We start from the raw sequence: 72,089 nt of genomic DNA, 5'->3' as shown, positions 1-72,089 counted from the left end.
TGGCGACAAATTATTCTATCCGTCTTCCTGATTATAGAGTCCCCTACCACAACTAACTGTCTTGGCCTACCTGCGTTACCATCCCCCACACTACTAGTTGAGCTGTTCCCCCGGCTGTTAGGGAGACCAGTATCCACTAGGGTTGCCATCTCTGATACTGAGGCCCTCGCATCATCACCCAACTTGGCAATTTTACTTGGGAGATCAGAAGCAGAAGTGACCTTCCTTTTCCTTGCCCCCTTTCCAGTCCCTCTAACTACTGTTATTAACTATTAATGGAAACCTCAAGGCCACTGGATATGCAATATTGCTACATGATGATGTGTTTCCCTCTTCATGCACTGAAGCTGGCATGTTCCCTGAGTTTTACCAGCAAGATGGTGCACCACCACATTATGGGTGTCAGGTCTGAGCATTCCTAGATGAACAGTTTGCTGGAAAGTGGATTGGTTGTCGTGGGCCAGTTGATCTGACCCCCTTAGACTTTTATCTTTGGGATCATCTGAAGGCAATTGTCTATGCTGTGAAGATACGAGATGTGCAGCACCTGAAACTACAGATACTGGAAGCCTGTGCTAGCATTTCTCCTGCGGTATTGCTATCAGTGTGTGAAAAGTGGGAGGATAGGGTTGCATTGACAATCCAACACAATGGGCAGCACATTGAACACATTTTATAAGTGGTCAGAAACTTGTAAATAACTCATGAAAGAATAAAGTTATGTTAAAACCAAGCACATCACTGTTTTTCTTGTGAATTTCCCAATAAGTTTGATGTGTCACATGACCCTCTTCCTATTGAAAAAACAAAAGTTGCATTCAAAATGGCCGACTTCAAAATGGCCGCCATGGTTGCCACTCATCTTGAAAAATTTCCCCCCTCACATATACTAATGTGCCCCAAGCAGGAAGTTAATATCACCAAAAATTCCCATTTTATTGAGGTGTATCCATATAAATGGCCCAGCCTGTAGATTTAAACAGGCCTAATTATATACAGTAACCCCCCGACCTGCGATGGCCCCGACATATGATAAAATCGACATACGATGGCCTCTCAGAGGCCATCGCATGTCGATGTCAGCATCGACATACGATGCTTTTATATGTCGGGGCCATCGCATTAACCCCTTAACGACGCAGGACGTATATTTACGTCCTGCGCCGGCTCCCGCGATATGAAGCGGGATCGCACCGCGATCCCGCATCATATCGCGTCGGTCCCGGCGCTCATCAATGGCCGGGACCCGCGGCTAATACCGCACATCGCCGATCGCGGCGATGTGCGGTATTAACCCTTTAGAAGGGGCGGTCAAAGTTGACCGCCGCTTCTAAAGTGAAAGTGACCCGGCTGCTCAGTCGGGCTGTTCGGGACCGCCACAGTGAAATCGCGGCGTCCCGAACAGCTGACAGGACATCGGGAGGGCCCTTACCTGCCTCCTCGGTGTCCGATCGGCGAATGACTGCTCCGTGCCTGAGATCCAGGCAGGAGCAGTCAAGCGCCGATAACACTGATCACAGGCGTGTTAATACACGCCTGTGATCTGTGTAAAAGATCAGTGTGTGCAGTGTTATAGGTCCCTATGAGACCTATAACACTGCAAAAAAAATGTAAAAAAAAGTGTTAATAAAGGTCATTTAACCCCTTCCCTAATAAAAGTTTGAATCACCCCCCTTTTCCCATAAAAAAAATAAAACAGTGTAAAAAAATAAAATAAAAATAAACATATGTGGTATCGCCGCGTGCGTAAATGTCCGAACTATAAAAATATATCATTAATTAAACTGTACGGTCAATGGCGTACGCACAAAAAAATTCCAAAGTCAAAAAAAGCGCATTTTTGGTCACTTTTTATACCTTTAAAAAATGAATAAAAAGTGATCAAAAAGTCAGATCAAAACAAAAATCATACCGATAAAATCAGATCACGGCGCAAAAAATGAGTCCTCATACCGCCCTGTACGTGGAAAAATAAAAAAGTTATAGGGGTCAGAAGATGACATTTTTAAACGTATAAATTTTCCTGCATGTAGTTAGGATTTTTCCAGAAGTGCGACAAAATCAAACCTATATAAGTAGGGTATCATTTTAACCGTATGGACCTACAGAATAATGATAAGGTGTAATTTTTACCGAAATATGCACTGCATAGAAACGGAAGCCCCAAAAGTTACAAAATGGCGTTTTTTCTTCGATTTTGTCGCACAATGATTTTTTTTTCCGTTTTGCCGTGCATTTTTGGGTAAAATTACTAATATCACTGCAAAGTAGAATTGGCGACGCAGAAATAAGCCATAATATGGATTTTTAGGTGGAAAATTGAAAGGGTTATGATTTTTAAAAGGTAAGGAGGAAAAAACGAAAGTGCAAAAACGGAAAAACCCTGAGTCCTTAAGGGGTTAACTGCTATGTGACAGCGCAAAATGCTTAAGCTGCTGTCGGATAGCAGTTTAAGCATCCCGGGCAGGTTCACCTACCTATTCCCGCTGCTCCGGGTCCACTTCGCGATCCTCCGGCATCTTCTGCATCTTCTCCAGGGTCCGGGCCTCGCTTTCCGGCGTTGTTATTACGTCACTATGCACACCGTGCAGGCGCAGCAGCCTAATAACGTCACCAGAAAGCGAGGCCCGGACCCTTCAGAACATGCGGAAGAAGCCGGAGGATCGCGAAGGAGACACCGGAGCAGCGGGACAGCATCGGGAGCGGGGACAGGTGAGTACAGCTTCCTATACTTTACATTGCACGGATCCCTCAACATATGATGGATTCGACAAACGATGGATCGTTTGGAACGAATTATCATCTTATGTTGAGGGACCACTGTATTGTATTATGATTGAATTAAAAAGCAAAGACATTGGGTTATGGTATGGAACCCTATTAGAGGGATAAGTAAGAAAAATATTGATGTTTTCACTTCCTGCAAAGTGAATGCTGAACAGGTCACAGAGCATGCTTAACTCAATCTCCAATAGGTCCGATACATTTTCTTTTATAACTGAGGCTTCTTAAAGGATAACCGAGTTTTCATATTTATGTAGTTTGGTGTAGAAGAATACATTTTTCTACACCTTTAACCACTTTGTGACACATGATGGATCTAGCCCATGATTGTGCCTCTAGAGGTATATGGAGCTAGCTCCTGACTCAAGCCTTTAGGCTAAGTTTCCACTTGTTTTTTTTTTTTTTTTTTTTTTTGCAGTGTTTTTTTCACTGAAAAAAATGGCAGAAAAAACGTCAGTGCAATTTCCTATGTCTGACATATTTTCTGGCGTTTTTGCATTTGATTGGAAATTGCATTTTGTTCCCTTTGGTATTTTTTTCAAAATGTGTCGGGTACCAAAAATAAAAATGGAAAAATTAAAATTAAAAAGGATGCAGTTGGAATAGGAAAAATGTATTTAACAAAATTTGTATTTTTATAACAACATTTTAATTAATTGTTAATAAAGTGTGTGTGTTTTACTTTTTTTTTCTCTATTTTGTACATTTTTTAGGTAGTACTACTACTCCCAGCAGACTGTTCGATGATGGGAGTAGTAGTACCTGTACTATAGACATACTGCCCCGGATGTCACTTCTGACACCTCTATCTATTGCAAAGGTGTGGAGCTGCTCTATACAGAGCTCCCATCTCTGCTCTGTACTCCTGGCCGGCCAGTGATGTGAATAAAAATTCCCATCACTCATTCATATTTTCCGCCCCGAGTGGGGATTGGCCGAATGGTTGCAGCCCTGCTTGCACATATAAATTGATCCTTGTTTAAAAATTCATAAAAAATTTCATAATAAAAAATAAAAATTGTGTTAAATACAATTTTTTCATCACTGCTGTTTCTTTTTTAGTTTATTTTTTTTATTGGTACCCTACGAAATTATATTAAAAAAGGTATCTCCATCACTTTTTTGGATCGGTAAAGTCCAAAAAGAATAAAAACTGCCTGCAAAAACACCAAAAATAAAACCCACATTGCCTTTTTTTTTACTCCTATAGACTTCTATGGGAGAAAAATGCCACGATTTCAGAGAAAAAAATGCCAGAGGCTCAACATGCTGCGACTTTGAAAAACTGTCAAGGAGCTGAAATAAGAGTGAAAAATGCCAAAAGGATTAGAAAAAACATCTAACTGTAACACGCAAAGTGGAAAAATAATTTTGTGTTTTTTCATTGATTTACAGTTAACATCTGCCCTCAGCGTTTTTTCAATGAAAAAATGCCATAGAGGGCAGTTTTGGCGTTTTTTTGGGCAGAACGCTAGGGGGCTACTGGAGGGTACCCTCCTTGCCGTTTGTGGCTCTGCAATTGAAACAGCTTGTCTGCAGTAGGCTCTACCAATGGAGTGCATATTACACAGATTCATGAAGTTCAATAGAACTGCATTGATCTGCTTGAGGAATATACTTTAATGATTCCTCCTAATAGTCCAATAGAGGGGACCAATAAAATGTAAAAAAAAAAATGTGTAATTGTCCAAATTATAAAAATATAACATTATTCATTCTGTGCGACAAATTTGCTAAATTACACTTTTTTTTCAATTTCACCTCACAATTGTTTGGTTTGTTTGTTTCGGAGCACATGTCATGGAAAAATGAATGAAGTCATTACAATGGGTCCCACAAAAAAAAGCCCTTTTATGGATGTGTAGAGGAAAAAAATAAGAGTTATGGCTTTTAAAGTGCAAAACAAGAGTTATGGTTCAGCAAATGTTTAGAGTGAACAGACACTTACCCTGGGTGGTTGTGCAGATCAAAGCACAACTTTGGAATTAACATTTGGTTGTATAATTAGATGCTCTTCAGCCTTCCCACCAACAACAATGCAATAAATTTCCTCCAACAAAGGGATTACTTGGGTGCTGAGAGAACTTCATGACAACAGTGGACAGGTTAAAAGTTTGTTTAACCCCTTAAGGACGCAGGACGTAAATGTACGTCCTGGTGCGGTGGTACTTAACGCACCAGGACGTACATTTACGTCCTAAGCATAACCGCGGGCATCGGAGCGATGCCCGTGTCATGTGCGGCTGATCCCGGCTGCTGATCGCAGCCAGGGACCCGCCGGCAATGGCCGACGCCCGCGATCTCGCGGGCGTCCGCCATTAACCCCTCAGGTGGCGGGATCAATACAGATCCCGGCATCTGCGGCAGTTCGCGATTTAAATGAACGATCGGATCGCCCGCAGCGCTGCTGCGGGGATCCGATCATTCATAACGCCACACAGAGGTCCCCTCTCCTTCCTCCGTGCGGCTCCCGGCATCTCCTGCTCTGGTCTGTGATCGAGCAGACCAGAGCAGGAGATGACCGATAATACTGATCTGTTCTATGTCCTATACATAGAACAGATCAGTATTAGCAATCATGGTATTGCTATGAATAGTCCCCTATGGGGAATATTCAAGTGTAAAAAAAAATGTAAAAAAATGTAAAAGTAAAAGTAAAAAAAAAGTGAAAAATCCCCTCCCCCAATAAAAAAGTAAAACGTCCGTTTTTTCCTATTTTACCCCCAGAAAGCGTAATTTTTTTTTTATAGATATATTTGGTATCGCCGCGTGCGTAAAGTTCCGAACTATTAAAATAAAATGTTAATGATCCCGTACGGTTAACGGCGTGAACGAAAAAAAATTAAAAAGTCCAAAATTCCTACTTTTTTAATACATTTTATTAAAAAAAAATTATATGTTTGTATAATGCAAATGTGGTATCAAAAAAAGTACAGATCAGGGCGCAAAAAATGAGCCCCCATACCGCCGCTTATACGGAAAAATAAAAAAGTTATAGGTCATCAAAATAAAGGGATTATAAACGTACTAATTTGGTTAAAAAGTTTGTGATTTTTTTAAGCGCAACAATAATATAAAAGTATATAATAATGGGTATCATTTTAATCATATTGACCCTCAAGATAAAGAACACATGTCATTTTTACCATAAATTGTACGTCGTGAAAACGAAACCTTCCAAAATTAGCAAAATTGCGTTTTTCGTTTTAATTTCCCCACAAAAATAGTGTTTTTTGGTTGCGCCATACATTTTATGATATAATGAGTGATGTCATTACAAAGGACAACTGGTCGTGCAAAAAACAAGCCCTCATACTAGTCTGTGGATGAAAATATAAAAGAGTTATGATTTTTAGAAGGCGAGGAGGAAAAAATGAAAACGTAAAAATTAAATTGTCTGAGTCCTTAAGGCCAAAATGGGCTGAGTCCTTAAGGGGTTAATACACAGCATGCAATGCATTTCACAGGACAATCCCACTTTTTTAGGCAGGAAAAAATGGGATTGGTCCATAAACCAAACTTTTACCTGTCCACAGTTGTCTTGAAGTTCTCTCAGCACCCAAGTAATCCCATTGCTGTTTCTGCTGCATAGATTCTGCTGTGTGCACAGTGCAGCAGAATCCCATTGAAATCACTCTTAGGCTGTGTTCACACTGAATTTCCAAGCAGAATATTTACAGGGAATTCCCCCTCAAACATTTTGTGTGAACATAGCCTAAGAGTGAGCTATATTTGTACGAAAACTTTTTTTGTCTTAAAGGGGTACTCCGGTGAAAAACTTTTTTTTTTTTAAATCAACTGGTGCCAGAAATTTAAACAGATTTGTAAATTACTTCTATTAAAAAAAATCTTAATCCTTCCAGTACTTATTAGCTGCTGAATACTACAGAGGAAATTATTTTCTTTTTGGAACACAGTGCTCTCAGCTGACCTCATGACCACAGTGCTCTCTCCTGACATCTCTGTCCATTTTAGGAACTGTCCAGAGCAGCATATGTTTGCTATGGGATTTTCTTCTACTCTGGACAGTTCTAAAAATGGACAGAGGTGTCAGCAGAGAACACCGTGGTCATGATGTCAGCAGAGAGCTCTGTGTTCCAAAAAGAAAATAATTTCCTCTGTAGTATTCAGCAGCTAATAAATACAGGAAGAATTAAGATTTTTTTTATAGAAGTAATTTGCAAATCTGTTTAACTTTCTGGCACCAGTTGATTTTAAAAATAAGTTTTCCACCGGAGTACCCCTTTAAGAAGGTTATTTTCCACTGCGATCTTCACATCGAAAAAGTCTAATTCACTATCCCCAAAATTCTTGGTGAAAATCCCATTCATATTATTAGACACATTCACACACTTTACAAACGCCTCGGACCTTGACTCCCCAATATGATGAATACATTCAAGAGATTTGCATACAAACAAGAGACCAGCGCCCCCATTGCTGTCCCATTTAACTACCTACAATTTTATTGATTACAATTCCCAACTTCACAAAAACTACAACCTATTTATGATGAATTGTTTTTGGCAGTCATTTTCTTATTGTTAGATTCTGACATGTTTATTTTTAGCATTGTGGTACAATGATATTGGTAAGCTATACCTTTCAGATAATGAGTCTTCATGCAATGATCTGGGAGTAATTCATTCAGCAAACATAACTGTCAAGGTCACATATAAATGAGATTTGGGGGGTTTTCAGGCCTTCAGATAAAATTCTAATCAGCCATTGTCAATATTAATGAAACCAATTCTATTGAGCTGTCTCAGGAAAGATGATAGAAACGGAAGCGATTTACAGTGCATATCCTACAATACAACAATTTCACTTAAAGTATTTTTCTTTCTGCTCGGTATGTGAATAATGCTAAAATGGCCTTAACAAATATTTTGCCTTATACAGTCTATCATTTCTAAAAGAAATGATGTTGTCTATTATGTGTTAATAGTGATGGATGAACAAGATAATGGTTAAACTACAGTGAAATATAATATATAGGAGATAAGGTTTTATAACTCAAAATGTTACCCAGATCTTATCTGTTATACAACAAATCTAGGTTGCCCCTAGCAATTACATTATAAGGTCATGCCAGTCAACTGTGTATCAGTGAATAGTTAATTATAAGCTAAATGGAGTGATATGTAAGGCCAGATTTACATATGTGCAGAGAAAAAAAATGGAGCAGTTGCCCTTAGCAACCAATCAAATTGCTACTTCAATTTCCAAAAAGACCTATGAAAAATAAAAGAAGCGATCTGATTGGTTTCATGGGCAACTGCTCAACTTTTATACAGTTTTTGGTGCAGTTTTTGGAATTCACTCCTGTGTTTAGCTGAAAATAACATTAAAACTGGTTTAAAAATGGAATATGTGAATACATCTGACTGTGGAGGTAGGAAAGAAGGAAGGTAGGAAGGAAAGAAGGAAGGAAGGAAGGAAGGAAAGAAGGAAGGAAGGAAGGAAGGAAAGAAGGAAGGAAGTCATATTCTTATAATAGAACAAGGATGATATTCGAGAGAATAGAGAATGTGTGTAGTCAACATTGTGAAAATGATATTCAAGAAGAAACAAGTAACCAATATAATGATTGACAGAGAGCAAAGTTGTTAGTGTAACTATTAGACAGAAAGATCAACTTGGCTGCTGCATTCATGATGGATTGTAACAGAAATGATGGCAGAGCAGACAGCTATCACTCCTGACTCACATTAACATGCATGTTCTCCATTACCAGGAGACTTACAGGTAATGTTAATAAGGGTAGCTTTGTTCCTTACTGTGAAATATAAAATACTGAAAAAGGATAAAAAGGAAAACCAGAAATAGAGAAAGTAATAGACTAAAGTCAGAAAATGGAAATGGACAGTAGATGATGCATAGACAGAGAGTGATGGCAGTCTTGACAACCCATAGTGGTTAAAGTATTACTGCCATGTAAAAAAACTTTTGGCATGTCACGCAGACATATCAAAAGTAGTGATTGCTTGGGTGGATAGTGTTGAGACCCTCACCGATCTCTACACTTACAAAGGGGGAGATTTATCAAAACCTGTGCAGAGGAAAACTTTCCCAGTTGCCCATAGCAACCAATCAGCTTGCTTCTTTCATTTTTAGGAAGGCCTGTGAAAAATGAAAGAAGCAATCTGATTGGTTGCTATAGGCAACTGGGCAACTTTCCCTCTGCGCAGGTTTTGATAAATCTCCCCCATAGTCGGGAGAGGCAGATGTCAGTATGCTTCGTTCCCAAACTCAGCGGTCAGTATGTCTCATTGCGGGAAACTGAGCACCAAGCCGCTGAGACCTTTTCTGATCAAAACATCTGACGTTTGTGTATGAAATGTCATATTTTGTTTTGGTTTAATGGTAATATTTTAAATGTGTTTCCTTGTCTTTGCCTTGCCTAACTACAAAGTTGAACTATGTCAACAACACTTTGACAATATAACTCTCAGACTATCATCATGAGATCTGCAGCATTTAATGTGGAGAACATGTCTGTTGACATTCTATGCTTGGCTTCTAAACTACGGTACATTCTTGGAAAGATAACTTAACATTTCCTTTACTATAAACAAACTGAAAGAAAGTCATGTTATCCTATACTAAAAAGAGTCCTTTTCTTTTTGAGTGCAGCACAAAAGAACACATTAGAATTTTAAAATCCAATAAGGAGATGAGAAAGAATGACCAGGCAAGCCTAGCGGGAAATTCAGACAGCTGTAGTGCAGTGCGGGTATTATCTGTCTTGGACTGTTTGTACACATTAGAATTTTGTTGCAAGTCATATTAGTAAGCCTTTTTGGTTCAAGTTTTGGCACAAGCAGTTTGGCAACTGGTCCCAGAAAGTTAAACAGATTTGTAAATGACTTCTATCAAAAAAACGTAATCCTTTCAGTACTTATGATCTGCTGAAGTTGAGTTGTTATTTTCTGTCTAAGTGATCTCTGATGACACCTGCCTTGGGTAACGCCCAGTTTAAAAGCAAATCCCCATCGCAAACTGTTGCCAGACAGAAAACAACAACTCAACTTCAGCAGCTGATAATTATTGAAAAGATTAAGATTTTTTAATAGAAGTAATTTACAAATCTGTTTAACTTTCTGGAGCCAGTTGATATACCGTATTTATCGGTATATATATAAAAAAAAGTTTTTTCCTGGAATACCCCTTTAACGACGCAGGACGTATATTTACGTCCTGTGCCGGCTCCCCCCATATGAACTGGGGTCGCTCTGCGACCCCGCATCACATCGCGTCGGTCCCGGCGCTCATCAACGGCAATGTGCGGTATTAACCCTTTAGAAGCGGCGGTCAAAGCTTACCGCCGCTTCTAAAACGAAAGTGAAAGTATCCAGGCTAGTCAGTCGGGCTATTCGGGACGCCGCAATTTCACCCTTCACCCTTACCTGCCTCCTCGGTGTCTGATCGACGAATGACTGCTCCGTGCCTGAGATCCAGGCAGGAGCAGTCAAGCGCCGATAACGCTGATCACAGGCATGTTAATACAGGCCAGTGATCAGCATAGGAGATCAGTGTGTGCAGTGTTATAGGTCCCTATGGGACCTATAACACTGCAAAAAAAAAGTGTTAATAAAGGTCATTTAACCCCTTCCCTAATAAAAGTTTGAATCACCCCCCTTTTCCCATAAAAAAACTGTGTAAATAAAAATAAAAATAAACATATGTGGTATTGCCGCGTGCGTAAATGTCTGAACTATAAAAATATATTGTTAATTAAACCGAACAGTCAATGGCGTACGCGCAAAAAAATTCAAAAATCCAAAAAAGCGTATTTTGGTCACTTTTTATATCATTAAAAAATGAATAAAAAGTGATCAAAAATTCCGATCAAAACAAAAATCATACCGATAAAAACTTCAGATCACGGCGCAAAAAATGAGCCCTCATACCGCCCTGTATGTGGAAAAATAAAAAGGTTATAGGGGTCAGAAGAGGACATTTTTAAACGTATACATTTTCCTGCATGTAGTTATGATTTTTTCCAGAAGTACGACAAAATCAAACCTATATAAGTAGTGTATCATTTTAACCGTATGGACCTACAGAATAATGATAAGGTGTCATTTTTACCGAAATATGCACTGTGTAGAAACGGAAGCCCCAAAAAGTTACAAAATTGCGTTTTTTCTTCGATTTTGTTGCACAATGATTTTTTTTTCCATTTCATTGTGAATTTTTGGGTAAAATTACTGATGTCACTGCAAAGTAGAATTGGTGATGCAAAAAATAAGCCATAATATGGATTTTTAGGTGGAAAATTGAAAGGGTTTTGATTTTTAAAAGGTAAGGAGGAAAAAACGAAAGTGCAAAAACGGAAAAACCCTGAGTCCTTAAGGGGTTAAATTATTAAATCATTTAAATAATTATTAAATAAATTATTAAATTATTTAATAAATTAATTATTATTGTGATTATTATTATTATTTGCTCCATTTTCAAGTTTCTGTATTGCATTGAAGGAAAACAAAACTGAAAACATGACAACAATAAAAAGGACAAAGTGAAGAATTGATTAAACTCCAATAATTATACAAAAAAGTATATGTATGTATGTTGTTAGAGATATTAACATATTAAGATCTAGTATAAAAATCCTGTTTCTGTTTTACTGCTTTTTCACAGTGAAGGGGAGAAATAATATTTTATGTATCCTGCAATGACCACTAGAAACACATTAAAGTATTCAATCTTGTTGAGTGTACTCGTCGCTCTTGAATATTCTAATTACCCTTCTATGTTCCGATAGCTATAACTATTGATGTCCTACCAGCTCAAGAGCATTTCAGCCTATTTATAAGCCTGAGTATTGATAAAGCCTCACTGGCAGACCATTTCAGCAACTCATAGTGAAAACAATTTTCTTGATTTATATTTAAACTTATCTTTAATCAATTTCAATCCATGACCTTTGAATCAACTTTTAAAGTCCAGCGCAAATAAGATGACCTGAATCTAATTACACAATCCTTCACCCGTAATGCATTTCTGATGTATGTACTGTTAAAGTCAAGTCCAAGTACATCTACATGTTTTTTTTTCCAACCAATGCATATGACTATGTATGTTTACATATATGTGTGTACAGTAAACAAAAAATACATGTGTCCATAAACTATATAAATATTAAATATATTAAACACGCCTCCATTTTTCTCACTAAGCATATCTACAAAGGTGCTATTGACATGACATTTTCGCAAGATGTTGGTGATCCCTACATATAAAGAAACCAAAACAAATACTCTCAGAAATTAATTTATTAGTAATAATGTGGAATGATACAGGAAAAAAGTATTGAATGACAAAAAGTAGGTGCAAAAAAGACATAGAAAGCCAAGGCAAGATAGATAGAAGATAGATAGATAGATATAAAAATATTTTTTTTCACGGTTTTTCACACCAGCATTAAGCTTCGTTCAGAGGAGCTCTGTTGTATATAATTATTTTTTTTTGTAATTTGCAATCAGTAATTTCTCTGCTTAACTTGATATACAGTGGACTCCTGGCAGAAACCCAACAGACCCCATTCAAAATTCAAAATCTGTGTGACCTTGCATTGTCCGCTGTACAGTTCAGAGTCTGCTTGATGCAAAAAAAAATAGTAAAAATAAGTTGAATGGACCTTTAAACCCTTTTGTTTTTTCTTCTCTCCTTCTAAAAATCATAACACTTTAGATTTTCCACCTACAGGCCCATATGAGGGCTTGTTTTTTTGTGCCACAAATTTTACCTTGTAATGCCATTTTTTTTACTTTTGGGGGCTTCCGATGCTACGCAGTGCACTTTTTGGTAAAAAGGAAACCTTATATTTATTCTGTAGGTTCCTAAGATTAAAATGATACCCAACTTATATAGGTTTGATTTTGTTTTACTTGTTTTAAAAAATTATAACTTTTTGTACAAAAATTTGAAAGTTTACAATTGTCCTCTTCTGACCCCTATAACTTTTTTTTTATTTTTCCGTAAACTGGGCTATATAAGTGCTCATTTTTTGTGCCATGATCTGAAAATGTTATCAGTAAAAAAAATTTAATGGGACTTTTTGACCGTTTTTTATAAAAAAAAAATTTTGAATGTACATAGTGACCAAAAATACGCAATTTTGATCTTTGGAATTTTTTTACGTGTACGCCATTGACTGTGGGGTTTAATTAACATTATATTTTTATAGTTCGGACATTTGTACACGCAACAATACCACATATCTTTATTTTTGTTTACATGTTTTTTATAGGAAAAGGGGGGTGATTAAAACTTGGTTAATTAACATTTATTAACTTTTGAAAAACTTGTTTTATGTTATTTTAGTGTCCATAGGGGACTATAACATGCAATCCTTGGATTGCATACACTGATCAATGCTATGCCATAGCATAGCATTGATCAGTGTTATCTGTGCTAAATTGCTCCAACCTGTATGGCTGGCTGGGAGCCAACTTTGATTGTGGCATCTGATAAGTTAATGCTGGGCATCACTGCCAGACATCAACCGACATCAACTCCTGAGCACATCATAGAAGGGGAGCAGGGTGAGGGCATAAAGGTACGCCCTCCATCCCCACCAGGTTAACGGTCAGTACACAGCATTGATGAGAACCTAGCCTTATCATGTCTAAGACCTTGCTGTGAATATGGGAAAATAAACACAGACTTTTTTTCACTAAGTCTTAAATTCTGGAATGCTGCTGGCACCTGTCAATTTTCATCACTGAGTCCTACAACTACAAAGATAGATGGATACAGTGGGGCAGAAAAGTATTTAGTCAGCCACCAATTGTGCAAGTTCTCCCAATTAAAAAGAAGAGAGAGGCCTGTAATTTTCATTATAGGTATACCTCAACTATGAGGGATATAATGAGAAAAAAAATCCTTAAAATCACATTGCTGATTTTTTAAGAATTTATTTGTAAATTATGGTGGAAAATTTGTATTTGGTCACCTACAAACAAGATTTCTGGCTCTCACAGACCTGTAACTTCTTTTTAAGAGTATCCTCTGTCCTCACCTGTATTAATGGCACCTGTTTGAACTTATCGGTATCGGTATAAAAACACCTTTTCACAACCTCAAACAGTCAAACTCCCCTATGGCCAAGACAAAGAGCTGTCGAAGGACACCAGAAACAAAATTGTAGACCTGCACCATCAATTGTGGAAGCAATTATTAGAAAATGGAAGACATACAAGACCAATCATAATCTCCCTAGATCTGGGGCTCCACGCAAGATCTCACCCCGTGGTGTCAAAATGATCACAAGAACGGTGAGCAAAAATCTTAGAACCACACGGGGGGACCTAGTGAATGACCTGCAGAGAGCTGGGACCAAAGTAACAAAGGCTACCATCAGTAACACACTATGCTGTCAGGGACTCAAATTATGCAGTGCCAGACATGTTACCCTGCTTAAGCCAGTACATGTCCGGGCCCATCTGAAGTTTGCTTGAGAGCATTTAAATGATCCAGAAGAGTAGTGGGAGAATATCATATGGTCAGATGAAACCAAAGTAGAACTTTTTGGTAAAAACTCAACTGGTCGTGTTTGGAGGAGAAAGAATGCTGAGTTGCATCCAAAGAACACCATACCTACTGTGAAGCATGGGTGTGGAAATATCATGCTTTGTGGCTGTTTTTCAGCAAAGGGACCAGGATGACTGATCTTTGTAAAGGAAAGAATGTATCATGAGATTTTGAGTGAAAACCTCCTTCAATCAGCAAGGGCATTGAAGATGAAAAGTGGCTGGGTCTTTCAGTATGACAATGATCCCAAACACACCACCCGGGCAACAAAGGAATGGCTACGTAAGAAGCATTTTAAGGTCCTGGAGTGGCCTAGCCAGTCTCCAGATATCAACCCCATAGAAAACCTTTGGAGGGAGTTGAAAGTCTGTGTTGTCCAGCGACAGCCCCAAAACATCACTGCTCTAGAGGAGATCTGCATGGATGAATGGGCAAAAATGCCAGCAACAGTGTGTGAAAACCTTGTAAAGACTTACAGAAAATGTTTGACCTCTGTCATTGCCAACAAAGGGTTTATAACAAAGTATTGAGATGAACTTTTATTATTGACCAAATACTTATTTTCCACCATAATTTGCAAATAAATACTTAAAAAAATCAGACAATGGGAATTTATGGATTTTTTTTCTTATTATGTCTCTCATAGTTGAGGTATACCTATGATGAAAATTAAGTGGGAGAACTTGCACAATTGGTGGCTAACTAAATACTTTTTTGACCCACTGTAGATAGATAGACAGACAGACAGAGCGGGTGAAATAAGTATTGAACACGTCACCATTTTTATATTTTTTTACTTAATACCTTTTCTTCGAGAAAAGAGTACCTGCTAACTCTAGGTCTTTTTTAAGCTTTCTATAAGTGTCCTTGGCTCTTGGATAACTCTTCTGATTATTCTATCCCCTCCTCTGTCAGAAATCTTTCGAGGAGCACCTGGCTGAGGCAAATTTATGGTGAAATGATTGTCTTTCCACTTCCGTATTATGGTCCCAACAGTGCTCACTGGAACATTCAGAAGCTTAGAAACCAACGCCTATAACCAACGCCACAATAGTCTACAGAGCTGTGTAAGGGCTTACTTTTTTGTAGCATGCCAATAGGTGTTTTAGGTAATTCTGCAGGTGCTTCCTGGATAAAATGGCAGCAGAATTTAAAGTTGTTGAACCCTTTCTAACAAGTTTGTAAGAAACCATTGTAATGACTAACATTCTTCTACACTTAGGCTCCACTGTGAACCTGTTCTTTATAATCATGCAGCTCTGCCCTGACCCCATCCTGCTCCCCAATCCTTGTGCAGCAGTCAGGTGGCTCATCTCGCTCTGCTTCCATTGCACCAGTGTACTGCTATAGAGGAGGCAGAATGACTGTAATGAAACCACAGCATTTTTGTTTTACTTTTGAAATGTATGATGTGGCTTTATAAAACAAAATATTCTGAAATTACCAAACATGCAGTAAATATTGCTCTCTCTCTCTCTCTCTCTCTCTCTCTCTCTCTCTCTCTCTCTCTCATTTATAACATAAATAAATATATTTACCTTTGATAAGTCAGGCTTATAATAACATTTTCTTTGTGGCCCATAGCAACCAATCACATCTCAGCTTTAATTTTACCAGAGCATTATGAGAAATGAGAGTTGAACTCTTTTTTATAGTAAGCTAGCTTGTGAAAGCTCCCCAAAAGTACTTATAGTGACAGGCATGATACAGTGAGATGAGATAACAAAAGTTATAGAGTATCAGCAAATAAAATACACTGAGATTATTATGACTTTTAGATTATGCCATATTATTTGTTATTGCGCAGGGAACAGATGATTATTACATGTGGTTGGCTATATACTGTTTAACATTGGAGTCTAGATTAAAGAATAAATCTTTTTTAATTGGTGCCTGCAAAATCCACTATCTGCTGCCACATAATTATTTGGAGAAATTACTTTCCATCTTTTTGGCACAGCTTTTTTACTGTAGGGAAATTATTTTAATAGGATCTTTAAATCATTGTTACAGCCATGTAAGATAGATATTAATTTTCTTAGCACTAAATATCTCAGGTATAGATACATCAATTAGCCAAAACATTAAAACCACCTACCTAGAACTATGTAGGTCCCCCTCGTGCTGTCAAAACAGCTCTGACCTGTCGAGGCATGGATTCCATAAGACTTCCGATGATTTCCTGTGGTATCTGTCTCACCTGGATATTTGCAGCAGATACTTTGTTGCAAGGTGGGACCCTCGTAGATCGGTGCAATTTGGTGACCAAATAAAACCTTCTTCTCAAAAAAATTTGGAACTATTTCTGCATTGTGACAGGCCAGTTATCTTGCTTAAAGACTGTGCCAGGCTTTTACCTGCAAAGATTCAGGTTGTCATCTACCCCCCCCCCCCCCCAACTCACTTTCATTGTTTGATTTAATAAAATTATCCAACCACATATGAAGCAAGCTGCAACATTCTGAGTTCTGAAACTTTTTTTTAGCCTAGGCAGAGTTATTGCTTTCAGCAATGTGTAAGTAGTAGCTTAGAGCCATGTGCTTCAGTGAGTCTCATGTGTCCATGATCCTTTTGCTTGTTGACCAGTTAGTCCCCTTTTTGCAGTGGCCCAGTTGTGTAGCCATCACAATGTAGCCTCAGTCAAAGTTTCAAACACATTGACTGACAGTTTGCTTGCCCTCGAATATATCCAACCTCTGAACAGCGGACATTGCAACAAAATATTCTGTACTTCTCCCTTTATCAATTTACTCCATTTTACTGTTACGGTCAATTTGTGAAATACACAGATGTATATAAGATTTGGCTTAGAATCTTTAAGATAAATGCATGTGAGTAAGATTTCTGTGTATTCAATATTTCTGGTAAAATTCCATTAGTTTAGTTTTCTTTAGTCTTAAAAAATGGTTTTAAAAACAGTACATAAACAATGGTTGCATTGTAAATTAAAATGTAGAAGGTTTTACAGCCACATTATTCTCCAACATCGGCTTGTGTCTTTATTCCATGCTTGGTAAGACATAGTATATCAGGGTTGGCTAAAGACTAAGGCCATTGCCATAAATACTGTGCCTCAGAAATAATGATTTTCAAAATGTATGAAAAAATGGTCATGAAGACAACAACCCTGAAGACAATTGTGCCACACAATCAAGGCCCCGTTTGTGCCCCACAAATTAATAGTGTCACCTATTGTACCCCAAACAGTAATATTGCCTACGCACTCTCAGACAGTCATAGCATCCCTTTCAGGCTCCACACAGAAATTGTGCTTTACCAGACACCATTGCCATTTGTATTTTCCCTACATAGTAATAATACCAATTGTGTTGCCCCCACATACAAATATAGCAGTAGAGTTAACAGACAGACGTGATGCCTGAGGACATCTAGTTAACATGCTATGACTCTGCTACATCTGTATTATTAAAGTACACCATGGTGCACCGTCCAAAGTAAAATGGTCTTAATTGTTCCCCACAGATAGTAGCAATGTGTTTTTCAAAGTAATTATTTCCTTTTCTGACAACACAGTTATAATAACCCTCTTTGTGCTTCCTTTCAGTTTAATAATGACCCTTTTTACCCCCAGAAAATAATGAATGTGGACATTTTCTAACCCAAGAAAATAATAACAACACACACTTTATCCCAACACGGATATGTCTACCTATAAAAAGACAGTGTCCCCCTTATTGAAAAATACTGTTGATATCAGTGCTCGTTTGGAGATGGGGGCATTCTGCTGCTCTGGATTCTAGGGAAATTCCTTTTTGGGGATGAGATTCCTGTGAAAAAGTATTGAAACTGTTCCCATCACTGAACAGTACTTATACAAAAGTAAAATCTACCACACTAAAATATTAAGGTAACTGTATAGGCACTATTTGCATGGATTTATGTTCTTCACTATTGCAAATAATTGTACTGCTTAAAGGGGTACTCCGCCCCTAGACATCTTATCCCCTATCCAAAGGATAGGAGATAAGATGTCAGATCGCCGCGGTCCCGCTGCTGGGGAGCCAGGGGATCCCCGCTGCGGCACTGCGCTATCATTAATGCACAGAGTGAGTTCGGGCGATACAGGGGACGGAGCAGCGTGACATCATGGCTCCGCCCCTCGTGACATCACGGCCTGTCCCTTTAATGCAAGTCTATGGCAGGGGGCGTGACGACCGCCATGCCCCCTCCCATAGACTTGTATTGAAAGGGGCGGGCCGTGACGTCACAAGGGGTGGAGCCATGACGTAACGCTGCTCCGCCCCGGTATTGCCCGTCATTACGTGCAGAGCAAACTCGCTCTGTGCTGTAATGATAGCGCAGAGCCGCAGCGGGGATCCCCGGGCTCCCCAGCAGCGGGACCTCAGCGATCTGACATCTTATCTCCTATCCTTTTGATAGGGGATAAGATGTCTAGGTGTGGAGTACCCTTTTAACCCCTTAAGGATGCAGGGTTTTTCCGTTTTTGCATTTTAATTTTTTCCTCATCACCTTCTAAAAATCATAACGCTTTCAATTTTGCACATAAAATTCCATATGATGGCTTATTTTTTGTGCCACCAATTCTACTTTGCAGTGACATTAGTCATTTTACCCAAAAGTCCACGGCAAAGTGGAAAAAAAGATTCATTGTGCGACAAAATTGAAGAAAATTTTTCATTTTGTAAATTTTGGGGGCTTCCATTTCTACACAGTGCATTTTTCGGTAAAAATAACATTTTATCTTTATTCTATAGGTCCATACAGTTAAAATGATGCCCTACTTATATAGGTTGGATATTTTCGTACTTTGGGAAAAAAAATCATAACTACATGCAGGAAAATTTATATGTTAAAAATTCTCATCTTCGAACCCCTATAACTTTTTTATTTTTCCGTGTACGGGCCGGTATTAGGACAAATTTTTTGCGCCATGTTCTGAAGTTTTTATCGGTACCATTTTTGTATTGATTGGACTTTTTGATCGCTTTTTTTCATTTTTTCATGATATAAAAAGTGACCAAAAATATGCTATTTTGGACTTCAGAATTTTTTTGCGCGTACACCATTGACCGTGTGATTTAATTAACAATATATTTTTATATTTTGGACATTTACGCAAGCAACTATACCACATATGTTTATTTTTATTTTTATTTGCACAGTTTTTTAATGGGAAAAGTGGGGTGACTCAAACTTTTATTAGGGAAGGGGTTAAATGTCCGTTGTTACCTTTTTTTTCCACTTTATTTTTGCAGTGCTATAGCTTCCATAGGGAGCTATAGCACTGCACACACTGATCTCTTATGCTGATCGCTGCAAAGCCATATCTTTGCATGGATCAGCAAGATAGGTGCTCATTTGCTCAAGCCTGTAGCTCAGGCTTGGAGCAATCAAACCCAGATAGGATGCCGCGGAGAAAGGTAAGGAGACCTCCGCTCACGTCCTAGCTGATCGGGAGATCATGATTTTATCGCGATGTCCCAATCAGCCCGACTGAGCTGCCAGGAAGCGTTTACTTTCACTTTCAGACGCAGCGATCAACTTTGATCGCCGCGTCTGAAGGGTTAATAGCGTGTGGCACAATGATCGGTGCCATTCGCTGTTAGCCCAGGGTCCCGGCTATGATTAGCAGCCGGGACCGACCTGATGTGATGCGGGGTCACAGCGTTTTAAACACCGGGACCTGGCGTAGGGCATACAGGTATGCCCTACGTCCTTAAGAGGTTAAAGGGGTACTCCAGTGGAAAACTTTTTATTTATTTATTTTTTAATCAACTGGTGCCAGAAAGTTAAACAGATTTGTAAATTACTTCTATAAAAAAAATCTTAATTCTTTCAGTACTTATCAGCTGCTGAAGTTGAGTTGTTCTTTTATGTCTAAGTGCTCTCTGATGACACCTGTCTCGGGAACTGTCCAGAGTAGAAGCAAATCCCCATAGCAAACCTCTTCTGCTCTGTGCAGTTCCCGAGACAAGCAGAGATGTCAGCAGAGAGCACTGTTGTCAGAGTAGGAGAAAATCCCAATAGCAAACATATGCTGTTCTGGACAGTTCCTAAAATGGACAGGTCAACTTTGCGGGTAGACGCAGGTTGCAAGGTTGCTCCTCTGCGCCTACCCGCCTGTGTGCTGTACCGATGAATCAATAAAGTCTTCTGCAATCAAGACTGCCGGGTGAGTGCATCCTTTCGTTTTTCTCCTGGTTTGGATTATAATGTATTGATTTACCTGCATCTTCTTGGCATACTGTAAAAAAAGAGAAAAAAAATTCAGCTTGCATGTTCCATTACCTTCTTTTACATACAATCCTCATTTTCATTTTTAGATATCAGAAATGCAGCTTTTATTTTAACAGTGCTAAATGAAATTTCCTGTTCAGCAAATATTCCCATGCTAAATTAATATATTGAAATGTTCAAACAATTGTTCCAGTAATTAAGCAGTAAGATAATAGAGAGAATGAAGGCATTTTAGTTCTGCTATCTCAAATCTGTTCACCTTTAACCTATTCTTGCTGTTACCAAGGCAGTGTAAAAATGATCGGATAATTGGATGTTTCATGTTCTTGTGAAATCATCAAAGCACGAGAAGAACAAGTCGGACAAAAGCTAGCAGTGAACCGTAATATATGGCTTTGCTAATTATGTCTTATATTTTCATTTTCTCTGTCTATAGTTAAACTTCAGAAATTATTGTCTACCAAAATCCCTAAGGTCATTTTACAACCTTACAGGTATTAACAGTGAGTGAATATACCAACTTAATTATAACATACTGTACATACTCTAAGCGAACCTTAGGTATTAGACCACTCATGTATAGCTTTACATAATATTACTGAGATCTGCATTGAACCTTATAGTCCTGGGTTATATTTCCTAACTAGGAATCCAACTTTGATAATTTTGTGTACTCACATTAAATATTTTGATGTGAAGGAGAATTTAAAAGATTCTAACGAGAAAGCCTTGTTTTTTGCAGGATGGACTGTAAATTTTGTTGGTTCTATCTTGGGGAACATATAAATTGTCATGGCATCTTGAGGGTGGGACACAGATGTGCTGGCAAAGGGAACCCCTGTGAAACAGCTGTTGAACCCCGTGGAATCCATTTAAAAAATATATTATTATATCTTATTAGATATATGTTAATGTTTATGGTACATAAAGGTATGTCTGCTCTGAAAACCTCCTTGAAATCAGCATAGTGCTTTGGTGTTGATTTCTATGGGATTTTACATTTTCTATGCATTTTTCTTTAAACTCCCATTTACTTAAGTAGAATTTTACATGCAGAACAACACAGAAAAGTAACATCTCAGTACTTTATTCCACTAGAAAAAAAAAAAATAATAAAGAAATTAGATTTTTTTTTTTCCAGCATTGAAGTCAAGGAAAAACAGTAGTGTTTTTAATGGGGATGGAGCTGAAAGAGGGGATCGACTATAAAAAAAATAAAACAAAAATACAGCATTTTGCCCATGACTGGTCTCTGGTCAGTGCTACTATGTCTAAGGCCATTATGAACCGCCTGGGTTTTGGAATTGGCCACTATAAAACACTATATTCTGGCTATTGAAGGGTTAAGCCACTTCCTATACAACAAAATTATAGCGCCCACATAAAACGATCTATGACATATGATACGATTATAGGGACATTTGCTAAAACTCCCACTGATCACTAGTGCAAAGTTTGTTATGTTCCAGCCTATGGAATTCTCAAAACCTGGACTTAACAAATGATATTTTTTCTAGGACATGTCAGAGGTTTTTAAGTATATGGTATATAGCAAAAAGATGATTGCCAACTGTTTGTTACAGGATGGCCTATACACGGAGGGAATATTTTTTCCAAAGTTTAAAACCCTTGCTTATGTGATAATTTTGAGGCTGGTGGTCCATGATCATGTCATTCTGATCGTAACTATCTTTATCATTTTATAGCTCACAGTAAGGCTGGGCTCACACCTATCAAACAAAAATCCCTAGAATATCCTATGCAAAAAACGTGTACTACCAGAGAAAAGATAAAAAGAGTGTATCAGAATAACCAAATTAATGCCTATTTCACACATATAAATAATACATAAACTGTAAAAAAAAAAAACACAAAAAATCGGTCAGGAAAACCTTTGCAGTAGGACAGCATGGAAGAAAAATGGTGGAATGCTTATGTAGCTAATGCTATTTTTACCAGGTATAAAACAGGGGGCACACCCACAGATGTAGTACAAAGAAAAGCTAAAAAAAGAAGAAAAAAAAGTAACAGAAGTACTTAAAGCGTACCTGTCTGAAACCACAATATTTTTTATGTTACTCAGTACCTAATTCAGACCATATACATTGTTATGCCTCTATTCCCGAACAGCCCACTGAGCTAACCAGCATACTTTCACTTTCACTTTAGACGCGATCGGGAGCGGACACATGACGTTCCAGTACGTCATGTGTCCTTAAGGAGTTAAGGTTTTTGCTGCTACCAATAAATGGGCAACAAGTGACTGTTTACTCGTAGAGAAGACCAAGCAACACTGCTTCCAGGGTAAGTGCAATCACTACTTTTCATGAAAGATTAAATTTTAATATTAACTTGGATAGCTAAAGTCCAAAAAAGAATATAAACTGCCTGCAAAAATGCCAAAGTTAAAACCCACATGGCGTTTTTCTTGGCAGAGGAAAACACCAAGATTTTCAAGAAAAAATGCCGAAGTCTCAACAAGAGGTCGTTTTTGAAAAACTGCCAAGGAGCCCAAAATAGCAGAAAAACGCCAAAAGGATATTAAAAAAAATAAAGAAAAAAACACCAATCTGAAAAACGGCAAGTGGATCTGGAATTTTTGCAGTTCCCTACTGACTTGCAGCTAACATTTGGTGACACCGTTTTTTCACAAAAAAATGCCATGCGGCAGAATGGGCATTTTTATTGGCGGTTTTTGCCTAGCCTAATATAAACTGTAAATAGTTTTCTTATGTAGGACAATGATTCTGTTTTCTGGACTAGCACAGTACCTAAGAATCCTGTCTTTCCCAGGTACCAAGCACCTGAAACATATCTTGCCCCTGTTAAAACCCTTAGGCTAGATTCATACTGTGGAATCTCCGGGCAGAAAATTTCCACCCGGAGATTCCGAGTGTGGCCAGCGCCAACTGAATCAGTGGGCGCTAGGACCACGTAGACACTGCAGTCTCCAATAGACTGCAATGTGTTCGCGAGTATTTCCGCCTGAAGAATGAGCAACGCCATTCTGAAGGCAGACATTTTTAAGCAGATTTTCTGTTCACAAATTCCACTTCACAGGGGGGCATGGCTTGGCGCACTGGCGGGAAGATGCTTCTGCTAGCAGCTCCTGCCTGGGCCAGCGTTTAATGGGCTAATTCGTTAGGTTATGGGAGGCAAGCATAAGAAAAAGAAGAAGCAGCAGTTTACTAAAGACGCCCGGAACCCCTCACGCCAGATACCTGAATTCTTCTTACCCCAGAAACAAAGATCCAGCGTTCCGACAGCACAGAGACCCACAGCAGCCATAATGGCCAAAAATGGAAGTGAAGCACGCACGGAAGCCAGCTTGGTTCTCCTGCCGGAGAGCGCAGCGCACTCCGTGCATGCACCAGAGCAAGTCAGCGACACGCACCGGGACAGTTAAAGACCGGGCCACATCCAGGGGCTCCGTGGAGGAACTAGTAAGTGCCGGAACCGAGCTCCACAACACGCAGCGGACAAGGCGCTCTGATGCAGCAGAGCCGCGAACACCAGGCCCGTCCTCCTCCCCCCTGTCAGTGAGCCCTACCCAGAGAACTCCACAGAACAGACAAGTAACAGGAGGGGATCTGACGGCCCAGAAGTGCTCATAGAAGTGCATAGAAGTGCTCATAGCCCCGCCACATATGCCCTAGAAGTAGGGCATGCCACTGTCCCTGCACAAGAGTGGTTAAATGGAACTGTACCTAATTCTCCTGCAGACGATCTACAGCTACACCTGAGCTCTAAAAGAGCTATTCTCTCACCCTCTCTAGGCCCATACACTGGGACCCCACCTGTGCCTGGTCCACCAGCTGAAAATGTTCTTGACTGGGCTACAGATATGGAGTACACAGATTGCAGATCAGACAAGGGTTCGGATGAATCTACAGATGAAACTGATACCCCTGACTACTGGGGCGCCAGCCTGCCGGCCAAAAAAAACTGTTTAAAACTCCTAGAAAGCTCTCAGCACATAGAACCTCAAGAATGAGCCACTCCTCTTCTGATAATTCACAATGTAATACTCAACAGTCACGCATGCACACAGACGCTGGAAAATCCCGAAAGGCGATTAACACCCCCAATCCTTCTATACAGGTTCAAGCTACTACTTCCCTACCTTCACCAGAAAAGGCAGTGGCGACACTACAGGGCCACCCTGAGCTTCAGGCGCTGCTGGCTTTACTGCCGACAAAAACTGATATGCTCTCAATGGCTGCGGACCTGAAAGCAGCGTGGAAACGTGACCTACAAGCCGAACTGTCCAACATACGAGACCGTGTCAGTACACTTGAAGAATTTAAAGAAACTGTCTCCTCACAAATCCAGTCTATTCAAAAGGCTACGAAAAACTTGACCCTTCAACATGCTGCAACAATTGAACATATCGACGATTTGGACAATAGAAATCGCAGGAACAATATTAGAGTGAAGAGCCTGCCAGAATCTGTCCTGCCACAAGACTTACCTGATACGCTACAGAAATTATTCAATGTGATACTCCAGAAACCGCAGGAAAATCCTATAGAACTGGACAGAGCACACCGAGCATTGAGGGCCAAGGACCCGGATCATATCAAACCACGCGATGTTATCTGCCGCGTACTCCATTTCCTACAAAAGGAGGTCATTATGCGAAAAGCCTGTACGCTTAAAAATCTGACGTATCAGGGGACCCCGGTCCAACTCTATCCTGACTTATCCCTGCGCACACTGCGCTTAAGATGATCTCTGAAACCATTGTTGCAGGTACTTCAAAATGCAAAAATAGTGTACAAGTGGGGATATCCATTTGCGCTGATTGCCAAGCACGGTTCAACCACGGCCACCCTTCGGAGACCAGAGGACCTTGGCAAATTCCTTCACACTTTCAGACTCCCTCAGATGACTCTCCCTGAATGGGACTCTTTTCAATTTCACTGGACCTGTGACATCTACTAACCTCACCAACTCATCTGCCAGGAGAGTGCATCCCTCAACACCTGCGGTGCTACCACAGCTCCAGAAGCGTAAAACTTGAGCATTATCCAGAAAAGCATCCTTAACCTGTTTAGTATACTGTTGGAGACCCAGTCAGTGAGCCTGAGGCAACTGGGCCTCCTCGAAGCTGGTTTTACCTTGCCGGAGAGTTGAGTTGTGGTTCACCTTTACTTTGGCTGTCTCTTTTCTTTTTTCCTTTCCTTTAAAAAAGGGAGAGGGGTGGAAGAGAGGAGATTGCTGACAACCATAGTTATTGTTGCGTTTTGAATGTTGTGCGGGCCAGGTCCTTTATTGAGCGGACCTTTCCCTTTACTGTTTCTTAGTAAATTGTAAAATAACTTGTTAGGCTTCCCACCTAACTGTCCATATGTTCTCTCAGGGTTATATACCCATCCATGTATTAGTCACCACCTTTGTCTTTAGTATGTGTGACTATGTTAATTGCCAATAGGCCCAAGCTATGGACCTCTTCATAATTGAGATGTGTACTGATAGACTACTGGCGTTTGGCCATTGCGCCTTCTATGTTACCCCAATTAGGATACCGGTCAGACTGGTTCTGACCTTGATATGGGCCCTTATGGCCACCTTCTTTAGTACCTATGCTTTTGTGTCTGTTCCTAAGCTACTTTCTCCTCGTTTCATTCTCTATGCTCTTTCTCCCCTTCTTCCCCCCCATTAGGTCCACAGTCTTCAAATCACACCTACCTTGTGAGGCGGAAGTCTGGAGGATCCCATGGTGTCTGGGTGAGTGTCAATTTCATTGGTATGGTTATGGCGTCTGATCTTAAAGTGGCATCGCTCAATGTCAAGGGTTTCAATATTCCCGAGAAGAGGGCTCAGACCCTCTACTCTTTCCATACACAGAGTGTCCAGATCATAGCCCTGCAGTAAACTCACTTTAAAGAGGGTCACCTGCCAAATCTTAATACCAGATATTATTCGCAATGGCTCCACAGTACCAATCCGGAAGCCAGGACGAAGGGGGTATCTATTGCCTTTCACAGGTCCCTAAACATTAAATCCTCGGAAACAGATCCAGAGGGAATGTATTTCTTCGTCAATTGCACAATAGCCAATCAAAACATCTCTATTGCTTCAATTTATGCCCCTAACCACTCCCAAGTGTCATTCTTAATTCACTCTCTAGAGACCCTACACACTTTTGCCACAGGTCACATCATCCTATGTGGAGATTTGAATGTCCCCATCTTTCCTAGTCACGACACTTCTACAGGGCATTCTTCAATATGTCACAGCAAACTGAGAGCTCTACGTCAGAAACTCCACACTTTACTACTCAGCGATATATGGAGAGCGCAGAATCCAGAGGGTAGGGATTACACATTTTATTCCCATCCAAATCAAACTTACAGTAGAATCGACTACATATTCCTCCCACATCACCTCCTACACGTGGTATCCTCGGCCTCTATAGGTATAGTAACGCTCTCAGACCATGCTCCCATGTATTGCTCCTTCTCCCTTCCGTCCCTCATTAAGCCCCATGATTCTTGGAAGCTCAATGAATCTCTGTTTTTAGACGTACTCTGCCTTCAGGAGCTCAGAGAATCCATAATGCATTTTGAGAGCAATCACGCTTTAGATCCTACCTCAACTCCCATGAAGTGGGACACCCTGAAGTGCACCCTTAGGGGAGTTTTGATGAAGCATGGGGCTCGCCTGACAAAAGAGTCAGTGGCTAAATTCCAGTCACTTACACAGTCACTGCATAGATTAGAGACCCAACATAAACACTCACAGCAAGAACAAGTTTATAGGGAGCTCATTAGAGTCCGACATGAACTTTTAGTTCTGATGAATACCAAACATTGTTATTATAGACAAATAACTGGGAAGATCTTTTATGAATGGAGCAATAAGGCTGAACGTTTGCTCGCTTCGGCATTACGGGCTAAACGTTCTTCTACGTTCATACCCGCTATAATATCGGACAAAGGCTCCACTTCATATTTGAGTTTCGACATTCTCTCAGCTTTCCATAAATATTATACTAAACCTTATAACCTGACCAAACCGACGGAGCTACCCCCACACTGAATCAATATATATTATCAACTGCCTTGCGCCTCTCTGACGATTCAATAAATTCACTCGAGGCCCCGTTCTCCCCTGACGAACTAGAGGCGGCGATCACTGCATTGCCTGTGGCGAAGAGCCCAGGCCCCGATGGATATACCGCAAAATTTTATAAAGCACTCAAAAAAGAGCTGTTAAACCCCCTGCTCTCTGCATTTAACGCCATAACACATGATACCCCCCTACCACCTTCCTTCCTGAGAGCTTGTGTCACAGTGATACCAAAAGAGGGCAAGGACCCCCTACTTTGCCCTAGTTATAGACCAATCTCCTTGATAAATATTGACGCCACGCTTTTGGCGAAACTAATAGCGAACAGATTGGCCACACACGAGCACGCTGGTACACCCTAATCAAGTGGGCTTCATCCGCGAGAGAGAAGCATGTGACAATACTCTTAGAGCCTTCTCATCTATTCACTATGTACGTAGCCATAATTTCCCGATATTGCTGCTTTCTCTGGACGCGGAGAAGGCCTTTGATAGGATGGACTGGGAATTCTTAAAAGCCACACTTGGCCAGATTGGAGTGGGTGGAATAATGTTGGAACGAATATTAGCCCTATATGCCACCCCAAAGCACAAATAAAGGTGAATGGCCAGCTCTCATCCCCTGTTAACATTCATAATGGCACAAGACAGGGATGTCCTCTATCCCCGCTCCTATATGTGTTATGTATGGAACACCTCTTGGTGGATATTAGATTGAACAAGGCTTGAGGACACCCTGGTGCCACTCTAAATGCTCGGCTTTTGCCGACGACCTTCTTTTGTTTGTTTCCTCCCCACATACAACTCTCCCTTTACTAATGCAAACAATACATAGGTTTTCTAGTTATAGTAGTTATAAATGAAACCCTTCCAAGTGTGAAGAGCTAAATATAACTATCCCCCCGCTTACCGTGCAGGCTTTACAGGCCTCATAGCCCTTCAAATGGCAACCTCAAGCCTTAACATACGTAGGTATTCAGGTTCCGTCAGACCTGACAAATACATACCGCCTGAACTTTCCCCCACTCTTACAAACAGATCTGGGCAGATGGGAGCGCAGGGATTTCACGTGGCTGGGCAGGATCAACATGTTCAAAATGAACGTGCTCCCTCGCTTGTTATACCTCTTCGCCGGCATACCGGTGTACCTGCCCCAGTCATTTCTCAGAGAGATCTCTGCGCTTCAGAATGGGTTTGTCTGGGCGCAAAAACATCCCTGTGTGGCGAAACAGATATTAATCAGAAGAAACCGTGATGGTGGCCTGGCCCTCCCAGACTTCTCCCTATATTACCAGGCAACAATACTCTCAAGGGTACTAGATAGCTACCACAATAGAGTGGAGAAACAATGGATGCTACTGGAACATAACTCCTCTGAACTAGACTTGAGATCTCTCTTGTAGTTACCAAAAGGCACAATACCTAGGGTTATACCAGCGGCCATACCCCCGATCACAGAATCGATTATCAGAACACATAGAATATATCTGACACGCACGCCCCTTTTCTTCCCAGCGGGTCCAATGACGCCACTGTTTGGAAACCTATCATTCCTCCCGGCGCCTTCTCGAGTTGTAGACAACTCGAGACTAATGCCTATACAGGACATATTACAAGAAAGCGTTCCCTCATTGACACATGTCTTTCAGTATTCCCAACTCCGGCACTTCTATAACACACAACAGAGTGCGCTGGACTTCCATAGAGATCTTTGCACCTTTGAACGCCTATGTACATCTAAGCATCCTCTGGGAAGGATCGTTAGTACACTCTATTCCCACCTGCTGGAATCCTCGACGTCACACCCAATGTCTTTCTGCTCAGCATGGGAGAGGGAATTGCAATGTTACTTCTCTGATGGGGAGTGCAATAAGGCATTTGCATGGTGCCACAGATCCTCAGTCTCTAGCAAGGCGCACGAGACAAATTACAAAATTATGACTAGGTGGTACCGGGTACCCTCGTTGCTGGCACGTGCGTACTCAAATGTACCTGATGTCTGCTGGCGATGTGGGGAAGCTGGTGGTACCATGTCTAATATTTGGCTTGACTGCCCGTCTCTTGCCCCTTTCTGGACTCAAACACTGGACATTATGTCCAAACTCACAATGACGGGACTGTCACGGTCCCCTAAGATGATTCTTTTGTCAATCCTCCCTGACAGTATTCCCAAGACATCTTCTAGACTTCTTCATTTCTTGTTGTTGGCGCCTAGGACCATCATCCCTAGACTCTGGAAGTCATCAACCGCCCCAACGTTCTCGTCCTGGCTCCGGGAGGTTTCTCATTTATATAGAATGGAGGAACTACTAGCCGACTCCAGACAACAACTTGACAAATTCCATGCTATTTGGGGACTCTGGACTAATTTTTTATCCTCTAATGATTTTGAGACCCTACACTTGAGTGATCAACATGCTGTACAATGATTGGTGACCATACCTATATATGTACCATAGACACCATGGGACTCCGGCGTTCGTCTTGCAGACCATGACAAGATAACATGAAACTCGCAGTCAGACCTTCCGGTATTGTTTCTCTTCCTCTGATAACTATACACTGCTTACCTTTCGCTTCTGTTTCCCACTGTTTTTCCTTCTTTTACTCTTCCCGATGTGAAATAATAAATGGGTACTTATATCTTTAACAGCTTATGGCTTTCCCTGCCGACTTACCCTCGATCGACAATTTATCATCACTTCCTATCCCCATGATACACCAGTATGCGTGACATTTGTTAGACATTGTATAGTACGATGCAGACTCTACGGATAGGATACACTTATGTCTGAACATACTTACTGTTGCAAACTTTGGTGTGTGACCGGTTGCAGAAACTAAGCCTTCAGTACCCTCCTGACGTGGGTAGTTTGCACTATGTTACTTTGATACATTTTGGTTGTCTTATGTATTTACCCATGTTAAGTATTATGATGTTCTTTCTTCATTTCTATAAATGTTAATAAACATATATTATGGAAATTCCACTTCACAAATTCCAAAGTGTGAATTTGTGAACGGAAACCCATTCATTATACAGTACACTTTAGTAAGCAGAATTTCTTCCTGCAATTTCAAAGTGGAATTGCAGGTGGAAATTCTGTAGTGTGAACCTAGCCTTAGGCGGTGGAATTTCCAGGCAGAAATCTGTTCTGAAATTCCGTAATATTTACTGCATATTGAATTGAATGGGGATTTCACTGTACCTATTCACAAGGCAGAATTTCTGCTATGGAAAATCTTACTGCAGATTCTGCAAAAACACTGAACATGTCTTTAAATTCTGAAGAATTTCTTCCAGAATCCCATTGAACACAATGGGGCTTTGAACTTTGACAGAATTAGTTTTTTGGAGAACACAGAAATTCGACCGAAATTCAGCGAAATTGAAAAAATTCTGCAGCAAGTTTTGCAAAAAGAAATTTATGCAGTACAGCAGAGTTTTTGCCATGTGAACAAAGGAATTGGCAATTAGGAAATCGTAAAAGAGAGAGCATCACAATATTGAAATGTAAGTTCCTGGTAGCTAAACTTATCAAGTAAAAAATGTATTTATCAAACAAAGAGTAGTGTTTTATTAATATTATGAAAAAACTGTAGTCATTTTCTGGCCCCAATCTGAAGGATTCTTATCCACACTTTTTAAACCTGGTTGCTGATGCATTTTCTGTGCTCTTCTTCTTTGTGAGCTTATAATATGGCTCAAGTCTTAATACCTTTTATGACATAATGGAAAATAAAGCTTTTAAAATGATCTATGGCAGAATGACCATATAGTTGTGCATTCAAGCATGACAGCTTTGGTAAAGGTCAGAAAAAATTTACAGCATTTTCCAAATTAGCCCTCAGTATGACAGGCATCTGAAAACTGCTATAAATGCAGAGCAACTGGTGTGAGTAATAAGGTTTAGTGCAAAAGCTACTTTACTGTAATACACCTGAATGTGATATTTGTAATGTAGACAAGGACAAATTAAGTTTGGCCAAGAACAATTTCATTATGATTTACAAACACGCAAAACATGTTGGTTTTGGAAGCAATTTTCAATCATTTGTTATGTATATGTAAGTATATGGTGCACATGATGTCAAATGGGTTTCCATTAGAGAACGAGTCTTGAAGCATTACGATTGCGAGTCATAGCCAATAGTCATAGCTGAAGCGTGTGTCTACATGCTTCATTCCCTGGCTGTCCGTCCAATCGAGCTGCCGGCTACACAAGCTGCTTCTCAACACATACAGAAAAACTTTTCCCCTTTCACATTTTTTAATCGTTTGCAAAAATTTGGTGCAACATATATGTCTACAGACGAACATTATAACGTTCAACGGTAACCAAAATACGTATACTTCCTGCAAGTACAAAATATAGTATCATTGGAAGTGCCATAAAACTTTACACACCACAATTGTGCTTCAAATCGAACACAATGTGATATCCGGAAGTGACATGTAAAACAAAACTTTATTATATATATATATATATATATATATATATATATATATATATATATACACACACAGGGTCAGCATTTTCCTCAGGGAGAGGACACAACTTCTGGTGTAGGACTGAGATTTAAGTACTGTATTTATCGGGGTATACCACGCACCGGCCTATAACATGCACCCTCATTTTACCAAGGATATTTGGGTTAAAAAAGTTTTTTACCCAAATATCCATGGTAAAATGAGGGTGCGTGTGTGCGCGTGTATACCCCGATACACCCCCAGGAAAGGCAGAGGGAGAGAGGCCGTCGCTGCCCGCTTCTCTCCCCCTGCCTTTCCTGGGGTCTAGAGCGCTGCTGGCGGCCCTTTTCACCCCCTGGTTATCGGCGCCGCTGCCCGTTCTGTCCCCCTGACTATCGGTGCCGGCGCCGATAGCCAGGGGGAGAGAAGGGGCAGCGGCACCCATTGTCGGCGCCGCTGCCCCGTTGCCTCCCCCCTTCCCCGGTGGCATAATTACCTGAGTCGGGTCCGCGCTGCTGCAGGCCTCCGTCGTGCGTCCCCAGCGTCGTTGCTATGCACGGCGCGGCGCTCTGACGTCATGCGCCACGCCGTTCAGTGCATAGCAACGACGCTGGAGGCCTGGAGCAGCGCGGACCCGACTCAGGTAATTATGCCACCGGGGATGGGGGGAGGCAACGGGGCAGTGGCGCCGGCAATGGGTGCCGCTGCCCCTTCTCTCCCCCTGGCTGTCGGCGCCCCTTCTCTCCCCCTGGCTATCGGCACCGGATAACCAGGGGGTGAAAAGGGCCGACAGCAGCGCTCTAGACCCCAGGAAAGGCAGGGGGAGAGAAGCGGGCAGCGACGGCCTCTCTCCCCCTGCCTTTCCTGGGGGTGTATTGGCGTATAACACGCACACAGACTTTAGGCTAAAAATTTTAGCCTAAAAAGTGCGTGTTATACGCCGATAAATACGGTAGGCCATATAGCACTCCACGGGCTCCTGCGTAAAAAAAAATATATATGCAAATTAGCTCCCCACACCACCTTCACAGGTAGTGTGTCCTGCAAAACAGCTCAGGTTCCAGTTAAGAAGTCTCAGAACTGATTGGGATCTATGCCAAGCCAGAACTCTCTCCAGAAGGAGAGAGGACCCATTTGCAGGCAGCTGTTTCGGGGTGCTTGCCCCTTATCAGTACAGAGCAGGGTTATCTGGCTTGGCTGAGGTGAGAGGCCTGTGACTAGTTAAACGGGGTCAGTATTTTCCTCAGGGAGAGGACACCATTTCTGGTGGTATATATTACAAAATTCAGGCAAATAGCAAAACATGGATATTGCTCACAAATGGAATCAGAAAAAAAAAATTTGTGCCAATCAAATCTGTTGTGGCACAGAAGAAAATATGGGATCATCATCAGAATATACCAACAAATTCTTTAAATCCAATCATTGACACATACCCGCATAGGTCCAAGAATCTGGGCAATCAGATAAACAACAGATGAGGTATCATTCAAATAATGTCTTCATACACAGATGACTGTTGGTGTAATCAAATAACATATGACACCAGTATTCTTGCAAAAATACAAGCAATAGCATTGTTCTTGCATAAAGTATCCTTATAAGTGTGCATTAAAAGCAATGATAACCAGTGCCTGACATATCAAATCAATCTTTAGTGTTATATAAGGTCATATGAAAAGATACCAAATTAGCAGGCACATAGATAATGGAGGCTAGTGGAAGCCAGAATAGCATGCTCCATTTTGGTACCTGGAAATAAAGACAGAACCAGATTATTTTGTAGATCATAAACTCAATAGGTCAACCGTATACAGTAGTGACTGCTGCACTGTAGTTATTCACTGCTCCAAGTCTGGAGAAGAAGTGTTTCTGTAGTAGCAGGCAAGAAACTGTACATGCCAGAGTTCAAGCTGGCTGCGTTTATTGACAGACCATGTAAGCCACCGTCTGAAATTATCTACTGCTGGAGTCCAAAAACACATATTGTACAAGGCACAACTCACATAAAAAAAAAATATGGTACTGCAACCAATACTGCATCTGTTACCTGAAAACCCAGATTGTTGGACCTATTTGTATTTGTGTCAATGGTTGGTCCACTGACTAATTTGTTGGCACATTCTGACATTTTCTACCCTAATTACCTAACCGCTACAGGTGAGGGAAACGTGTTGGGAGTTTGGTTTTCTTCTGTACCACAACAAGTTTAGTTGGCACTGAATATTTATATTTTGTCAGATTGCATCTGTAAAAATATGTCACTCTGGCCAGACACCCTGGCCGTGAGCGCTCCCTTCCCACACCTGCCGGCGGGGCTGGGATTTGCATTGCGCGACGTACCCGCATGCGAATCCCAGCCCGTCACTCACCTCTGCCCTCCTCCGTCCCTTCTGTCGTCTCCCAGCAGTAGGGCCAGTGCGCCGTTAATTAGTGCATGCACCTGCACTGTTTTTTTTTATAAATATCTGCACCTCCATTAACTTTCTGCCAGATATTTGTTGCCCTTAAGCCTTAGAGAAAGTGTTTGTTGTTTAGCCTTGCCGTGTTCCTGACCCTTGCATTCTGTGACCTGACCTTGCTCCTTGCCACCTGCCTATTGACCTCCTGTCTACACACCTGTGCCACCAGCCATGACCTCCTGCTATCCTTACCACATCTTGCCTATCCCTTCTGTGCCTCGCATCACCTCAGCCACCTGTGTGGTTGAGTTGTGCCAGGGGTAGCGACCTGAGTGCCGCCTGCCGCAGCAAGACCATCCCGCTTTGCGGCGGGCTCTGGTAAAAACCAGTGGCACCTTAGACTCCCCTCCCTGGCATGGCCCACGTTATCTGCCACACAGGTCCAGTGGATCCACCACCGCCAGAGTGTCCTGCCAACTGCCGTGAGTCCTTACACTCTACTTACTAGTTATCTGGATTTTGTATATATATTTTTGATGTTTGGTGGTCTAAGGAATTAGAATTTTTGTTACAAGTCACTTTTGAATAGATCAATTGTGGTGTGTTTAACATGCCTAATAAAACTTATGTTTTATAGATTTTAAATTAAATGTTATTATATGCTGCATACAGTAAAGGAAGAAAGTTGCTGATCCCCTACTGATTTTGTATGTTTGCTCACTTAAAAAGAAATGATCAGTCTATATTTTTTGTGGTAGGTAACCCCTGAAGGGTTCAATTTTGCACCTACAGACTCATATAAGGGCTTGTTTTTTGCATCACCAATTTTACTTTGTTATGGTGTTACTTATTTTATAACATAATCTGCAACGAAACACAAAAATTTTTTTTTGGTGGGATGAAATAAAAAAAATGGCATTTTGCAACTTTTGGGGCTTCCGTTTCTACGCAGTGCACTTTTTGTTAAAAATGACATCTTATCTTTATTCTGTAGGTCAATACAGTTACAAGGATACCCAATTCATGTAGGTTTTATTTTATTTAACTTTTCCACATACAGGGCTATATGGGGCTCATTTGTGTCGTGATCTGTAGGTTTTATAAATACCATTTTTCATTGCCTTTTATTAATATTTTTATGGTATATGAAGTGACCAAAAATTCACAATATTTGGTATTTTTTCACATGTACGCCTTCGACCGTGCAGTTTAGCTAACCTTATATTTTAATAGGTGGACATTTATGCACGCGGCAATACCACATATAATTATTTTTTTTTTATACATTATTTAATTTAAAAAATGGGAAAAGGGGGTGATTTAAACTTTTAATAGGGAAGGAGTTAATTAACTTTTATAAACTTTTTTTTTACACTTTTTTTTAGCCCTCATAGGGGGTTACAACATGAAATCTTCTGATTGCATATACTGATCAATGCTATAGCATAGCATTGATCAGTGTTTTTGGCGCTCTGCTGCTCTAGCCTGCTGAGCAGGCTTGGAGCAGCCGATTGACGATCGGACAAAGAGGAGGCAGGTGAAGACCCTCCTGTCGTCCAGTAAGCTGATCGGGATATTGTGATTATGTTGCAATAGTCCCGATCAGCTCCGGTGAGCTTCCGGGATACTTTTGGTATGGTTTTAGATGCCCCAATCAACTTTCGCGATCGGCCATGACTGGCATTAGCCGTGGGTCCTGGCTGCCCGTAGCAACCCACTGGGTTTAACCCGTTCTCTGCTGGTGAGAATGTTTTAACCCTGTTAGCAGGACCAGGGCGTACAGGTAGGCCCTGAGTCCTCAAGGATTTGGGAACAGGGGCGTACACGTACGCCCTGCATCCCCAAGGTGTTAAACAGTGAGAGCCAAAATGACAGCAAAAAATCCAGAAAACACATTCAAATTAGTTATAAATTGATTTTCATTTTACTTAGTGAAATAAGTATTTGACCTTCAATCAATTAGCAAGATTTCTGGCTTCCAGGTGTCTGTTTTACAGGTAAGTGGGTAACAAGCTGACATTTGGAGCACTTCTTACCTGTATAAAATCTGTCCACATAAGCAATCAATTAGATTCCAATCTCTTCATCATGGTCAAAGAGCTGGCCAAGAATGTCAGGTGGAAAATTGTAGACCTACACAAGGCTGGAATGGGCTACAAGATCATCATGAAGCAACTTGGTGAGAAGTTTACAACAGATGATGCAATAATTTTCAATTTGAAGAAACACAAAATAACTGTTAATATGCCTTAGTCGGGGGCTCCGTGGAAAATCTCATCTCGTGGAGTTTCAATGATCAGCTCAGAACTACACAAGAGGATCTTTTCAATGATCTCAAGGTAGCTAGGAATGGAGTCACCAAGGAAACAATTAGCAACATTATGCCGAGAAGGACTGAAATACGGAATTGCCGCAAAGGTTCCCCTGCTCAAGAATACATATGCACTGGCCCGTCTGCCAATAAACCTGTGAATCATTCAATGTTGCTATCATTTCAAAAGCTCTGACATACAGACATGCCAAAAGTTTTGATCAGTTGGGGTCTTGGTGCTAAAACTCACCCTATGTTAAAACAAGTGGGGAAAAGTACTTAGCTAACCGCATGTCTCTTCACTCATTATGAGAACTGATTTTATACAAAAGTGCAACAAAATCAAACCTACATAAGTAGGGTATCTTTTATATCGTATGGACCTACAGAATAAAGATAAAGTGTAATTTTTACCGAAAAATGTACAGCGTAGAAATGGAAGCCCCTAAAATGTACAAAATTATGTTTTTTCTTCAATTTTGTCGTTCAATAATTATTTTTTTTTCATTTTGCCGTAGATTTTTGGGTAAAATGACTGATGTCATTGCAAAGTAGAATTGATGGCGAAAAAATAAGCCCTCATATGGATTTTTAGATGCAAAATTGAAAGGTTTGTGGTTTTTAAAAGGTAAGAAGGAAAAAACGGAAGGTCCTTAAGGGGTTAAAAACACTTTTATAGTTTTTGTAAATTGTGAATTAACTTTGAAAAAAAAAAAACATTGTGTCAAATACACTTGCATATTTCAAATGGCAAAAAAAAGTAGGCAACAGAAACAAGCATATTTGAAAAAGTAAAGACATCCCCTAAAGGTCCAGCACAGAGGCAATTCTTTATTTGTGATGAATGGTAAAGTATTACATGGTTTACAACTGGTGTTTATTAGATATGATGTTTGCTGAAGCATGCTGTTTATTATTGTTAACAGCTAGTTTTCCTCAATGTAAAATTCAATAAAAGCAGGTATAAATGCTCTCTGTAAAGATTTTGTAGAAAATACATTTTATAAAGTGTTAGTAACAAAAATGGCAGAATGTTATGTTCTGTTATGGAATCACAGATTATAAAAATCATTACAATATTTGTTTTGAGACTGTTAAGTCAACAAGGGGTGAATGATCTACTGAAAGCTTTACATAGTTACATTGTTAATATGGTTGAAAAAAGACACATTTATATTAACCTGGTGCCTGGCACTTGGCGCATCAGGACATATATCTACAACCTGAGTCTCATTGGGACTATGAAGCCAAAATCATGGTAAAAAGTCCATATTTTTAGTGTGATTTGCACAATTGCGGTAAAATATCACAATTTTTGGCCATGATGTTGGGAAAATCAAGCAAAAGCAGAGATAACACAGGAAAAAATAATCTGGCAGTATATATATATATATATATATATATATATATATATATATATATTTGTATTCCTTCCAATTTGGGTTTGGATTTCGAAATCCGCAGACAGAGGAGGTAAATCATATCCTAAGCAAAAGGTCAGGTTAACAGCAAGGCAGCAAGATTAGGCGCTATAGTGTGCCAAAATGTAACAATAACAGGCACCCACGACCAGGAAGTTTCTTGCTCAAATAGCCTGTGCTGAGGGAGTGTGGCATGATGGGGCTGAATGTGATTGGTTCAGTGTCCCTGCTCTCAGTAAGGCTGTTATCTATAGCAACAGAGCATTGCACATAGTGTAGCCACCAATGGGGAGCCATGAGCACTCTGGAACATGGCCAGCTAAGTATACATTTGGCATATATTAAATTTATAAATACTTTATAACAATACTCTAGGTTTCCAATAGCCCTATTTTTTTTGTCCATAAAATACTTCATGATCTTTTTAAGTTAGTTTGATAAATAACTGTTAGTATTTATCTTATGTTTTGAAATATTGAAGATAGTCATAAGATTTAATACAAAGTGCTTGGAGCACACATGGCTCTGCACTGATGATGCTCCTTAAATGTGATATAACTGCATCCCTGTCTTGTTCATAACATTCCATTTTAAATTATATTTTGTTGTCTAGGGGGCGTGGCTTGGCAGCAGAGTGAGATGGATGGCTGATCACAGAGCTCCGGCTACAAGTGCTATCATCAGCGACCTAAGCCTCCTTACTGACCCGCAATTGTCTGCAGCAGGCCTCCGAAACCTTCCTCCCCACCATGTTCTATGCTCCCCTGGGCAGACTCTGTTTCCAAGATGGTGCGCACTCATCTTCCATAGCAACAGCCGGAGCCAATAAATGTCACCAACAGCCAGAACCTCGGTGCAGCTTCTCTCTGCCCCGGTAACCGTGACTGTCGGGAAACATAACAGACACACTGAGCATACCACAACGAGACAGCCCTAGACTCTCAAATTCCTCTTGTCTCCAACATTGCGCCCGCGCCTTGGCCCTGAGTTCTCCACATGATCTCTTGCTCGATATCCTAACAATGGAGGATCTGGGGCAGTCCCTGGAGGAGTCCCTTTCTTTACTAGCTGCCTATAGCAAGGTCTCATATTACAAACTCAATTCTTCCAAGTCCCAGGTTTTGCCTATTTTGCTAACTAGCGACACTGTCAGATCCCTCAAGGCCAAATTTAACCTGGACTGGAGATCTTATCACATAACTTACCTAGGGGTCAATATTCCCACCTCATTTATTAAACTATACAACTGCAACTATGCCCCGTTTCTACAACTGATGTCACATGGACTCTCAACTTTGGGCACAAACAAGATATCCTGGCTAGGTAGAATAGCCTCATTTAAGATACTCGTCCTCCCGAAGCTATTATACCTCTATAGAGCATTGCCAATGTCCTTACTGTTCTCTTTTTTTTTCTTTTAGCTACCAGACTCATGTCTGCCTATGTCTGGAGAGATGGACGGCGCAGAGTTTCCTTAGCACTAATGCATGGACACAGAGATAGAGCCACATTAATTTTCCAATTACTCAGTCCTCAGTCCTTCCAGTCCTCAGATGCACTTCTGCCTTGGGCACAACTGGAGACACGCCTTTGTTCACCCTTAAATAGCAAATCACTACTGTTCCTGTCCTCTTGGAGTCTAACCCCGCCACTGACTGCATCCCCCCTCACATTGGTTGGTCTGAGTTGTTGGTCCTCTCTACACAAGGTAACGGGCAGTCGACACATCAAATTCCCTCCAGGTTCCCTCATTCACTTAGTGACAAGGACGATCCCTAATTTGGATCTATCATTATGGCTGGTACAGGGCCTCACTACCATAACTCAATTATTCCACAACACCTTGCTTCACACTTTTGAACACTTGCGTTCTACATATTCACTACCACAACAAGACTTCTACAAATTTTTACAAATCAGACACTTCCTCCACTCTCATGCTGGCACCCAATGGACATATAATAAATCTACATATTCCATTGCTTCCGGGGCTACAAAAGGTCTTCGCCCCATTTATGACATTATGGAAGATTCAGTCCCTCTGTCCTCCTACGCCCCCTTCAAGAAGAGGGAATGAGAACTTTCCCGCCCTATTTCAGACGCTGAGTGGTTCAGGTCCCTAACATGGTCCCAAAAGTCGCTCCCCTGTGTTACACAGTCAGAGGTGGTTGTAAAAACTAGATATAGGTGGTATCTCACCCCCGACATCCTACACAACATTTTCCCCAATGCCTCGTCATATTGCTGGAGGAATTGCGGACATAGAGGCACTCTTTCCCAAGTCCTGTGGCACTGCCCAGCCTTGTCTACATTCTGGCATTCTTTTGGAGCCCTACTAGGGCATGTATGTGGGTACTATACTGAACTGACCTCCGCCCTGGCTCTCCTATTGACAGGTATATCGGATACCCCTCCTCCCATGCGTGCCATAACCTGCAAAATCCTAATCCTAGCCAAGCTAATTATAACCAGACATTGGAAGTCACCAACTCCACCTTCTCTGACGGAGCTGATTGCTCTATTACAACAATCTCACAAGAGCGAGACAGCTAAGGTCTACAACACAGACAGTGATAAACAGATTGTTACTGATTGGCAGCCATGGGCTGACTCCCCTTTCGCTGTTCAGACCTCACCCCAAGCCGGCTAATGTAATGCAGATGTCGTTCCCTTCCCCCACCCTTGTTATCTATACTCTAGCCTGGTTATGATACACATATATATATATATATATATATATATATATATATATATATATATATACATACCTTTTGGATAGGTTTTATTTTCGCTTACTTCCCACATCACCTTTAACCCCTTCATGACCCAGCCCATTTTCACCTTCATGACCTGGGCATTTTTTGAAAATCTGACCACTGTCACTTTAAACATTAATAACTTTGGAATGCTTTTACTTATCATTCTGATTCCGAGATTGTTTTTTCGTGACATATTCTACTTTATGTTATTGGTAAAATTTCACTGATATTTGTATCCTTTCTTGGTAAAAAATCTAAAAATTTCATGAAAATTTTGAAAATTTAGCATTTTTCTAACTTTGAAAGTCTCTGCTTGAAAGGAAAATGGATATTCCAAATAAATTACATATTGATTCACATATACAATATGTCTACTTTGTGTTTGCATAAAAAATTGACAAGTTTTTACTTTTGGAAGACATCAGAGGGCTGCAAAATTCCGCAGCAATTTTCCAATTTTTCTCAAGATTTTCAAAATCGTAATTTTTCAGGGCCCAGTTCAGGTTGGAAGTGGATTTTAAGGGTCTTCATATTAGAAATACCCCATAAATGACCCCATTATAAAAACTGCACCCCCCAAAGTATTCAAAATGACATTCAGTAAGTGTTTTAACCCTTTAGGTGTTTCACAGGAATAGCAGCAAAGTGAAGGAGAAAATTGTAAATCTTCATTTTTTACACTCGCATTTTCTTGTAGACCCAATTTTTGAATTTTTACAAGGGGTAAAAGGAGAGAAATCACCCTAAAATTTGTAACCCAATTTCTCTTGGTGTTCGGCGGGCGCAGTAGAGGGCTCAGAAGGGAAGGAGCGACAATGGGATTTTGGAGAGTGAGTTTTTCTGAAAGGGTTTTTGGGGGGCATGTCACATTTAGGAAGCCCCTATGGTGCCAGAACAGTGGACCCCCCCCCACATGTGACCCCATTTTGGAAACTATACCCCTCATGGAATTTAATAATGGGTGCAGTGAGCATTTACACCCCACTGGCGTTTGACAGATATTTGAAACAGTGGACTGTGCAAATCAAAAATTTTATTTTTCATTTTCACAGACCACTGTTCCAAAAATCTGTCATACACCAGTGGGGTGTAAATGCTCACTGCACCCCTTATAAAATTCCATGAGGGGTGTAGTTTCCAAAATGGGGTCACATATGGATATTTATTGTTTTGCGTTTGTCAGAACTGCTGTAACAATCAGCCACCCCTGTGCAAATCGCCTCAAATGTACATGGCGCACTCTCCCTTCTGAGCCTTGTTGTGTGCCCCCAGAGCACTTTGCGCCCACATATGGGGTATCTCCGTAGTCGGGAGAAATTGCGTTACAAATTTTGGGGGTCTTTTTTCCCTTTTACCTCTTGTCAAAATGAAAAGTATAGGGCAACACCAGCATGTCAGTGTAAAAAATTTATTTTTTTACACTAACATGCTGGTGTAGACCCCAACTTCACCTTTTCATAAGGGGTTAAAGAAGAAAAAGCCCCCGAAAATTTGTAAGGCAATTTCTCCCGAGTACGGCGATACCCCATATGTGTCCCAAAACTGTTGCCCTGAAATACGACAGGGCTCCAAAGTGAGAGAGCGCCATGCGCATTTGAGGCCTGAATTATGGATTTGCATAGGGGTGGACATAGGGGTATTCTATGCCAATGATTCCCAAACAGGGTGCCTCCAGGTGTTGCAAAACTCCCAGCATGCCTGGACAGTCAATGGCTGTCCGGCAATACTGGGAGTTATTATTTTGCAACAGCTGGAGGCTCCGTTTTGGAAACAGTAGCGTACCAGACATTTTTCATTTTTTTGGGGGAGGGGGGGGCTGTGTAGGGATATGTGTATATGTAGTGTTTTTTACTTTTTATTTTTAGGTTAGTGTTAGTGTAGTGTAGTGTTTTTAGGGTACAGTCACATGGGCAGAGGTTCACAGCAAGTTTGCCGCTGGAAGTTTGAGCTGCAGCGCAAAATTTGCGCCATCTCAAACTTGCAGCACTCACTGTAAACCTCCGCCCATGTGAGTGTACCCTGTACATTCACATTGCGGGGAGGGGGCAAACATCCAGCTGTTGCAAACTCCGAGCATGCCCTTTGGCTGTCCGTGCATGCTGGGAGTTGTAGTTTTGCAACAGCTGGAGGAACACTGGTTTGGAAACACTAAGTTAAGTAATAAACTTTCAAGTGTTTTGCAACCAAACTTAGTGTTTCCAAACCAGTGTGCCTCCAGCTGTTGCAAAACTACAACTCCCAGCATGCATGGTCTGTCAGTGCATGCTGGGAGTTATAGTTTTGCAACAATTGTAACAGCTGGAGGCACTGAGGTAGGAAACGGACAATGTTTCCCAACTAGTGTGCCTCCAGTTGTTGCAAAACTACAACTCCCAGCATGCCCAGACTGCCCAGGCATGCTGGAAGTTGTAGTTCGGCAATATCTGAAGGATCAGATGTTGCCAAACTACAACTTCCAGCATGCTTGGGCAGTCTGGGCATGCTGGGAGTTGTAGTTTTGCAACATCTGGAGGTCCACAGTTTGGAGACCACTGTATAATGGTCTCCAATCTGTGCTCTTCCAGATGTTAGAGAACTACAACTCCCAGCATGCCTGGACAGACTGAGCATGCTGAGATTTGTAGTTTTGCAACATCTGGAAGAGCACAGATTGGAGACCATTATACAGTGGTCTCCAAACTGTGGGCCTCCAGATGTTGCAAAACTACAACTCCCAGCATGCCCAGAAAGCCAAAGGCTGTCTGGGCATGCTGGGAGTTGCAGTTTTGAAACTCTCAGAGGCAGCAGTGAGATCGCTTTACGGCGATCTCACTGCTGCCAATGAAGATGCCGCACTGCTGCCGGAAACTCACCTCCGGGACGCAGCGCCGCCGGGACCGCATGGAGGACGCCGGGACCGCCGGGACTGCTCGGGACACCGCTCGGACGGGTAAGTGACGCCGGGGGACGGGTCAGGGACACTTAGCAGAGCGGTGTGTGTCCCGATCCCCGTGATCCGGACTCACACACCGCGCTGCTAAGTATTTTCATAGCGAAACGCTGCTATCAGCTAGTCAGATTTGACCAGCTGATAGCAGCGATCGCTGGGGGGGGTGGGGGATGAAACCCCCCGTGGTTGCACGGTAAGATGGCTGGCTATCAGTGATAGCCACCATCTTTCCGGGCGCTGCGGGATGCCGCGAGTAGCGGCAGTAATGTTCATGACGTACCTGTATGTCATGGGTCGGGAACACCTTGCCACCCATGACGTACAGGTATGTCATAGGTCGGGAAGGGGTTAACCCCTTAAGGACCCATTTTGGCTTTAAGGACAATTTAATTTTTACGTTTTCATTTTTTCCTCCTCGCCTTCTAAAAATCATAACTCTTTTATATTTTCATCCACAGACTAGTATTAGGGCTTGTTTTTTGCGCGACCAGTTGTCCTTTGTAATGACATAACTCATTATATCATAAAATGTATGGCGCAACCAAAAAACACAATTTTTGTGTGAAAATTAAAAAGAAAAACACAATTTTGCTAATTTTGGAAGATTTTGTTTTCACGCCGTACAATTTATGGTAAAAATGACATGTGTTCTTTATTCTGAGGGTCAATACGATTAAAATGATACCATTATCACGTACTTTTCTATTATTGTTGTGCTTAAAAAAAATCACAAACTTTTTAACCAAATTAGTACGTTTATAATCCCTTTATTTTGATGACCTATAACTTTTTTATTTTTCCGTATAAGCGGCGGTATGAGGGCTCATTTTTTGCGCCATGATCTGTACTTTTTTTGATACCACATTTGCATATAAAAACTTTTAATACATTTTTTATATTTTTTTTTAAATAAAATGTATTAAAAAAGTAGCAATTTTTGACTTTTTTTTTGTTCACGCCGTTCACCGTACGGGATCATTAACATTTTATTTTAATAGTTCGGACATTTACGCATGCGGCGATACCAAATATGTCTATAAAATTTATTTTTTACGCTTTCTGGGGGTAAAATAGGAAAAAACGGACGTTTTACTTTTTTTTGGGGGGAGGGGATTTTTCACATTTTTTTACTTTTACAATTTTTTTTACTTTTTTTTTAACACTTGAATAGTTCCCATAGGGGACTATTCATAGCAATACCATGATTGCTAATACTGATCTGTTCTATGTATAGGACATAGAACAGATCAGTGTTATCGGCGAGGGGACCTCCGTGCGGCGTTCTGAATGATCGGATCCCCGCAACAGCGCTGCGGTCGATCCGATCATTCATTGAAATCGCGCACTGCCGCAGATGCCGGGATCTGTATTGATCCCGACACCTGAGGGGTTAATGGAGTACGCACGCGAGATCACAGCCGGGATCAGCCGCGCATGACAGAGGGCATTGCTCCGATGCCCGCGGTTATGCACATGACGTAAATGTACGTCCTGGTGCGTTAAGTACCACCGCATCAGGACGTACATTTACGTCCTGCATCCTTAAGGGGTTAAAGAAGTGACCCTGTTATGCTTAGCAGAGTACACTCAGTGTTTGTTTTACATTACCTACAGTGCTATTTGAGATGTGACACCCTCTGTTTAAGCATTTATGATGTATATAACGACTTATGCCACTACTCATGTCTTTCTTTAATCTGTAGTGGTTGATATACATTGAATGAATAGCTTTCTGCACCATTTTTCTTTTACCTTACTGTTAAAGTTCACAAAATTCTTTAATAAAAAGATTGAAAAATATATTTTGTTGGCTACATTAAAAAGTCATATTTCTTTGAGGGCAATCTTATATTATTCTAGAGACTCCTCGCCCTTTCTATAAAACGAATTGAAATGTAAATATTCTAGCTCCATCACAGCTTGCTGTAGCCCACTTAATTAACAGATACATACAGCACTTGACACATCTGACATGTGAATTTTACCAGATTTTAAGTGTGAAAATCTTCCAAAAAAAAAAAAAGAAAATCAAGTTATTTACATTTTCAGATTCTGGCATTTTCAGATTCTGCCCAAATAATGATGCCTGTGTAATGAGTTTCTTCTCTCTAAAAATATTACTTTAAAAGATTACTTTTAATGGAACGGAATGAAAATTGAAAAATAGACAAAAAGCATATATATTCATCCACTGAATTGCTGAAAGGAAAGCTTCACACAACTGATCCATGTTATTTATTCTCATTAGTTATTCAAGGATTAGTGAGTGATAGGTTAAAGGTGTTCTCTAGCAAAAAGTGTGTGTGTGTGTATATATATATATATATATATATATATATATATATATATATACACACACACACACCTAGGCTGCCTTCTTAAACAAAAAAAGGAAATAGAAAGAAAAAACTCCTGTACTAATTTTCCTCTCTCCTCCGCAACCTCTGTTATCATTGTACACAGTGTTTGCCATACTGCACTTACTCGTTGGATGGTCAATAAATCCCATTGCTGCTCAGCCAATCACTGACAACAGTGGTATCCCGCTTCAGCCAGTGATTGGCTAAGCAGTAATGTGATGTATGAACCACAGCACCAGGAAGTGCTGTATGGCGGTGCAGAGGTGGTATACTGCTGTAGCCAAAGATTGGCACAGTGGCAATGTCATGTATTGATTACAAAACCAAAAGGGCAGCCCCATGTCTGCCGTGATAATGGAAGCTTTGGGGAAGTGAAGAAGATGAGTAAAGGTATTTTTTGTTTAAGCAGGCAGCCTGGGCATATTTAAAAGAAAAATAATATATATATGAAAATGGCGGTGTGAGATCGCCGAAACGTTGTCACCTATCCCTGGAATAAACACTTGAATTTTGCACTAATTTTGGTGTGCTGCCTACATTGATCTATATTGACTACGGACCGGAGCACCGAGGTTCTAGGGCGTGCACCTGACCATACTCTTTTCAGGAGGTGCCGCTTTCATTTGGATTGTATATATATATATATATATATATATATATATATATATATATATATTTTTTTTTTTTTATGGACAACCACTTTATTTCAGCTAACTACATTGGAGTCAGGGCATCAATCACGATATACATGCTTGTAGATGGAAGGTGGGTTCCTTGCACATTGGCTAGTGGAGATTTTTTGTGCTATATTGTGACTTATTTTTGGATGCTATGTTTTACTTAGTCATCAGAGCTGGATTGCTGGGTTGCTTGACTTAAATTGAAACCTCTCAGTTGTTTTTGCCCAAACACCTCCAAAACCTCCCAGTATGAGAGTCCTTTGAGAGTCTTTTTATTTAATTTTTTTTTTTCATGCTGTTGGACAAATCTATTGGTTGTGGATATCAAACATTAAAAGGAATGTGTCACCTAGATAATTTTTTACTGATTAGAGATAGAGACAGAAAAATTGTCTTTTTTTCTAACCTGTTTCTATTTTATTTTTATTTTATTTTTTGTACGTTTTGGGGGGCTACCATCTTGCCTGAGCTATTTGTAACAGCATTTAGTGATATGCTTTACTAGAGGACCCATAGAACATTGATTGCAATAAACAGGACCTGACCCATTCAGATGAATTGGAGGGAGGGGGAGGCTGATCTCTGTTGTGATTGGTGGAATCCAGTGTTATCTCTCTACTGGTATCAACTTTCACTTTGCTTTTGATTAAAAAATGGTTTTTACAGAACAGGAAGTCTTCACTTAGTTTTAGCCCTTGTGGCCAGCATGAGAATTTCAAGACTTCAGCATTATTATAAAACATAGATTTCGAAATGGAAAATTGTAAAATATATATATATACACCAAAAATTCTTTAAAAATATGTTTAACATAAAAACCTGATTTAAACAATAGGAAACACTCTGATGACACATTCCCTTTATGTCAATCTGCTTTCAATAAGAAGACAATACTGATGGCTTCAGTCTGCTTGCTCTGTGATGGCACTATCAATGATGGCACTCTGCCGGCACTATTAATAAGGGCATTTTTCTCGCACTAATAATTTAAGTACTCTGCTGACATTATGAAGTCACTGTTAATGTTGGATCTAATAATGAGGGACACCAAGATAGCACTGTTATTGAGAGTGCTTTGTTCTGCTGGTATTATTCAAGAAAATGTAATTTATTTTTTCTAACAAGTATGCTGTAAAAAAGCTTGCACTGTTTATTAATACAATTTGTGGCTAGGCAGCATTAATTGTGCAATTTATCAATATTGTGCGTTTGACATATTAAACCTTTGATATCACTTATGATGCGTATCCCTACTCTATGTAATTCTTAAAATCCTGAATTTAAATAAGTGCACAAAAGATTTATAATTGTCTAACAATAACAGACTTTTATAGGGGAGTTTTTCCATACATTTTAATTATGACCCGGTGTGACAAAAGCCTGTGGTATTTTCAAGAAGAGTCATTATTCTATTTAAAATGTCCATCAAAGCAAAATGCAGTATGCAGCCAATTCTGGAAGAATCCTTGGTGCCATGAAAAGTAGTAAATTATCTAGACCAAGGGTTTTCCACTTGATTTCACATAATCACAATCTCTATGTCCCTCCATCACTTTCTCATCTATTTTTTTCCTATTCCCGTCCATATCCCCTATGAGTGCATCTTAACCTATTTGCTTACTAATAAACCAAATTTACCTACCTTAGCCACTGCAGTCCTAATTTTAATAGCATTTACCCTTCATTTAACATCCCCAAAAAATTACTTTGCTGTAAAACCTTTATGTGTAGGACTATTTACCATGGATTCTACTATCTTGTTTCAGTACTGCATCTATGACCATTAAATAAAAATGAAACTATTGATTTTTAATAAAACAATGTTACACTTTATTTTAAAAAAAAGATCAATATGAAACATATGTAACATCTCCTTATTGATTAAATGGAAATTGTCCTTACTTTCATGGTGTCTGAGTTAAGAGTCATCGGGCTAGTTCCTGGCAGTTTCTGCCTGCAACTTCAGCCTTAATTGATAGAGATTTACCTCTTTTGGGATAATTAGACATCTATCAATTAAGGCCAGCGGAGAAGGAAGAAGCCACTGAGGACCCCCCTGATGACTTATGATACAGGCAGCATGAGAATGATGGCAGGGTCCCGTTAATACTGGTCATTGTCATTTGATTACAGTAGAAATTGGTAAATTACTTCACTTATATTGAGGGAAAAAATCAAATTTTACCCCATAAAATAATGTTGTACTGAACATGTGGCCAACATATTCAAAATAAATGTATACAAAATAAAAAGACACAATATTAGTTGCTGAAAAATAATTGATCACAATTTACAGGTAGTTGACATGTATGGACGGAAATTCCGTTTCGAGCGGATGTCGGCAAAACAAGCTGGTGCTAGGACCACTCGGAAATGCACCATCTTAATAGATGGCTATGCATTTTTGAGTAGATTCAGCTGAAATAATGAACATACTCATTCTTTCGGTGGAGTCTGAGGTTCTGAATTTCGGAACGTCCCCCACGGACTGTGTGAACAGTGCAGCAGAATCCCACTGAGAACAATAGAAGGCTGTTGCACATGGAAAATACATAGTGTGAATTGGCCCCAAAACTCACTATTAGGCCAGATCCACTTGGCATTTTTCATCTTTTTTTGTTTTTGTTTTTTTCTCCTTTTTAGCTTTTATTTGCTCAGAGGCTGTTTTTCAAAAACGTCCTCAAGTTCAGAGCAGGGCATTTTTTGGGGGGAAATCTTGGCGTTTTCCACCCATAGAAGACTTTATCGATCCAAAAAAGTGATGGAGATACCCTTTTTGTTAAATTTCGTAGGGTACCATTAAAAAATTAAAATAAAAAAAATACAGTAGGGATGAAAAAATTGGATTTAACAAAATGTATATTTTTAGAACAAAATTTTTATTATCTTTTAAACAGGGACCAATTTATGTGGGTGGGCAGAGAACTAAAAATGTAGCCGGCAATATAAAAAATTTTGAAAGGGGCAATTTAATTATAAAATAATATATTTTTTATAATTAATTTTGTAAAACTTTTTAGTAATAATGTATTTTATTTATGTGTTTAATAAAATCTGTGTGTTTTTAACTTTTCTTTCTTTTTTTTTTCTTTCTTTTTTAGATTTTTTTAGGTAGTACTAGTACTTCCAGAATGGAACAGACTGTTCCGAGAGTAGTAGTACCTGTACTAATAAACAGATCGCAGTGGGTGTCACTCCTGACAACTGCTACTATCCTCTAGTATAAGCTATAGAAGCAGGTGGCACGGCCTCACTTGTGTGTTCCCCTGCTTGACACTTTACAGTGATCCCTCAACATACGATGGTAATTCATTCCAAATGAACCATCTTTACTTGAATCCATCGTATGTTTAGGGATCCGTGCAATAATAATATAGAAAGTTATACTCATGTGTCCCCGCTGCTCCGGACCGTCACCGCTGCCCTGGATTGTCGCTCTCCATGGCTGTCACTACATCCCCAGGGTGTCCCCGCCACTCTGGACCATCACCGCTGCCCTGGATCATCGCTCTCCATCGCCATCATCATGTCGCTGCGCACACCACAACGTATTGGATAATGGGACGACGTGCGCCATGATGTGATGGCGACAAAGGAGAGCGACGGCCATGCAGCGGAGCATGGAGAGGACAGTCCAGAACATCGGGGAAAGGTGAGTGACACTCACCAGAGCACACGGGGCACATTAAACGGCTATCTATCAGCAGCTGAAGCAGTCTGTGCTGCTGGATAGCCGTTTATGCGATGGCCCAAACATATAAAAGCATTGTATGTTGATGCTGCCTTCAACATACGATGACCTCTAAGAGCCCATCGTATGTTGAAATGATCATATGTCGGAGCCATCGTAGGTCGGGGGATCACTGTACTCTGCTGTACTGTACTCTTCACAGATTCATATTTCCCACTGAGAGCTGTGATTGGCCAGATGGTGTCAGCCAATCACAACTCTCAGCGGCATATACGAATTTGTGATGTGAAGATAACCTCACATCACAGCAGAGTATAGTGCCGGGCAGGGGACCAGACAAGTGCAGCCGGCCGCCTGCTTCTATAGCTTATACCAGAGGATCGCAGCGGTAGTCAGGAGTGACACCCGCTGTGATCTGACCTTAACTGCAGGTATTACTATTCTCAACATGGAGAACACTCTGCTCCATGCTGGGAGCTGTAGTACCTGCATTAATAGACAGATTGCAACAGGTGTCAGAAGTGACACCTGGGCCATCTGTCTATTAGTACAGATACTACAGCTCCCAGCAAGAAGCAGAGTGTGCTCCATGTTGGGAGCAGTAGTACCTGCAGTAAGGGACAGATCACAGCAAGGAAAGAGTTAACCTATACTGCTGGACAGTGTAGGTTAACCCTTTGAGCGGTTTACACTACATACAGCTATCTATAGATAGCTGTACAGTGATCCCACAACATACAATTGTAATTTGTTCCAAATTAACTCTTGTTACTTGAATTTATCGTATGTTGAGGGATCCATGCAGTAATAATAATAGACAAAGTCATACTCACGTGTCTCTCCCGCTCCGGACCATCACCGCTGCCCTGGATCGTCACTCTCCATCGCCGTCATCACTTCGCCGTGCACTCCGCAATTATTTGAAGGTTGGGACGGCATGCGCAGCGATGTGATGACGACAAAGGAGAGCGATGGCCATGCAGCGGAGCATGAAGAGGACGGTCCGGAGCGGCAGGGACAGATGGGTGACCCTCACAGGGGCACACGGGGCACATTAAACGGCTATCCGGCGGCAGCTGAAGCAGTCTGTGTTGCCGGTTAGCCATTTATGCAATCGCCCCGACATACAAAAGCATCATATGTTGATGCCGCCTTCAACTTGCGATGGCCTCTGAGAGGCCATCGTATGTTGAAACGATTGTATGTCAGGGCCATCTTAAGTCGGGGGGATCACTGTATATAGTGTATACAGAAGACAAAGTCTGCTTACCTTCCTCCACCCCCTTGTAATGATGTAATTAGGGGTGGAGCTATATAGGGGAGCCAGGCTGGTAAGGGTGTGAGGCACTGTACACATTGTCCGTTTTGTAAAATGTGAACAGACCCTTCTGACAGTATCCTCCTAGACAGGGAGACTCCAGCTGTTGCTAAACTACAACTCTTAGCATGCCCAGACAGCCAAAGGCTGTCCTGGCGTGCTGGGAGTTGTAGTTTTGCAACAATTGTAGGCTACCTGTTTGGGAAGACATTGCATTATGGGCGTTCTCCCCAGCGGAAAGCACCAAAAATTTACTAACCATTTTTTTTTCTTCTTGCTTCAGATCCGTGTATGCAGAGGATTATGGCTGATTTGGTGGATTACGGCGGATTAACTCGATTTTTTTTCTTTTAATAAAATGGCTAAAAAGGCTGTGAATAAAAATGCGGGGAACCATATGCGTTTTTTTTTTTCACAAATAAAAAAGTAAAAAAACCGCATTGGGTTCCCTATATTTTCATTCTCAGCCAGATACCAACCAAGCAGCAATAGCCTGACCTGGGTGGGCGAGGACAATTGTTTCTGGCCCTTTCCATCCTAAATAACGCCAGCCTGTTACCACCTAGACCCAGGAGTGCCATATTTGACGCTCTGAGCCGGTTGCTACCGGCTCTTCCCGGCACTTCTGTGGCGGTGGGTATAGGGGTAATAATTGGGGGTTAATGCTAGCTGTTTTTGGGGCTAACACTAAGCCCCGCCTTAGTAATGGATTCCGTCAATAAGACGGCTTCCACTACTAAGCATGAAAATTCAATTTAAAAAAAACACAACAAATTGGAAACAATTTTTTATTTAAAAAAAAAACTCCCCCACAGCCCACATTAGTCATTTTATTAAAAGAAAAAAAATCTACTTCATCGCTGTAATCCACTGAGTCTGCTATAATCCTATGCATACATGGATCTGAAACGAGAAGAAAAAAAAACACAAAAAATTGGTTAGCACATTTTTGGCACTCTCTGCTGGGGAGAGCACCCATAATGCAATGTCTTCCCAAACAGGGTGCCTCCAATTGTTGCAAAACTACAACTACAGCCTTTGGCTGTCTGGGCATACTGGGAGTCGTAGTTTAGCAACAGCTGGAGTCTCTCTCTCTGGGAGGACACTGTCAGAAGGGTCTGTTCACATTATACAAAACGGACAATGTGAACAGAGCCTCACACCCTTACCAGACTGGCTCCCGTCTGTAGCTCTGCCCCCTAATGACATCACTAGGGGCGGAGCTACATGGACCTGACAGGGAGCGAGGTAGGTAAGTGGACCTTGTGTACTGTTTACAGTATATACAGCTATCTATAGATAGCTGTTTATAGTGTATACTGCCCAAAGGGGCTAGAGGAGCAAGGAGTCCTGTCAGTCTGGTGACGGTATTCCCGGCTCCTGTATAGTGTACATGGGTACACTATGCACCCCTGTATACTATATGGCCAGGGGAGATGAGCAGTGATAATATGCATCACTCCTCATCTCCTTACACTCTGTGGACCGGGTTCTCAGCAGTTTCCACACACCAGGAAAAATGCCAAAATGTAGGAAAAAGCTGTGGCAGTTTTTCTGGCAGTTTTTCCTGGCGTTTTTGCAGGTGAGAAAAAACCTCAGCGGAATCCTAGCCGTTCAACTGTTGGCTTCCTCAACAATGTGTCAAAAGTGTCCCTTCATAAGTTAATGTTTCAGTGTGGCCGTCACCAGTGAAAATCTTATGGGTGATTTATTTAGGGACTTGTTAGGCTTAACTAGTCCTATTAGCTTGTGTGGGTCTCACATACTTCAGACAGATAGAATACACTAAAAAATTGCAGCTGTTATAACTATATAGTATAGTGTATTATAGTATATTTAGCTAATATTTTTACTGTGTTGGGGCCCAATCACACTGAGGAATTCACAGGGAATTTACTTGAGTAATTCCTCATGAATTCTCCGCTTGAAAAAATACAACATCTCTTCTTCCCATAGACCTTAATGTATTTTGCTCTTTCTCGTTCACACTGCAGAAATTTCGCTCATGGAATTCCGCTGCGGAATTCCTCTCCGCTTGAAGAAAGAGCATGTTCATTCTTCAAGTGGAATCTGCAAGCAGAATCCCATAGAACATAATTGTAAATTTTTTTTCCACCCGACACTGTTTTCGTGCGGAATTCGCGCGAAAATTCTGCACAAAAAAAAATAAAATATGGGAAATTCTAATTGGTGGTTGTCAGCCAGTAAAAAAAAAAAAAAAAAAACTGTTTCCTCCTATATTTCCGCGACAATCCTGTGATCCTGTGCAAATTCGGTGCAGAAAAAAAGGAAATTCTGTGGTGGAAAAAATGGGGAAAAAATTTAGATAGGTGCGTTTTAAAATATAAAGGGTATAGAAAGTAAAACCCTGCAAATCACTGCATAAAAATCAGTTCAGCAGAGGTGGACAACCCACTGCAAGAAGTAAGCTTCCGATCCCATTAAATCTATCTGAGAACCACACATTACAATGGATATCTCATGTCACTCTAGAAATTCTTTTTAGAGACATAGGAAAATACAATTGACCACACTTTCCATATGTCTCATTCACTACAATTAGGGAACAACAAGATAAGGAACAACCCAATAGATTGTCCTATTAGTGTAACCCTAACAAGCAATAACATTTATATTTTGGTTTACTGAGTATAGCAAAGTATTATTCAAGTAATCAGAAGATGGCGCTGTGACATCCTCAAAAAACGTATTTAAAAAGTGTCCAGTAAAAGTATGCACAAAAATCAAAATGGGCACAGCTATGCAAGAAAGCAAGGGTGCAATGACTGCTAAAAAGAACTGATAAGTACAATAGAGAAGGAAAAACTAGTGGTCATAAAATAATACACACTTTACAAAAATTTATACTTAATATCTTTATTAATCCACACAAGGAAAACAATACATTTAAAAACAATTAAAACCACATGTAAAGTGGAGTCTCACAATCCCTAGCCTAATAACCCCTGCAGGGTCACAAGATAGTTTGGGGAGCTTCAGAAGGCAATGGCAATTAAGCACTCCGCGGGCATTCTGGGTAGGGGAATATGCAAGCAGCTCATTACATCACCTTTTGGGGAGTAGTCTGGCTTGGCATAAAATCCCGATCAGCTTTTTATATTCCTTAACAGGAGCTAAGCTGATACCAGGGAACATTACCTGAAAAGGTGATGTAATGAGCTGCTTTGCATATTCCCCTACCCAGAATGCCCGCGGAGTGCTTAATGGCCTTCTGAAGCTCCGTTACACCAGGAGTGGTGGCCTCACCCTGAGGTAAATACTCATACCCTTTAGCTGCTCTCAGGCCTCTTACCCCAGCCAAGCCAGATCACCCTGCTCTGTCCTGACGAGTGGCAAAAACCATGAAACAGCTGTCTGCAGATGGGTAGAAACTTCCCTTTTGGGGAGTAGTCTGGCTTGGCATAAAATCCCGATCAGCTTTTAATATTCCTTAACAGGAGCTAAGCTGATACCAGGGAACATTACCTGAAAAGGTGATGTAATGAGCTGCTTTGCATATTTCACTATATATATATATATATATATATATATATATATATATATATATATATATGTGTGTGTGTGTGTGTGTGTGTGAAGGTTAATGCAGTTAGCCTGTATTTGTGAGAGGGGCGGGGTTTATCACTATAAGAACCCGTGGTGTCCCTAGCACAGTACGCTGCAGGTTCTTCACGACCCACCCAACCCCCCCCCCCCCCCTCTTTAAAAAATCATTCAATCTCTCAGGAGTCTTTTTCTATCTAAGATATGCCCTCTATTTTATTCAGGTGTGCCTACATGTGGCAGTATATGGCACAACTCAGACTGCCTGTTAGTTAGCATATCATGTGGTTAGGCTGTTGGGTAGGTACGCTATGCATTTGAGCCACCGATCACAAATATATATATATATATATATATATATATTTCATATAGGATACCTCTGTATAGGACCTTAGAGGTCACGTGGTCTTTAATTTATGTTATGCTATGGTTTAAGGACCTTTGGGTCATGTGATATACCCAGAGTTCCAGAGGTCAGGACTGACAGGTTCTGCTGACCAATGAGCTTTGTCTCTCCCCCTTAGTATATAAGGGGCTGCTGCAACTTAATTCGATCTCTTGGCTCCTCTCTTAGTTCCGGACTATCAAGCAGCACTAATCTCAGCACAATCATCAATTCAAGCTAGGCCTGAAACCTTATCTTCCGCAGCCACTAAAACGTGAGTCATCCAGCTCAAAACTACTAAAATACTGTGTGACTACTGCAACTCAATTATGTTCAAATCAGTAGCACAGTGGCTAGCAAACCAAAGCTCACTGTTCTCAGAAGTCCGAGCAAACCTGTGAGGAACCTGAACTACGGTCCCCTATCAATATCTGCTGTGGACATTCCTTTATGTATCCCTACCGTTTGTGGGATGGTTGGCGGTAGGACTATTACCCTAAGGAAACCGCATCCTGGCGTTACGACAATTAAGGGTTAAATACCAACATACCCTACACTATTACCTGCACCACCTAGTCAACATATATATATATATATATATATATATATATATATATATATATGTATATATATATATATATATATATATATATATATATATATATATATATGTATATATGTGTGTGTGTGTAAAAAAGGTTATAACATCCAGAAATAATATTAATAAAAAAAAAAAATAAACTATATGATCAAAGCAATTATACTGTATATAACCTACAAATATACTGTATATAACCCTGTTACCAAATAATGTAATGCTGATGAAACAAAAATGTGTATCTGCAAATACAAAATAACCAACATTGTAACAGTGAGAAACCCCTTATACAACCCTTACGATGCTTTTTCAGTGGTGAAATGCCTGTCTCTGTTCCCCTGCGGGTGTTTTAGGTGGATGCCTGTATATTAGTACACTTCTTTTCAGCCATCTCAAGAGATTTTCACTGTTACATTGCTGGTATTTGGATGCATTTTTATTCACCCCTGTATACTAGTGTGGGTAGCAGCCCAACCAAAAGATGCAGAGGTGCAGTACAAGCAGGTCCAATCGCAGCCCGGGTCACTGGCAGCAGTAGTGAAACACAGCAAAGAAAACTTTCCCACAGCCCTCCAAAGTGTTGAACAAAGGGGTTTATTTCCTCATGCTAGGATACAATATTCCAACCGTCAGTGCGGTCTTTTTCAAGCATGCAAAGTGACACAAACCTCCCATATTTATAAGGGGTACAATCACAAAACAATTTGGTTTTACATGGTACAATATTAAATACACACATATGTACAAGTGAGATACAATGCAATAAAGGTGGTTTACAGTGCACTGATATTTCATCATTAAATACATTTTATATAGTATATATATTTTTGCCAATAGTATGTACAGTGTTAACTATTTGAGCATGGTTCAGGTGCTTGGAATAAAAGCAATCATAGGGAAAATCACGCCATATGATCAAACACTCACCAGTCCATAGTAATGGCGGCCATTCCCTGCCACTGTGTGTGTACACGGCTGTAAGGGATTCCGCTAACCGTCCGGAATGCAGCCAATCACAGAACTGCATAGCTGTTTTTATCAGTACCACTTTTGTTTAGGTTTTACTTTTTATTCATTTTTTATAAAAAAAAAATGTGTTAACCCATTCATGACCCAGCCCATTTTCACCTTCAGGACCTGGGCATTTTTTGAAAATCTGACCACTGTCACTTTAAACATTAATAACTCTGGGATGCTTTTACATATCATTCTGTTTCCGAGACTGTTTTTTCGTGACATATTCTACTTTATGTTATTGGTAAAATTTCACTGATATTTGCATCCTTTCTTGGTAAAAAAATCTAAAAATTTCATGAAAATGTAGAAAATTTAGCATTTTTCTAACTTTGAAAGTCTCTGCTTGAAAGGAAAATGGATATTCCAAATAAATTACATATTGATTCACATATACAATATGTCTACTTTGTGTTTGCATAAAAAAAATTGACAAGTTTTTACTTTTGAAAGACACCAGAGGGCTTCAAAGTTCCGCAGCAATTTTCCAATTTTTTTCAAGATTTTCAAAATCGTAATTTTTCAGGGCCCAGTTCAGGTTGGAAGTGGATTTTAACCCCTTAAGGACGCATGACGTACTGGAACGTCATGTGTCCACTCCCGATCTATAACGGGGGGCCACGGCGTGGCCCCGCGTCATAGCGGGTCGGGCCCGGCCTCTAACAACGGCCGGGACCCGTGGCTAATAGCGCGCGGCATTGATCGCTGTGCCGCGCGCTATTAACCCTTTAGACGCGGCGTTCAAAGTTGAACGCCGCGTCTAAAGTGAAACCGAAAGCATGCCGGCTAGCTCAGTGGGCTGTCTGGGATAGCCGCGGTGAAATCGCGGCATCCCGAACAGCTGACAGGACAGCGGGAGGGCCCCTACCTGCCTCCTCGCTGTCCGATCGCCGAATGACTGCTCAGTGCCTGAGATCCAGGCATGAGCAGTCATGCGGCAGAATCATCGATCACTGGTTTCTTATGAGAAACCAGTGATCAATGTAAAAGATCAGTGTGTGCAGTGTTATAGGTCCCTATGGGACCTATAACACTGCAAAAAAAAAGTGCAAAAAAAAAGTGAATAAACATCATTTAACCCCTTCCCTATTAAAAGTTTGAATCACCCCCCTTTTCCCATAAAAGAAAAAACACAGTGTAAATAAAAATAAAAATAAACATAAATGGTATCGCCACGTGCGGAAATGTCCGAATTATAAAAATATATCGTTAATTAAACCGCACGGTCAATGGCGTGCGCGCAAAAAAATTCCAAAGTCCAAAATAGTGCATTTTTGGTCACTTTTTATATCATGAAAAAATGAATAAAAAGCGATCAATAAGTCCTATCAATGCAAAAATGGTACCGTTAAAAACTTCAGATCACGGCGCAAAAAATGAGCCCTCATACCGCCCCATACACGGAAAAATAAAAAAGTTATAGGGGTCAGAAGATGACAATTTTAAACGTATTAATTTTCCTGCATGTAGTTATGATTTTTTCCAGAAGTCCGACAAAATCAAACCTATATAAGTAGGGTATCATTGTAATCGTATGGACCTACAGAATACATATCAGGTGTCATTTTTACCGAAAAATGTACTACGTAGAAACGGAAGCCCCCAAAAGTTACAAAACAGCGTTTTTTTTTTAATTTTGTCGCACAATGATTTTTTTTCCCGCTTCACCATAGATTTTTGGGCAAAATGACTGACGTCATTACAAAGTAGAATTGGTGGCGCAAAAAATAAGCCATCATATGGATTTTTAGGTGTAAATTTGAAAGAGTTATGATTTTTTAAAGGCAAGGAGCAAAAAACGAAAATGCAAAAACGGAAAAACCTCCGGTCCTTAAGGGGTTAAGGATCTTCATATTAGAAATACCCCATAAATGACCCCATTATAAAAACTGCACCCCCCAAAGTATTCGAAATGACATTCAGTAAGTGTTTTAACCCTTTAGGTGTTTCACAGGAATAGCAGCAAAGTGAAGGAGAAAATTCTAAATCTTCATTTTTTCCACTCGCATGTTCTTGTAGACCCAGTTTTTGAATTTTTACAAGGGGTAAAAGGAGAGAAATCACCCTAAAATTTGTAACCCAATTTCTCTCGAGTAAGGAAATACCTCATATGCATATGTAAAGTGTTCGGCGGGCGCAGTAGAGGGCTCAGAAGGGAAGGAGTGACAATGGGATTTTGGAGAGTGAGTTTTTCTGAAAGGGTTTTTGGGGGGCATGATAAATTACACGCTGTTAAGCAAAAAGTTAGAAGGAAAAAAGACTGGTAAAAAAAGAGTAGGGTACACTTTTAATGATGAATGTCTCCCATTGAGTGTGCGCGGACCGCAGTGCGTAACTTTGCGTAGCTTCGCGATGCGTAGCCTGGCAACCAGCTATACAGTTCTGTGATTGGCTGCACTCCAGCTGGTTAGCGGAATCCTTTACAGAAGTGTACACACACGGCAGCAGGAAATGACTGCCATTACTATGGACTGGTGAGTGTTTGATCATATGGTGCGATTTTCCCTCTAATTGCTTTTATTTCAAGCACCTGCACCATGCCCACATAGTTAAAGGAATACTATGGTGCTTTTTTTTATTAACCTTCTGTGCCCGGGCAGTAAAATGAAAAAAAAAAAAACTTTAACTCATTTCCCCGTTTGCTATGGGGATTTACTCTTACTCTCGACAGTTCCTGACATGAGCAGAGGTGTCAGCAGAGAGCACTGTGGTCAGACAGAAAAGAAATTCAAAAAGAAAATAACTTTTTCTGTGGTAAACAGCAGCTGATAAGTACTGAAAAGAGTAAGATTGTGATTTACAAATCTGTGATTTACAAATCTGTATAACTTTCTGGCACCTGTTAATTTAAAATAAATTGTTTACCCCTTTAAGGACATTTTTTCCCCCCTCTTAGTCTTTTAAAAGCCATAATACTTAAAATTTTCCACTTACAGACCCATATAAGGGCTTGTTTTTTTACACCACCAACTGTACTTTGTAATGACATCACTCATTTTATACCAAATCTACAGCAAAATAAAAAAATATATTTTGGGGGCTTCTATTTCTACGCAGTGTACTTTTTGATACAAATGAGATGTTACATACATTATGTAGGTCCACACGATTGGAACAATACCCAACTTGTATAGGTTTTGTTTTATTTAAAAAATTATACATTTTGTATGAAAATTAGTATGTTTAAAATTGACCTATATTGACGGGGACATATGAGGGCTCATTTTTTGCACCATATTCTTAAGTTTTTGGTAATCCCATTTTTGTTTTGATGTGTCTTTTTGATCATTTTTAATTCATTTTCTTCTGGTATAAGAAGTGACCAAAAAAAAATTCTGATTCTGGTATTTTTTTACGTTTACCCCATTGACTGTGTGGTTAAATTAACATTATGTTTTAATAGTTTGGACATTTATGCATGCGGCAATACCACATATGTTTATATTTATTTTGTTTACATAATTTTATTTTAAAAATGGGAAAAGGGGGTGATTTAAAGGGGTATTCCAGGCAAAAACTTTTTTTTATATATCAACTGGCTCCGGAAAGTTAAACAGATTTGTAAATTACTTCTATTAAAAAATATTAATCTTTCCAATAGTTATTAGCTTGTGAAGTTGAGTTGTTGTTTTCTGTCTAACTGCTCAATGATGATGTAACATCCCAGGAGCTGTGCAGTTCCTATGGGGATATTCTCCCATCATGCACAGCTCCCGGGACGTGACATCATCATTGAGCAGTTAGACAGAAAACTTCAGAAGCTAATAACTATTGGAAGGATTAAGATTTTTTAATAGAAGTAATTTACAAATCTGTTTAACTTTCCGGAGCCAGTTGATATATATAAAAGTTTTTGCCTGGAATACCCCTTTAAACTTTTATTAGGAAAGGGGTTAATTCAAATTTATTAACTTTTTTTAACAATTTATTTCAATTTTTTTACTCCCCATAGGGGACTATTACATACAATCTTCAGATTGCATACACTGTGCAGTGCTTCTCCATAGGAGAGCATTGATTAGTGTTACAGGTGCTCAATTGCTACAGCCTGCAATGGCTGTCTGCAGCATTGGAGCACTGATTGGACAGCAGGGAAGGAGATAAGAGACTTCCCTCCATCGTTACAGCTCATCAGGACTTGCGATTTCCCCTACAATGGTCCTGAGCATCTCCTCTGAGCTACCGGCATTAGAATTCGGCACTTTTAGATGCTGCGATGAACTTTGATCGTGGCGTCCAGAGAGTTAATGCCGGACATCGGCCTGATCAGTAATGTGCATCATTAGCCATGGTTACTGGCTGCTTATAGGTTATGATGCAAGCTCAGCTCCTAAGCTTACTTCAAACCTCTGCCTCGCCGCTGCACTGTTTATAAACGGCGTTTTGCAGCAAGGGGTAAGGTAATTGATAACCCATAAAAATAACAGTTTAATAGATATATTTATCCCCTCACTGACACATATATAAGTTTCCCCCTATCATTCTGTACTCAATACCCCATAATGTTGGAATAAAAAAAAATTAGCAATTTTGGGCATGGTTTAAAGACAATATTTGGCCCAGACAGGACTCTTTCTTTCAGTAAAAGAAGTGACGAAGAACCCAATGGTCACTCTGGCTGAGCTACAAATCCTGTGTGCAGTTGGGGGTAACTTCAAGAAGGTAAACCATCACTGCACAACTCCGCCAATCTGGGCATTATGGCAGAAAGAAGCCTCTCCTCACTAAAAGATGCAGAGAGCCCTGTGGTCAGACAGAAAAGAACTACTCAACTTCCTCTGTGATATACTGAAGCTGATAAGTACTGGAAGGATTAAGATTTTTTTAAAAGAAGTCATTTACAAATCTTTATGGAGCCAACATTTGAAAAAAATAATGTTTTCCAACGGAGTACCCCTTTAAGCTTTATTTTCGCAGTATTTGCAGTTTAATATTGCAATTCATGGTCAGAATTGTAAACAGAAAGTAGGGAGAGGAAAAGATTCCAGGCATTAATAAATGTTTTATGCATATTTATATGTGAACAAGGTAGACAAAGCTACTGCTTGCCCTTTACTCTGTTGGAATATTAATTGGGATATTTCTAAGCTAAGCATGTGCAGAATAAATATGGAATGATGATGGTGGTCCTCACTGGGCAAGTGTTTGGCAGTTCTGCTGCTCTTTGAAAACAAGGCACCTTAGAAAATGAAGTGCTTGTCTTGTGGCTCATTTGGAATTCAGAAAGCATCCAAGTCGCTGTGCAGCACTGCAAGAAAACCCTGAGAAGACAAGAAAAATGAAGGCAGCCACAATCTCATTTTCTGAGGGCTGCAAGTCAGCCAGGAAATGGCTATTATTCCATCGACACTGTCGGTATTAAGTTATTTCCTTCACTAAATACGAGAATGTTCATGAATATCTATTGAGTCCCAGATACTGGTGTCTAGTGGCAGTATGGCTCACTGATTGTAGCTTTATATTCCTCTGACTACACACCTCAATCTCACATTGAAGTGAAAGACAATAGTATTTTAAATTGGTTAATAAATCTCCAGATTGATGCTCTTGGAAGGTGCATGAACTTAGTCTCTATTACAAGTATAAAAGCAATAACATTTTAACCATTAAAATACTTTAACCTTCCAAAAGAGTCATCTGGAGAATCTGCAGAACTACATTGCATCTGTAATTTGCTGATATATTTTAAATAGTACCTGTTAGAATTATAGATAAACTTAGAGTATCATGTGAACTGAGCATTGGCTGCTTTGCAGATCTAATATCAGTCTGGTTTTATATGTGGTGACCGGAGGGGGGTAAAGAGCACATACACAGTTCAACTGATATATGAGAATATTTTTAAAACATAGTAACTGTTTGATACGGCAGTTTTTGTTTCCATTCTAGGAAATAAATGTTTGTTTGTTTTTTTGTTTGTTTGTTTTTTATTCTGGTTGTATACGTGAATCAATTGGACACTTTTGAAAAACAAAACAGCAGCAAGAACTTATTGGAATGCCGAGGAGCCCAGGGATAAAAGACTATCTATTAGACGGGCCTATTCTGACTATAATGGTTTCAATGAAAAATAAGTGGAGCAGAACGAGGCAGGGCACTTTCCTAGCACTACTTCAACATTGTTCTGGTAAATAGCAGGGGGCAATAGGCTTAAACCTTCTAAGATTGGACATGGATTAAACATGTTAAAGGGGTTATCTGGTACCAAAAAAGTTAATATTTGGTTAAGTTCAATGTGAAAATAAAAAGGCCTGTTGACTTAATTGAGTCCCCTGCAGTTTGAGATCATCCAGCCAAATTCTACTTCCTTGACAGACTCATCTCAGCAGTGATGGCCTACTCATCCAATCACTAAATAAGGCAAGACAAAGGAAAAAGCGGATGAGCAGGGGACAGGATGACATCACATAAGGAGCTGCAGAAGAGGTATGTATTAATTTTATGCCACCCCCATCCAAATATAAACCTTGATACTAGGTTGGGTTGCTTTGAAACACTTGCAATTTTACTTATCTACACCACCTAATAGAGAACTTAATGACAGTTTCCTATATTGCTTATTGCCTATTATCTTTATAGATATGCTAAAATAGTGTAAGTTTCACCTACTCCACTAGTGTTGAGTGGCATAGGCCATATTCGAATAGGCGATATTTCACAAATATATGGCCGAATATTCATCATATATTCGCTAAATTAGCATATTTGTAATATTTGCGTTTTATTTTCGCATATGCAAATTTTCGCATATGCGAAAATTGGTACGCCAGTCTTACACAGTAGTATTAGAGCCTTCTTTACACCACACAAGCTGGAAGCAGAGAGGGATGATCACCCTATTTTCCCAAACACCAATAAGAGTTAAAGAGGCACTGTCATGAAAAACGTTTTAAATGTTCTAATACTACTGATAAGATGTCCTTTTTAAATATACATTTATAAAAAAAAATGTCAAATGTACTAAAAAATGAAAATAGCCGCCACTATGGGTCATCTGTTTTTATGCAGACAGACTACTCTGTATTTTGCAGCATACTGGATACAATCCGTAAAGTGTGTTGGTATCCAGTATAGGAGATCACCATTGCACCACTACAGCCTTCAGCTGTTCCTAAACTGCAACTCCCATGATGGGAGTTGTAGTTTTAAAACAGCTGGGGATACAATCTTTGTAAAACTCTGTTTTAGAGCTGTGTATTCTCCAGATGTGTGCCTCCAGCTCTTGCAAAACTACAGACAAAGGATGTGTGGGCATACTGGGAGTTATAGTTTTGCAACAGCTAAAAGGCAACACTGCTCTAACACAGTGATTTACAAACACTGCAGCTCCAGCTGTTGCAATGCAAAACTACAACTCCCAGCTAGCTTGAACAGCCAAAGCTTTCTGACTCCTGAATGACAAAGAAGCTGATCAGACATTCAGGAGTCTGTGAAAGCTGAATGACACACATAGTGACAGATATGTTGATTAGCATCCAGCTTTACTAGGAACAGATAGAAAATGTATGAATAAAAACTACTGTGCAGTGATTTCAAATTTTTTTCTCTATTTTCTTAAAAACATTTTTTTAGGTAGTATTACTACTCCCAGCATGGAACAGACTGTTCCATGATGGGAGTAGTAGTACCTGTGCTAATAGACACATCGCCCCGCTGTCACTCCTGACACCCGCTGCGATCGTCCTGCATAATGTACATATGTGGGCGGCTTTCTCGCATCTAGATAGGACGACCGCATCGGGTGTCAGGAGTGACACCTGCTGTGATCTGTCCTCAACTGCAGGTACTACTGGTCCCAACATGGAGCACACTCTGCTCCATGCTGGGAGCTGTAGTACCTGCATTAATTACTTAGATTTAGGTATGTGGTATGCACTTATGAGGGCAGAAAAATGTGCAACATTACGCTTAAAAAAGTATTTGAGTACAACACCAGCCAGTGAGTACTTTTGCCTAGCCTTTCACAGTATCTAGGCTCTTGACAGATTAAAAGGTACAAAATAGTCCACTACTTAGATGTAGATATGTGGTATGCACTTATGAGGGCAGATAAATGTGCTCCAGTACGCTTAAATAAGTATTTGGGCACAACACCAGCAGTTCACAACAGTGCTGCAGCACACAGTCGCTGTGTGCTAAATCCAAAATTGTACTCTCTTACAGACTATTAGGAATGTACTGCTGGGTATGTATTATACCGTCTACAGACTAGTATAACCATCAGACCATTTGTTGTGGAACAAAGATACAGTACACTTAAAAAAGTATTGGAGTAAAACACCAGCCAGTGATTAGTTTTGCCTTACCTTTCCCAATATCTAGGCCCTTGACAGATTAACAGGTACAAAATAGTTCACCACTTAGATGTATGTATCCAGTATGCACTAATGAGGGCAGAAAAATGTGCTACAGTACACGTAAAAAACGTGTTTTTGCACAACACCAGCAGTACACAACAGTGCTGCAGCACACTGTCTCTGCATACTAAACCCAAAATTTCCCTCTCTCAAAGACTATTAGGAATGGACTGCTGGGTATTATACCATCTACAGACTAGTATAACCAGCAGACCATTTGTTGTGGAACAAAGACACAGAGTTGCACTGAAAAATTATTCCTCCATCCTCTGCTAAGGTTTCTCAAGCTGAACCAGCTTGTTCAAATGTATGAGGCAACACACAGCTCCCTGCCCCTCTCTGTAATACAATGCTGTAGAAAATGACTGGGAGGTTAATGGCTGCAGTAAAAATAATTTTCAGGGAAAAACGCACTGTGTAACACACAAAGCGCTAACAGTCCTATCTCTCTGTAGTGAAAGGATGAAGTGACTAGCCGGGATATGGCTGCCGATTATTTAGGGCTGTGACATCACAGGGGTGACTGGGTGCTGATAGGCTGCATCCTGCATGTGATTCAGGGTCATCCCGCCTACCCTTGCTCACACCTTCCCAGAGTACTTTGCTCCTTGCCCCATGTCCTTACATGTGGATCCGCCATTTTAGATTCTCTGGAGCCTGGACCGCTCAAAATGGATTTTAATGAAGCAATTTGCGCTATAGAATCACGGCGTTATTCGCATTTGTTGCAAATCAAATTTTTCATGAAATTCGTAACGAATTTGGATTCGTCAGATTCGATTTGCTCATCTCTACTTGCTAGCATGAATTCAGAAGCTGGAGTCTGCCCAAACTCAGGTGTCATCTGTTCCTGCTTCATCTCCTGTGGAGCTGCAAGTTAGTCTGCCTGACCGATTTTCCGGTAACCGCAAGATATTCAAAACCTTTTGTGAGAGCTGCAAATTATACTTCAGTTTAAGGCCTTACACATCTGGTACTGAGGCCCAAAGAGTGGGTATCATTATGTCTCTTTTGCCAGGGGGTCCCCAGGAATGGGTATTTTCCCTTGGTCCTGATGCTTCAGAGTTGTCCTCAGTGGACGCCTTATTTGCGGGATTGGGTCTCTTGTACGCTGAACCCGACCGTGCTGCCTACGCTGAGAGTCAACTGCGTACATTAAAGCAAGGTTGCAGACCAGTAGAGGAGTACTGTGCAGATTTTAGATAGTGTTGTGTGGCCTCCAACTGGAATGCTTCAGCCTTGATTTGTCAGTTTAGATTGGGATTATCTGAAACCTTAAAAGACATGCTGGTGACTTACCCCTCTCCTGACACCCTTAACCAAGCCATGACGTTAGCTGTCCATTTAGATAGATGTCTACGAGGGCGTAAACGAGAGTGTTCATCTCCTCCATTTCTCCTCTTTTGCTTGACTCTTTACCTGTCTATAATAACCAACCAGTGCCTGAGGTGGAGAGACCGTGTAAATAGGGTCAATTCGTACCCCGGAGCAGAAAATTTCATTAACTAAACAGCCTGTGTTTTTACTGTTGGGAGAATACACACTTCATCTCCTCCTGTGTCAAGTGTCCGCCTCCAAGTGGCAATCGTGGAGGCCACTTGGGCGCACAGGTATGTCATGCCTCTCAGAGAGCTACGCCTGGCAGATTTCTTCTGGGGGGCATTGTTCCATCTAGTGTACAATATGACTTAACATCTAAGAGTATTGTAAAGCCTGTTTTGCATCAGTCTCTGGCTGAACCGGCATCATGTAACACCATGGGCAATAAGAGTGTGGAGAGTACTCCTGCTGACTTGCAGTCAGAGGGAAGTAGTGAGATTCTGGAGGATGACTGTGAGGCCACCAATGAGTGGTGTGATTTGGAGGATGAGGATACAGATGAGGACATTGATGGTCTATCTGTTTTCAAGTCAAGACCTCTTTACTCTCAGGTTGTGAAGGGTACGGTGGCCCCTCCTAAAAGGGGGGTACTGTCAGAACCTATAGGGTTAAAAGGTTCTGACTGGTTCTTTGTTGTTTTTTGTTGCTGGCTTAAGCCCGGCTGTCTGGACTGGTCAGCTGACCTTGATTGGAGCACCTGCTCTGGCTCCATATAAGCTGGCTGTCTATTCCCAGTCTTTGCCTGCTAAAGAGCTCAGTTTGTACTCCTAGCTAGCTTTCTACTGTATCTGTAATATCTGGCATTTTGACCCTTTGGCTCAGCTCTCTCACTCCTATTATATCTTATTAGCAATTTTGTACTTTGACTACTCCTGGTTTATGGACATGGATTGTGTGACTTTGACTTATTGTGTGAGTTTGTTATTTTGCTTCTGTTAGGCTGTCTGCTCCCTACTGTACCTTGACCTGTGTCTGTATTATTTTATTTTATTATTTTGACAGTTTACACCCCTCACTTGTCTAGAGAGGGACTGTCACTGTGGTAACGGACCCGTTGCCAGACGTGACAGCTAAGAGAATCTATAGAACAAACATTGTAAGAGGTATAATAGGCACTGATACAGGGCAAAGAGGGGCGTATTGGAATCCATTAAGCAAAATCACTGCAGAAAGGTCTGCATGGATAAAAAGATTTAGGAAGCAACCCACCAGCTGAGGTGGATATCTGGCTGCTTCTATTATCTCCTCCTTAATGTGAAAGAAGTGTGCCTGCAGGATAACATCATTGGGAGAGGTGGAAGGTACTGTCTTAGGCTTCTGTTGCCTGTGGACCTGGTCTATCAATAGATCAGTAGTGGGTGCATTTGGGAGCAAGACCATGAGAAAGCTTTTGTCCCAATACGATGTACTAACAGATTATTGGGATACTCAAGACTCAGAGGTTTTTCCTCCTTGAATTATCCTCCATATCTGTGCTCTTAAGCTTCAGAGCATCTACTTCTGCCATCATAGCCATGACTGCATCTTTCAAACCACTGTGGGCTGAAGTAAGTTTTCCCATCTTGTGTTTTACATCATAGGTTAGGGTGCCTAGGGATTGCAGCTCTGTGTGAATGTCAACTGCAGAGCACATTTCTAGCGGCAAAAAGCACCACCATTTTGGCTTCTGTCAGGAAAGGATCCTGACTATTTCACTTCATTAGGCTGCAAGGCCAGAGTAAGGGCTGTGTAAGAAGTGATGAAAAAGCAGCTTAACCTGTTAAGGACCCAGGGCGTACCTGTACGCCCTGAATCCGCTCCCAATCTATAATACGGGGCCACGACGTGGCCCCGCGTCATAGCGGGTCGGGCCCAGCCTCTAACAACGGCCGGGACCCGTGGCTAGTAGTGCACTGCATTGATCACGCTGCTGCGCGCTATTAACCCTTTAGACGCGGCGTTCAAAGTTGAACACCGTGTCTAAAATGAAAGTGAAACCATGCCGGTTAGCTTAGGGAGCTGTTCGGGATAGCCGCGGTGAAATTGTGGCATCCCGAACAGCTTACAGGACAGCTGGAGGGTCCCTACCTGCCTCCTCGCTGTCCGATCGCCGAATGACCGCTCAGTGCCTGAGATCCAGGCATGAAGCAGTGTAGATGTAGGGCTTTGTAGATGATCATAATAATTTAAAGACATACAATGTTAAAGAGAACTGACAGGCTGTTTATCTGGACTAAACCCAATACACTAGGTTATAGTAAGGGTGAACAGTATTAAATGAGGGGTCACTTACCTTAAAGGGGTACTCCGGTGAAAAACAGGAACTGTCCAGAGTAGGAACAAATCCCCAAAGCAAACCCCTACTGCTCTAGACAGTTCCTGACAGCTCCTTTAATTGGTCCCATAGTTGCAAAGTTCTGGCCCGTTGTTCCCCTATTGCTACAGCACTTCTCAGAGCAATGGAGGCAGGAGATTCCTCCCTCCTCTCTATACAGCACTATGCCTGCCCCTGATATGAATATTTGAATTTCTTCGCTCTCAAATCACTCTTTCTTTAAAACTGTTTGTAAAAGTTTCTACTTTAGGTTTATTGGTGGAATGGCTAAAATTCACTTAGAAATGTTTATTATTTTATACTTCAGTCAGAATCAATAACATGGGTAATTACCGGGAATAGCAAACATAGCCCATGGATAGGTGCAGCACTCCTTTAGAAAATGTTGTGTCATTTTGTGCCATTTGTCCTTTTTACCTTTGAAGGGACTTAAAATGTGCTGCCCTTATTTGATACATGTGGTATAGGTGAGTATTTGTTATATGTGGGATCTGTGTAACTAATTTATAGTATAATAGGGAGTCCACAGATTTCATAAAACATAGCTTTTATTAAAGATACAGTAAAATGAACATAAACAATTAGCAATTAGATAGAAAATAATTTGTCACCAAGGATATGGACAGCAGGATTGGAGGTTTTCTTCAGTGCACATTGTGCCACATGTATACATCTCTGGAGCAGCAGCTTCAGGGTGAATACCGCTGTGACAAATGTGAGCATGTTGCCCACCTGGAAGCTCGTATTAGAGATCTAGAGGAGCAAAATGCAACATTGAGGGCGATTGACAATCTTACAGAGCAAGCAGTTAGTGGGGTAGAAATGGAGGTTGGAGAAACTAGCCAGGAGGCCCAAGTAGGGAGCTGGGTTAATGTAGTTGGAGGGACTGGAAAGGGGGCAAGGAAAAGGAAGGTCACTTCTGCTTCTGATCTCCCAAGTAAAATTGCCAAGTTGGGCGATGATGCGAGGGCCTCAGTATCAGAGATGGCAACCCTAGTGGATACTGTTCTCCCTAACAGCCGGGGGAACAGCTCAACTAGTAGTGTGGGGGATGGTAATGCAGGTAGGCCAAGACAGTTAGTTGTGGTAGGGGACTCTATAATCAGGAAGACGGATAGAATAATTTGTCGCCAAGACCACCTCAACCGAATGGTTTGCTGTCTCCCTGGTGCCAGGGATCGGCATGTGGTGGAAAGGGTGGACAAATTACTAGGGGGGGCTGGGGATGACCCAGCTGTCGTGGTCCATGTGGGAACCAACGACAGAATACATGGTAGGTGGAGGTCCTTGAAGAATAATTACAAGGAACTAGGTGCCAAGCTGAAGGGAAGGACCTCTAAGGTTGTGTTCTCTGGAATACTTCCTGTGCCATGCGCATCGCAGGAAAGACAGCGGGAGCTTAGGGAGTTAAATGCATGGCTTAAGTCGTGGTGTGAGGGGGAAGGGTTTGGGTTTTTAGAGCACTGGGCTGACTTTTCATTGGGGTACAAACTCTATTCTACGGATAATTTGCACCTGAATGGAAGGGGGTCTGCTGTGCTGGGGGAGAGAATCCTGGAAGGGGTGGCTGAGTATTTAAACTAGGTGAGTGGGGGGAGGATAATAAAGCAAAGAAAGCAGACAGTGGGATGGATAGGTTAGAGAGGGGTCAGGACATAATGGCGGGTGGAGAGGAGTCCTGTGGGGGGAGGTTAAGAGCAGTGGATAAGGAGATTCATGCGTTACAAACCAACTGTAAAAATAAATGTAGCCCGAAAAATTGTAATCCCAATAATTCAAAAAATTCCATTAGCCCCAATAACTCGATAACTACAATAAGCCCCATTAACTCAAAAAATACCGTTAGCCCCAATAACTTAAATAACAACGTTAGACGCAATAACGCAAAAAATCCCATTAGCCCCAATAACTTAAATAATAATGTTAGACCCAATAACTCAAAAAATCCCATTAGCCCCAATAACTTAAATAGTACAATTAGCCCTTATAACTAAAAAAATGACATTAACCCCAATAATTCTGAAAATCCCATTAGTGAGACTATATGTGTAAAACTTAATGGAAATGTAAAGTGTATGTTCACAAATGCCAGAAGCCTAGCAAATAAAATGGGGGAGCTTGAGGCCTTGATACTGGAGGAACATATTGATATAGTTGGGGTCACTGAGACATGGCTGGACTCCTCGCATGACTGGGCTGTTAATCTGCAGGGGTTTACATTGTTTCACAAGGATAGAATGAACAGAAAAGGTGGTGGAGTCTGTCTGTATGTAAGAAGTGGTATGAAAGTCAATGTGAACGATGCCATAGTGTGTGATGATTCTGAGGAGGTGGAATCACTGTGGGTAGAATTACAAAAGGAGGGAAATACTGAAAAAATAATATTTGGTGTAATCTACAGACCCCCTAATATCACTGAAGAGATAGAAGGTCGGCTGTATAAACAAATAGAGAGGGCCGCCCGGGCAGGTACAGTGGTAATAATGGGAGATTTTAACTATCCAGATATAGATTGGGG

The sequence above is a fragment of the Hyla sarda genome, chromosome 1 (assembly GCF_029499605.1).
Source record: "Hyla sarda isolate aHylSar1 chromosome 1, aHylSar1.hap1, whole genome shotgun sequence".
Classification (NCBI taxonomy): Eukaryota; Metazoa; Chordata; class Amphibia; order Anura; family Hylidae; genus Hyla; species Hyla sarda.
Note: the sequence above shows the minus strand (reverse complement) of the source record.